We start from the raw sequence: 70022 nt of genomic DNA on the forward strand, positions 1-70022 counted from the left end.
GCTTTCAGAGCTGGGTTGCTTGGTCTAAGATACTCCGAGCTCACTAATTCCCAATCTCCCCTTCTCCTCAGAGGGTCCTTACTTTCGCACACCCATGGCGTTGCTAAGAGGTCTCTATGCGTCTCAGTCATCCGGAGTTCCCTTCCTGGTACCCTTTCTCTGCTTGGACTTGACTTGATTAGTTTTTCTATTTACTCTAATGGAATGCCCCTTCTCTAGTATTTTTTTCAGTTTTTTTGGATTTTCTTGCCTTCGTAATTGATGAAGAGAGAAAGGAGGGAGCTTTCATCATCATCATCATCATTATAAGTAGAAGGTTTCTATTTGCTGTCTTCATTAGTTGGTTAAACGATGAGTTGGCTGAATAAACAAAAAAAAAGATCGAATTTTGAAGAGGTTTCCCCATGTATTTGATTTGAAACATTGTATTTTTTTTTTTTAATAATTTCAAGGGGTATTGGTTTTATTATTGTTGGTAAGGAAGCGGATGTGGGGATTTGTTATTCTGGTTAGCATTAGTTGCATTATATGCTCGCTGAAAATCTTTTGAGAAACTTAAATGTAAGGTCTGTCGTTGCTTCCTTGTTTGTGAAATTTCATTTCCGGCTCTTAGCTGATCAGAGATGACTGTTGTTTGGTAGATTTCCAGGGGTGTAAACTTTTCATGATTATAAAAGCACAACGTAGGAAAAGAATAGAATGCACATCTCGTCATATATTTATTTTCTTGAGGAAAACAATAGGCACTAAGTGCCTAAAGAATTTTATTGATAAGTAATTAAGGAGTTGCAAGAAAAGGAAAGAGAATGAGAAGATACAACAACTGAAACAGAAAAGAAAACAAGAAGTAAAGTCAGGCTGCCGGAATTCCTTTCACTTCCACAAAAATTTCTCAACACCTCGAAGATCCTTGTTAATTACCAGGTCGTGCCAAGACTTCAGTATCCTCTTAACTTTCTAATGAGATTAATGATACCCTTTAGCCACCCTCAAAAAATTCTATAGTTTCTTTCTAACCAAATTATCCAAACAATAGCTGCTGCCATCTATTCCATCCTTTCAACCATGCTGCACTCAACTTCTTCTTCCTCCATCAGCCCCATAAGTCCTCCATATCATTAGGAAAAGCTGAGTTTCAGCATAAGGGAGAAATGCTTCCACATAGTCTCAGAAGAAAAGGATACTTTATAAACAAATGGACAGCCATATCCTCCTCTCTTTGACAGAGAACAAAAGCAGGGGGGACATCTTCTTTTCCTTAGATTATTGGCCATGCATAATTTGTTGTTTAATGGAAGCCACATAAACATCTTATATTCTCATGGAAGAAACTCTTCCAAACTGCATCTCTAAAAGGAGAAGGAACTCTCATGCCTTGAAGAAGTCACAATAACCCTTTGTGAAGAACAAACCAGAGCACATAGGATCTTGTCCTTTTCATTAGAAAGCTGAAGTTTGTGAAGGGTTTGTGACAATTCCATTGCTTCCTGCTTCTCCACATCAGTAGTAAATATCAGAACCTTGGCCACATAGTCAGAGAACCAGTCTCCAAATTTGCATAATTCTGGTCTGTACTAATAGGATTTTCTGCTAGTAGCATCATCATCATGTATTTATATTTTTCTTTACTGATGAACTACATATAGACAATGAGAAGAAAATTTCTATAGTTTGTCATCACTCTTTTGCAGGGAGTAGAAACTTCAAAGAGAATTGTTATAGAACTGGTATTCAGATTAGTTCACCAGTTACTAATAAAAAACTGTATTCTGGCAAAGATTTAGGATTGATCAGAAATTAATTGAATCCAAAGTATCGAAAATATAGTCTTTTTGACAGCAAAATTTATGGGTAATTATCATTTCTTTATATGTAATTTCCTGGATTCTTTTCATGGGAATTATATTTCCAGATCTTACTGAGATTTGCCTGTAGAGGTGAATTTCAAAATTATCACTTCTTGATGTTGTTTGGTAGTGACTTCTAGAATATTAAACCTGATGTAGAGAAATTACAGAGAGTGAGTCTTCATTTCATGGTCAATAATCATGACTTTTGTTTCTATTGAACTACATAGAGAAATATGTTAGTAAATTTCCATAACATTAAAAGACAGTTTTTCTGAGAAAATATGGTAACCTTATGGTTTATTTGTTAATGTAATTTTAAATGGCAAAGTTGGTGTTTGCTGTGGACCATCTGCAATTGATAATTAGGTGCTTCATAAAAGATAATTCAAAAAGTAGTACTCAAGTTGATTCAGCAATAGTAAAAACTCTTCTTCTTCATCATCATCACGTAATCCTTTTCCAATCAAATATTTGATCCACTTTAAAGCACAAGTCGAATTGAGAAACCTTCATGCAAAGATTGAGCAAATTTTGCAACCAGCTTTTTGCCTGACATGAACCCTCTAAAAATTAGTGTCGATTTCGTCCAAGGAAATTTTGGTCAAGACTCAAGAGTATGACCTGTTGGAACCTACGCTAACAATGTTATCAATTGCAGTTTAAGCTTATCCAAAAAGAACCATTCAAAGATTTTTTTTCCCAACTCACGTTTACAGACATGCTGTTAAATCATAGCACAAAACTTTAAAACTTTTATTAGTTTCTTCTTTTAAATATCCTGCACAGGCTCTGCTAAATCGGTCGGTTTTAATCAGTTCAGCCTGTACCATACTGGTACCGGCCAGCACCGGTATGGTACAGCCATAGAATTTGATTCCGATCCCTTTGAGGTCGAAACCGAATGGCTCTTTGCCCGGGTGCAAACCGGTCCGGTTCGAACCGGTACAAGCCCGGTACCGGCACTGGAGAAGAAGAAGAGGAAGAAGAGAAAAGAAGAGGAAGAAAGAGGAAGAAAGAAGAGAAAGAAGAAGAGGAAGAGGAGGAAGAAGAAGAGAAAGAGGAGAAGAAGAAGAAGCCTACTTGTCGCACCGGGCTTCGGGTCGACCTCTTCCCTCAAACTGACGAGGATCACCCGTCTTGCTCGTGTTTCCGGCCCCTTCTTTGCTCGCAGGAGAAAGAAGGAAAGAGAGGAGAAGAAAGGAGGAGAGAGGGAAAGAAAGGAGAGGAAGAGAGTTTGAGAAGGAGGAAGGAGGAAAGGGAAAAAAAAGCAAAGAGAAAAAAAGGGCGTCCGCATGCGGAGCAGCGCGGGCGCGAGCACTGCGCCCACGCATGATTCCACACACAAGGAACCACGCTCGCGCGCGGTTCCCTGCTCGGGACAGCGAGCCCATATGGCACCGCGCGCGAGCGCGAGCCCACACGGGTAATGCCATAGAGTGGCATTTAATGCCACTTTGTGGCTAAAATGCGAACGCATGCGTGCGTCGCGGCTTTTTTTTTGGCGGTTAGCCGGTTCGGTACCGGTACCGAACCAGTACTGGTCCCCACTGGTACGTCGGTTTGGTCGGTTCCGCGTACATTAATCCTGCACTTTTCTTTACCAAAAGAAATTCTTCACTTTCTAGTCCAGGTTGATTGAGTTTAAAGGCCGATCACAGCGTTTACATAGACGCACGCAAGAAAGTATCTGGAATTCATAGTTTTGGGAAAAAAATCAAATATTAATACGATTAATAAGAAGATGCCAAAATATTATAGGATATCGGTGTCATCAAGATAAATGGACAAAACTCGGTAAAAACTAGAAAAAAGATTTGAATACTTTATAACCATTTGCAATATATATTTCAATTTATCTTTAATAATTTCATAGAGACATTTGCCATAGAAAACCTTTCTTAACATGAGAGAGAGAGAGAGGATCAAACTGGAAACTCATGTGGTTACTATCATGACTCAAAACCCATCTCTACCAAGTCCCAAATGTTACTGCAATCTTGATCAATCAGTGGCTGGATTTAATTCAATTAATTCTTGTGGCAGCACATTTACACCAATTTAAATCTCAAGATATGTAATTATAAAATAAATGGCCATCTGATCATACAAAGCAGCTAAAATTTCATCCAAACTAAACTTTTGCAAGACATAATCCTTAAATCAAACCAAGATTTATTTCATTCCATTGTCTTATTATAGACAAAATAGTTCAACTTAGGGACAAGGTTCGCTTTCTTGTCGGTATGGTATGGTACGAAAATTTTTTAGCACAGTGTCGGTATGGTATGGTACGGAAATTTTTTAGCATATCGAATAACGGTACGCCATCCATACTTGATACCAGTACCGAACTGGTATGATACGATATGCCCCGTACCACCCGGTTCGGACCAGTACTGTGTACTAAGCTTAGAGGCAAATATTACATCTTTAAGTATAGGTACATTACAAACCCTTTCCTTACTTTACTCATGCAGTCTCTTCTTTAGCTACAAGTCTTACCTTAAGATACACACCTTAGGATACACAAAGCAGATCTAACTTTTCCTTTTATGGAAGTAGCTTCACTATGTACACCAAGAGCGCCTTAAGTTTGGCAATAGCCTAATGCCGATTAGCCTCACTCTGAAATATCATAATTGAATGACGGGCTACATACGTCAGCAAGTACCCAAATATTCAACTCATCTAAGTCTTAATCTTGAACTAGTTGGGCTCAAGGTATACCATTTCGGTACCGAGCCCCATATCGTGCCACCCTATCACTATGTTGGTACGTCCAATACAGGGGCCAATTCGGCATACCGAGTATCGTTGCACCTTCTTACAATGTATCGGTACCTAACTAGTATTGTACGGTACGCCCCATACCATTTGATTCTATGCGGTATGGCGTACCATGGTTTGGCTATATAAATCCTTTTCCTCCGTTCCGAAAATACACAAACATAGCAAATAATATATTATCAAGTTGCATACGTCTTCATGCAAAGTTATGGAAAACACTCGTTTAGGGATCATTGAGATACACTTAGAAACACTTGAGACACTAGGTATACTTAAAAACACCTGAAACATATCATGATCATTTCAATAGCAACTGGTTAGTAATCAACTATCATAGCTGCAGGTCAGGGATTCACTAATCAATAGGCCCATTAGCTAAGGGTTCACCTAGAACAACTATTGTATGTGCTGGTCAAGGCTTCATCAGATCATGTCTATTGAGAAGTTGAAGGCCTACAACTTAATGCTGCTGACCAAGATCGTATCTCGACCAAGAACACGAAGCCCAACAACTTATTCTTCTCTGGCTAGGTTCACTTATGACAATATGACTGACTAGAAGTTTATGTTTTAGTTCATAACACTTTTAGGCAATATAATGATCAACATATATTTTGAATGACCAGAGTCAAAAGAAATATATTTCCATAAATTTAAATCATGATGACTTAACACTGATAAATTTGGATGTCGAATAGTCATTCAAAACACATATTTTCAAAATTCAATCGCCACAAAATATTACAGAAAATATCGGAAAATTATCAAACTTGGATCATTACATTATAACAAGAATATATAACATATAGAATTATTATATAACCAAGCACAATACTAAAATTAGAATCAATAAGCTGCCTCAACTTTAGTTAGAAACAAGGATTCTAGGCAATCCATAGTTAGTGAAAAGAAGAAAATCAATTTCTGAATCACTATGGAACCTGTAAAATATTTGCTAAAATATAGATCGTCCACTATGTAAGGATACTTATCAATACCTGTCTTAAAACTTCACTTTATACTCTCCACTCTTTTTATTCCTTACTTTATTACTTTCTTAGCTGCTTTCTATAAGTGGCTTGAGATTTTTAGAGTTGCCAAAACAGTAGAAAGAGAGGAGCGCTCTCTTATATATAGGTCGCTCCTAAATGTGAGGTGTCTAGCCATCACTATTTAGTAGCTAGATATCAATTCCAAGTTCAGCTAGGTGGCTGAATTTTAGCATAAGATGGCTGTTTTACCATGAGGTGTGACAAGCATGAGGTGGGGAATAAGCATGATGTGACATTAACATGAGGTGTCATTAGCATGAGGTGACAGTTGCCTAAAGAAAGAATTAGGTGGCTTTAACTCTTTCGCATTAGCAATTTAGTTCTTGAACTTTTCTTATTCCATCTTAAGGTCAAAATTGTCATAAAATTCGGGTCCTTATTAATATAATTTCCATAGAAAGACTTAGTTTCCATGATCCTATTCGTACATGTCAATAGTTGATATAATACACTTAGCTCAAATATACAAATAATCATGTTATATGCACTAACATGTTAGGGTATTACAGCTATGTTTGTGTTAAGGGATCTCCTAGAAATTTCTGCGCTCACTAATATCCGTACCATGCTTGTTGTCCTTTTACGCAATATCATAATACATTGTAAGCTTCTGCATATTTTCAAATTAGAATCCCAAAGCTTCTTAATCATCTATGTAATTGATCTTCAAGCCAGGAAGAGAAGCTATTGGAGATGATGTGATGCGAATATTCCTGAAGGATAGGCAGTTGAATGGAGATTTTATATCTAAAGTTTCTGATATGCTTTGGCAGAGGGACAACTTAATGCATGAAGATTCAGAAATTAGCCTTGTGCATGAAAATAGTCAGCAACATGATGAGGTACAATACTCTTCAATTTTATTTTGCATTGTTAAAATTTCCATGTAAAGGTCTGTTTTGCTTATAGGTTCACTCCACGTTTGGACTTTTTGACACTTTCGAGAACCATTCTTAATTTATCTGATTATTCATTTCTTTTTTACATTTAGATGCTAGAGAATGAAAGCAGGAGTGGATATTTAAAGCTTACCAGAGCCAGGGAGTGGGTATCTGGTGATAATGTTGCTCCAGCAAAAAAGAAATTTGTGGTCAAGGTCTGTTTTTTGATGGTTATACTTTTTTATCATAATATATGTTGAAATAGTTCTTTGGCATTCCTAAGCTTATGGTGAAGCTAGAAAACCAAAATCAAGATGCTGCTGTAACTTTCAATGTTTGGTGACAGGAACGGCAGAAAGACAGTGAAAAAAGGAAGAAACTCAACCTTTTAAAATATGAAGCGGTATCTCCTTTTTATTTATTTTTTCACTCTCTCTTCTAATTTAATATGGTAAAATTGTTTCGGTAATCAATTGCTTGTTTCCTGTTTGTTTATTATTATAACCATGAATCTTGTACAACAACAAAGATCCACGCATTGTTGTGGACCTTAATGGTTGGACTAATATAAATAGCCTCGCAAAACAAATATATTACATTATAAAGCAACATAAGAAAGATTTCATATTGAGATGGTTGTATTAGAATACAACTTTAGATGCATGGGATCAAAGTTCTTGAGATCGGTTACTTATGTTTCTTTCTCTTAAACTTTCTTGCAGCTTAAAAGAGAACTTTTGCTTCTAACTACTGGTATTGGAGCTGCTTGCAGTGCATATTGTTTGGTTAACTTATCTGTCCAGGTATATACCTATATGCCTTTGTTACAATGACATAAACTGATTTAGACAGCTAAGCAAGAAGATGTATGACTCTGTTCACTGCAATGGTTCCCTTTGAACATGTCCATGTAGTTTATAAATCAATGTTGTGGTAAGAATGTTGTAGAAGTCTTAAAACATGCAAATTGAGAGGTATATGATTCCCTGGAAATTTATGGATTCTTACGATAATATCAAAAGGCTAATATACAATGTAATACTTGCAAATGCCAGCACCTTGTTTCTTGAGTATATGCAACAAGGCATGGTTTGTATATTCTCAAGTATATTTCTGATCCAGCTTGTGCTGTATGTTATTCTTAATTAAGAGGTACTTTTCCATTGGAGACTTTCTATATATCCAAATGTTAGATTTTGTAAGCAGCCAATTATGCATCATTATCTTAATCTTGCAGGCTGCTATCAGCTATGCTTCTGGAGTCCTGTTCAGGTTAGTTGAGTGATTAATTTTATATGTCTTCTGTAATAGTAAAAATTATGACAACATAGTGCAGTTGTCTATGCATTTTTCTTTACACCTCCATATTCAGTATTGTTCTGCCTCTGTTACCTAGACATTTTGCTTTTTAAGAAATTTTGTATGCCAACAATGTTAAGACACTTGCGAATGACACGAAGTGACACAAAAATTCTTTGCACCACAAGATTTGATTTCGTTCCTTAACTAAGCGCAATGTTAATATAAAATTTTGAGTGCAAGCAATGGCACGTCAACTCAATAATCCAATTGGCAAGTTAGATTGCATTCAAGTGCCTAGACACATTTGATAAAATCTCTTCTCTATCAGTAAGCCTCTTGGAAATTCATATCTGAATTTTGAAAATCAGGATTTCTTTAAGATTAATCCAGATCTGAATTCAATAAGCTGTTATTTATTATTGTGTAGTGCCCAATCATGTTTAAGACTGCATTATTTTGGTATTACAGAAATCGGTTCAAGCAATGCACCTGCTATGAGTGCCTTCAACAACTCTGTTCTGTCTATTTCTGCTTAACAGAAGTGGGCGAGAGTATGGACTACTCGAAGATGTACTCATGGTTAGATGTGTGAGCCTAGAACCTTTCTTGCAACGAACTTACAGTTGGAGTTTCATCATCATTTTAACGCTTCTAGTTACTATTTAATTTGAAAAAATTGAGTATATCATTATCACAATTCACAACCTACCTTGAGAATTTCATCATCTCAATAAAGGACTGCAAGTAGGGAATAAGAAGAAAATAGTCAAATATCCAAACATGGAAGAAACAGTTAGGATATTTTAAGATGTTGACAAGGATCGACGGAGCAAGGAATCCATTTTCTCGAGTCCTGTGATTTTAGATTCCTCATCAAAAATCTATCACAGAAGGACCATCTTGTTGAGTTCTATGATGATCCAAATCAGATATTAGGCAATGCTGTGTTAATTTGTTCAAAAGATCTAAGGAGGGATGTCATCTTGAAGTTCCTCAAGTAACTTCTTAGTATGGATCAGAAGTCATACTTTCACAGCCATAGTTAATTAACAATCTTATCATGAGAGGAAATAGTATCAAACTCAATCTTCAAGGTTTAAAAATCCAACATTGGGATCAAGCATGTGAAATCATTCAGAGGAGCATGAGGAAGTGATAAAGCATTGTGGAAGCAATTATGCAACTGGGACGTTACGGATATAGATGGTTGAACTTTTAGTTTTTAGGCTTTTATTTGTCTATTTTCATGTTTGTTCTGTACAATTTTCTTGGATTTTTTTTTTTGTTAATCAAATTGAAGTCAGATTGGTGCATATAGTGATGGGATTTAGTTGGTTTCTATTAGTTGGTTATTCTCCTTATATAGAAATCTTCTTTTATAAAGATTTTAGCCAACTGATTGGCTTTTATTTTATTGTCTTTTAGAGCCCTAAATAGATAAATATAGTGTGCCAAGAGGCCCAAGACACTTTGTAAGGTAATGACCTGCTGTTCGGGATTCTTTTTGAAGTTGTATGTGAGCTTTATTTGAGAATAAAAATTGGGCATAGGCCTTTTCCTTTCTCTTTTTCTCTTCTTTTAGTTCCTCCGATTCTTCTCTCCATTTCACTTCTGTCTTTAATTCTCTGCACAGCTGTGATTGAATTTATGTTGTAGCACACCAGATCTCTTTGAAATTCGGATTTGAATAGTGAAAAGAAGGGATATCATTAAAATAAATATAAATATGATCCATGTCAACTGTTATTAATTATTGTGTAGCCTCCAATCATCTACAAGGCTGCATGCCTACATCACTTTTGCAAGAGAAGAGGAGTCAGCATTTACAATTTGGATCCAGTGATTTTTGAGGTGATACGGATGATATGGCTGTGTATATCGTTTAGCATACTGTTTTTAATTTTGAAGGTGCACTATTATGTATAGTAGGTTATGTGCTTGTTTTGTTACAGGATTTTGTTTATGGTTATGGTTTGTACCAAGGTCCGCAGTACCAGAACCGACAACTATGTCGGTAGGAAGCGGTATGGTGCAGTATGATTCCATGTTGTTTCGGTGCGTACTGAGAGATGCTAGGAGAGGGAGAGGGGGGGGGCTCGGAAGCCCTCCTCTCCTCCACTTGTTTGCAAGGGCAGCTAGGCAGAGCCCCTTTTTTGAACGAAATAAGAGCTTGGCAAAAAGAGAGTGAGAGAGCAAGGGAGGGAGGGAGGGAGAGGGAGGGGAGAAAAAAAGATGCCGAGAGAGGGTGAGGGAGGGGGCTCGAAAGCCCTTCTCTCCTTCACTCATCCGCATGGCGTGCTGGGCGGGCAAAATAGGGGCTCGGGCCCAAATTTTTAAATTCTTTTAACTTCTTTAAGCGAAGTCAGCATAGAGTTTGCCGACTTCACTTAAAGAGTTTGCTGACTTTTTTAAGTGAATGGCAAACTCTATGCTGATTTCGCTTAAAAAAGTGAAAAAAAAATAAAAAAAATTAGGGTCGAGCCCCTGTTATATGAAACAAGTGCTTAGCCTAGCACCCTCTACAAATGAGTGGAGGAGGAGAGGAGGGCTTCCAAGCCCCCCCTCTCTCTCCCTCTCCCGGCATGTCTCTCGCTTCACCTCTCTCTCTCTCTCTCTCTCTCTCTCTCTCTCTCTCTCTCTCCGCCTCTCTTTTCTTCTCCCTCACCCCTTCCCTCATCAATTTCTCGACTGAGGGCCGGAAACGCCCCGGTCTGCCCCTAGTATGGCTCAGCATGCTCCAAACCAAACGACTCGGGTCGGATGGCAGTCCTTAGTTTGTACTACACTTTGACTAATACTCTGTTCAATGATTTATTTTCTCGAGTTAAGAGTGGTTTATTTGATGTTATTTGCATCTGTATTTGATTAACCATGCTAATCACATTTCTGGATTCAGATGAGTCACAAGACTTCACATGACCGAGTATCTCAGTCTGTGCTGTTCTCCTTTAGTCTCTGATCTGTTATTCTGATAAATCACAATTTTATATATTTTATACATCATGGACCTTGAGAATATCCTGTTCATGATTTCTTTCACACATTGGATGCTTATATGCGTGATAGGGATGGATTCAATGGTCTGAATTTTTTTTAATCATGCTTCTTGCTTGTGGAACAGTTGTTTGTACCTTCAGCTTCTTTATCATCACACTGATAACCTGTCGAGGGCAGCTGTTGCTGAAGCTTTTATGCAGAAGAAATTGAAGAAGTAAGTGTTTCAGTCATTGCTAGCTTCTGTTGTCTGTTATCATCTTATGATTATTTTCTGAAGCTTTTCTTCATAAATGACTTGGTGTCATAAAATAGAATCGGAATAAGAAGCGAGGACCTAAAGAATGTGTTAGAGAAAACATTGAGTGGTACCACCCTGGCACTTTCTTCTCCAAGGCTTGTAATCCCTGCAGCGATATATGGAATCTGGGCCCTGTCACACCATTTCCTCAATAGTTATTTTGATTTTCAGGTGCAAACGTCGCTGCTTAATAATCTCTTTCATGCATATTTTGCTGATTAAAAGGAAAAATGATTTACTAAAGATTGATCATGAAAATTTCATATGGTGACATGCACTTTGTTCACTATCTGTCAGATAATGCATGATCTCGTATATTGATCTAATTTCTCTGTTTTAAACAACCAGAAAAGAAACATTCTTAAAGCGGACAACTACGTCAGTATTCTCATGGGTTACTTGGATCTTTCGCTTATCATTCAATTTATATTATCATTATCATCATCCAAGCCTTTTCCTATCAAATATGGGGGTTGGTTATAGACAATTAACTCTAAATTGACAAGGCCACATGGAAGGATTAGGCAAAACTAACTATCAGCTTGATGTCAATTTTCTATAGAAATTGAAGTCAAGATCTTGGTAAGGCAAATTAAGGCAATAAAGAGACCAGCATGAAGCCTATCTTCCCAGTTGGCAGGTAGAGAGCATGCAGACAAGGATGTTTCAGATAGGCAACATATTTTTTTTCTGGTACAAAGATAAGCAACATATGTTTCTAATAACCATAGACCCATTACTTGAGAACTCACATGGAAAGCATCAATCTGTAGGATATGAGCACTCCGCCTATCAAAGACTGCTGTAAGTTAATTGTTGCAATCTAGGAGAGATTCCAAGGAAACAGTATCCAGATATAACAATTGACACATCAGATGATCCATTCTCTCTCCTATGAGGGTGATCAGTTCACCGTGATCCCATTGGAAAACTAATCAGTACATGTTTCACCTGGAGCCATTTTTTTCCTTCCTTACCTGTATATAATTACCAGAAATAATAAAGATGGAGAATAACTGTTGATTTTCTCTGTATTATTCACTTGGTAAATCACCCGTTTGCATACAAATTTAGGCCAGTCATACGTGGGTGTTTTGGTCAGTTATACATGGCAAGATTAGGTAGCTGTACACATGAGAAAATAAGATAAATATGGGTGTCAGTGTCTAGGCTAATACGGTAAGTATGGGTGTCAATGAGGAGATGAGTATACATGATATATTACATTACATGGTGGCCATGGTATATGTGTTAGACTTGGGTGTCAATCCATATCATACTAGCTAATCCCCTCCCCCCTTAAATGGAAGATGCCTTTGATAGAGTGCTTCTAAAGTTTGAATAGTAAAAACTCAAATCATCCCATCAGATGACTCTTTGTAAGGAGAGCTGCAACAAGTAATTGGAATGAGATATATGGCAACTGGATTGTCCTTTGTTCGAAGTGATAGTCAATTTCAATACGTTTGGTATGCTCGTGCAATATATCATGTGGGCAATTTGAATGCCTTGACAAAGTGCATGTGAAGGTTTGATGCTGAAAACTGAAATCATGATGTTGGATGACTCTTTGTCAGGTGATATGCAACTAGTAACTTGGATGAGATATCTGGCAACTGGATTTCCCTTTGTTTGAAGTGATATCCAATAAAGTGATGGTCAATTTCAGTGTGTTTGGTGCACTCGTGAAATACATCATTTTGGGCAATTTGAATGGCGTTTTTATTGTCACAAAAGGAGGTGGGGTGAGAGATATATATACCCATGCCGTGGAGAAGGTATCATAACCAAACAACTTCAGCAGTAGTATGGGCTAAAGTTTGATCCTCTGCTTTCAGCACTTTAATGGGTGACAGCAGTCTGCTTTTTGCTTTTTCAATATATAAGAGATTTACCAATGATAGAACATCAATCAGTAGCATCACCGGCCCAATCAGCATTAGAATAGGAATTAAGTCAAGTGCAGATGTAGATGATAGGTGTAGGCATCGATCGATGGTGCTTTTGATATAATGTAGGATGTGCAAAACAGCAGCAAAATGAACAGATCAATGAGAGGCTATGAATTGACTGACAAGATGGACAGCATGAGTTCAGCACAGCATAGTTGAAATCAGGCCCTGTGATTCTAAGGTAATTGAGACTTCCAAATATCTGACAATAGAGAGTTGGACCGGGAAATGGTTTGCCATTACTTGGTCAAAGTTTGAGATTTAGTTCAACTGGAGTATTGCAATTTTGCTCTGTCAAGCCTGCTTGGACAAGTAGTTCAGAATAAAGATGACAAACAATCTAAGTGCTCGAGCTTGGGTTGGAAGAAGCTCGGCAGGCTTGGTTTGAAGCTAAACAAATGAACTTGAACTAACAATCTGGGCTCAAAATTAATTTCAAACCGATCCAAAAATAGTACCAGCTCAATCAAGCTTGGCTCGATTAAGATCAAAAATATATGTTATATATAAGTTTAGAGAGTGGTTATTGAATCTTAAATCCAACGATCCACAATATTAAGATCATTTCAAGCTTGAATGTTTGTTTAATTTTTGAATCCATAAAGTACTAATTCAGATTTGAACCAAGATTGAAGTCAAGCTTCAATCAAGTCTGAAACGAGCTTTATTTTGGGGTTGGAAGCTTTAATATTGTAAAAAAAACTTTGTGTGTATTTGGGAGAGTAAGAAAGGATATCTTTTCCCAAAAAGTAGTATGATGAGAAATACATAGTTTCTTCATAAGAAGGTCATAACAACAATATTCTTTTTTACAAAAATTCCATAGCCCAAAAATATACACGTAAGAGATTTGGTGCTTATCTTGGAAGGAGAACAAAATTTTTTTGAGCCAAAATGTGAAGATGAGAATAGTCGAGAGTGGTATGACATAGACGCTCAAATGGAGTTACCTCCTGCAGTTACATTGGAGGTGCATGATTAGTGAGGTATGTAGCTGTGTTCTTAGCTTCTTTCCAGAAACCTTTTGGCACAGAGGAAAACAATAGTAAGGTACAAGCAGTTTCCGGTCCACAATATGATGGTGCTTGCATTCAGAAAGCCTATTTTGTTGAGGTGTATCAAGACAAGACAATTGGGCATTTGTCCTTTGTGGTTTAAGGTATTCGGTGAAAGCCTTAGAAACATATTCACCACCAGTGTCTAAATGAAAAGGTTTTACTGTTTTCGAAATTGTGATTTTTTTCATGTTTGAAAATTCTAGGCGAACTTTAAGAAAATCAGATCAAGAATGGAGTAAATACAACCATGTTTAATTGGAGCAGGCATCAATAGATGCCAGAAAATTGATCTCTGCCATAGAGGCAAGAGCAGGCTGCCGCACATTAGAATGTACCATATCAAAAGGAGTGTATGAAATAGAATCACTTGCTTGGCCAGTTTACAATTGACCAAAACCATGGTTTTTTTGTCAAGCTTAAATGGTCCATGCAGACCTTTATTAATCATACAATGAAGCTCTATGCCAAACATAAGCACCTATGCCAATACATAATGGAAGAAAAGACGAGTGCAGGCAGTAACAGAAGGGGTACCAGTATGCAGTGGAACATGTAACTTATGAAGAACAAAGAAACGACTAACTTTATGCCCCATCCCTCATTGCATCTCCATCAAATGATCCTGTACAAACAACTAGAACAGAATGTGATGGTAAAACCTTGCTCACATAGTAATTTAATTGAGATTAAATTCATAGAGAGAATCAGCACAAGTAAAACATCGGGCAAAAAGAGATCATTAGACAAGGTTTGAGAGCATCTCCAATGTGAGGCAAGAATTGCAAATTCATCAGCAGTATGATCAACAAGAGAGAGAAATGGGAATAGGCTTAGCAAAAGAAGTGTAGTTATAGGTCATGTGGCTAGAGGCACGAGAACCAAAGAACCATCCATTAGAGAAAATATGTAAAGGAGTGGAGAGGGTAGAATAGAAGTTGTATTACCAATATTAGAGAGAACTTTTCTGATCATATCTTGGATGTCTTCCATAGTAAGAGCACTTTGACTAATAGGTTCGGATGGAGTAGGAGAAGGCTTGGAGGGAGTGGAGGTCGCTGCGAACTTCTATTCTTCTAGCCTTCTACTCTTCTATTGATAAAACCTCTTCTTCTTCGCCATATTTTTGTAGGTAGGAGAGGTCAATTCTTCAGCATATGCCCAAATTATTTCCTATAGTTTCGTTGTACTTGTGGCATGTGTTAGATATATGCTCTAAAAGCCAATATGGCTGACACATTATTAATTCTAGGACATAATTTTGTACTTGACTTTATTATTATTGAATAATAAATGGGCATCTTTTTTATTCATATTGTTTGTGTCTAGGAATCGTCCAAGGAATTAATAAGATGATGATACATATTCTCAAGAGTTGAGAATTTGAGCCATGTATCATTAGTGATTAATTTCTAAATGCTCCTAATCAATGGATCATCACGAGGATGGTGATTGATCCGATGAGATCAGTGCACAGATCGCTTTCTTTATGGATGGACGAGACTGAAGTCCACAATGTAGGGACACTGAAGTAATAGTGCAGGTGCTTGTTAGAGAACAAGGGTACTGAGCGTGACCAAGACAAGAAGTCACTTGGATGTCTATCCACTCGTCAATGACTTGCTTGATGTTGCAGTAGTATGACTGGTCCTTTGACCTGCGGTGCTTCGGCTACTCACAGTGAAGTTATTGTAGTTTGACTGCATATATACATGGTCTCTAGTCATATGGATCCTTGTAGTGTAGATTGACTGCAGTAGGTTCACTGTAGAAGTAGAGTATGCACCTACATGAAATCTATCGACCTTGATAGATAAGGAGTGATCCTATGTAATTTATAAGACTGAGTTCGTAAGACCTTGGCCAGGGCAATACGTACAGTGGAGAAAGAGTTTTCCACTCTTGAACTCAAGTCGAATAAACCTAGACATATGACAGACGACGGGGTTTGACGAGTTATCCATGACCTCCGGTCTGTAGGGATCCACGATAGAAGGACTATATCATACGATAACTGCACCTAGAGGTTCATCATTTCATTCTGCTGGGTTGCCACTGGTGGATGGTGAGACTCACAGGGACCATCTTGATGATCGATGATCCCTGGTGAGTTGAATTGGAATTGTTTCAACCCATTGAAAGAAGTTTTCAATGATATTGTGATAGAGATCACAATATATCTCACTACCAGACAGAATAGAACCTATGGGGTCTCGCACATTAGAGGTATTGACCGATATGATGGTTGAATTGTGATTAAGAATCACAAATAATTAATTTAATTGATAATTGGTTAACCCGCTAAGAGTTAGTGAGTAGAAGAAGGAATAATTGCAATTAGATTGCAATTTAATTTAATTAATTGGATTTAATTAATTGGACTTGATCATGAGTCCTACTTGGAGTAGGATTCTAAGAGTCCTAATTGGATTAGGATTTCAAATTAAATTAGAGTCCTATTTGGAGTAGGATTTCTAGAGTCCTAATTGGATTAGGACTAAAATTTTAATAAGTCCTAATTAGATTAGGATTTCTTAAGTTCTAATTAATTTAATCTAATTAATCTAATGACTCCTAAATTAGATTAAGATTGAAGAGTTCAATTGAGTCATGGTTCATTTAAATCCTAATTGGATTAGGATTTGGAAAAAATTCAAATGGGTGCACTTAATCCTATTTTGAATAGGATTGAAACCTAGCACTAGACCTAACCCAATCCCCACTTAATTTGATTAAGTGGGGCTAACCAAATGGGATAAGAGGGAGGGGTACGCCCCTCCCTTTGCTGATGGCGTGAGGAGAAAAGGAGGGGCGTACGCCCCTCCTCTTTTGAATTCAAAAAGGGGATAAAGATGAGCTCCTAAAATTTAGGAGCTCATCTCTATCCACACGCCATCAAAAGGATGGGTTCAAGGGGCTGCCGAATTGATGGTTTATTCCCTCTCCTTTCAGCCGTGAACACCCCCTTCCTCTTCCTCCTTTGAGCCGCAAGCAAACAAGGAAATAAGGAAGCTTGGCGTGGCCTCCTACTTCCTTCTTTTTGGTTCCAAAGCAAGAAAAAGAAAAGGCTGCGAAAGGGCCCTTATATCTTCTTCCTTGGCTCTTCCTTCTTCTTCCTCCTCCCTTAGGCAATCAAGAGTTGATCCAAAGGGAGGTCCTCAGCCATCTAAAGCCATCTCTGCAAGGGAGCTAGCACCCCAGAGAGATACGAGAGCATCGATCGGTTCACTACCTCGTGTGGATACCCGTAGAGGCCAGACACGTGTGCGGCTTCCATCGAACCTCCATCAAATCCACGAATATCAGATTTGCGGTGATCATCTACTCGCACAAGGTGAAGATCTGATCTTCTTAATTATTTAAAAATAGTTTAAAAGAATTTAATCCTAATCTATCTACAAACGATTTTTAAAATTACGTTCATGCGATGAACGGGATTTCGCGCATGCCTTTCTGCTGCGCATTGAATTTTTCTGAAATTTTCTGCAACATGCGAGGGATCCTAACAGCATGACTTTAGGCAGACCTGCAGAAGGTTTAGGGTATGGGGGAGGATGGTGAGTCAGCTGCATGAATTGACGCATTATCTATGGTGGAGAAGGTGGTTATTCCTTCACATGTTTCTTCTACCATCAACTCTAAAAGGGTGACATCAACAGTTAAGAGAATGTGATAGTATCAGAACAGAGTCAAAAGTCTCCTTGAAGAGCCATCAGGAATTGAACCAATCTAGTTTCCTCCCGATGGTTATAATAGAGTTTGGCATTTGCCGTCCATTTTGGTCTCTTAGGGGCCAGTTGGTCCTAAACCATAGACATCTGGGAATGCATGTCAGAAACAAATTGACATTGTTGTTTCATGGTACGGATATGCATTTAAAACTTATAGTTACGAGCTAAGTAGGTTTGATGATATTTACTTTGATGAGTAATAGTGCTAACTGCTGAGTAGTTCATCAATTTGAGATTTAAACAAGGCAACTTTTTTTAGCAGCAGACTATATCTACTCAAAGATCTCATATAATGCATGACCAACATAGCTCTTTCCCCAATTTTAACAATTTAAAATCACATCATATCAACATGAGGAGACAGTAAAATCATTTGAAATTTTGGAGGCTCGAGCTGATTGATACTGTAACAATTGTTCATCGAGCAGAATAGCAACATGATTAAAAGGAAATATTTAATTTATTATCCATTCCTTTCTTCAACTCAGGTGGTCATAAGCTCCTCTTCTGGTTTAAGTTTAGGAGCGCAGACCTGGCATATTGAATCAGTTTCATGTAGGCACATATCCAAATCTTATAAGCTGAAACTCGAGACATTTCCATTTTTCCTGCATCTTTTTCCTTGAAACGTTAGCCTGTCGCCTTTACTTCTATCAAAATGTTGTTGCTTAGACATATCTGACAGCATATTCCACTGATATTTCATTTTCTTGACCAATACTATTTCAATTTGCAAAAATGAGGATCAGACATGTTCCATATGTATAATTCAATGCTAATGGATCTCCTTTTCCATTCACAGCTTGTTCCTGGAATGTTTGGCTTTTTCGCATATAAAGCTGCAGCCTTAGTCCAAGTTTACAGAGATAATGAAGATCTGCAGTTTGTATTTCCAGATAATGAGGAGGGATCAGATAACAGTTAAAGGTACTTGTTTCTAAACCCCTTGTAAAGAACTAAAGATGTTGGTGCTGTTGCCTATTTTCTACAAGTGGGATTTTATCCCGCAGGAATATTTCTGTGATGGACAAGCAGGTGAAAAATAAATTATCTCCACTCTCAGATTTCATGAAGGCTCTAATGAAAAGAGGCACTTTGGGATCCTTTTATGAAGTTATCATTGAACTCGTCGACCTTCTAAAACCAATTGAATTAGCCAGTTAATTGGTTCCACCTTCTCACATTTCACAAATATAATCTCGATGTATCAGAATCACCATGTATCAGAGGTGGATTTTTTCCCATGTAGCTCCACTTTTTCAAGAACACTGTTTTTCTAGGACTCATTTTCTCAGGTGGATGCCAACTGGTCATTTCATGTTTCATGTTTGCCATGGAATAACCTTGTCATTTGATGTTAAACACAAATATCAACGGTGTTTAAGTAAGGTTTAGCACACCCACATAAATGTCATGAAGTATAAGGGGTTAATGCCGTGGAATGTATCGATACGTATGCTGAAAGATAACATATGAACCAAAGCATAAGTTCTGAGTCCAAGGAAAGGAGATGAATGGGGTCAGTAAAGTGGAAAGGATCTTGAAAGTGGGTCCGGTGGTGGATGATGGTGCGCTTCTTCATCCACTACCAATGGAACCTGTCCTCAAATTGCAAAACCCTCTTGAGAGCTACATGCAGATCCCATTAAAATTAATCAGACTTATCAAACCAATGCAGTAGCCAGTTATCATACTAAAGTAATTCTATATATATATATATATATAGTCAATATTGTTGCTTACTTGGATGACGCTAGAACAACCTATTAATAGAAAAAGCTTTATTTGTTCGCACATGCTTAATCGGAGAATTATGCATTTGTGATAGGGCTAATTCAGGATCAAGCAAACCGTAGAAATGCTGGAAAGGAAAATTATCGGATAGAGCTCCATGAAAGTAGACTGAGGTATGATTTGTTGTAAATTGCTCATCTCTTGGATCTCTTTCCGTGGCTCTCTATAGTATTAGAGCGTGAGTGAAATGAAGACAACGGCTACTGGGAGTAGTACAATCTCGTGACATAGATTTGTGACTCGATGACAGTGTTGGTAGATATATGGCACCAAGAAGCGTTGGTTCGTACTGGAAACTTTAAAATGAAAGCCTTAACATGAAAGAAATGACAATTAGTCAAAGTGTTCACATGGTTTGAGGATCTTCATAGGTTTAAGAACGGAGAAAGGAGATGCTTTTCATTATTTTTGGCCATCATATGGAATAATTTGAACATATTACCATGGCTCCTGATTGTTTTATTTGTTTGTATCAAAAGACAGCTAGTGAATTTTAGGTGATTTTAAAAATAGATATATCAGGGCTGGTGATCTCGAGGTCACAAGTTATAAACATAGAAACAGCCTATCTGCATGTATAGATAAGATTGAATTGAATATATCCGACCCACTCCAGTCGCCATTTGCTAGGAGTTGTAAGCAGAGCAAAATGAACTGCCATCTTAGATGAGATAATAGGAGAGAACAAATAGAACCCATTTGAGAACTGTACGTGGACCAGGCAGAGAACTGGGTTTTGTCCTTAACTAATGTAACGTGGGGACATAACCGTTGGCAGCAAGCACAGCTCAAAGAGCCATGGAATAGGATGCTTCCTATAGCGTGAAAGGAACCTTGTCTCCCTTGAGATCCCTCCTACATCCAATTGCTAGAAGAAAAATCATGCCTAAAGTTGCTTCTTGCACTTAAAACAAAAAAGATATAGTCAGACCCTTTTTTACATTCGCTTGAAGACACTAATCTTCTATGTTGGATTCCAGCCTTCTATTCGGAATAAGATTTTCAAATCTGACCTCTCCGAGCAACATTGATCCAGATTTTCGGTGTTTTTGCCAAGATATGGCAACTTCCATATTACCTCAATTCCAACCCCGGAAACACTGGACACAGTTCAAGACCTGAAAATAACGGAAGAGCCAATACGATAATTTAATTATTGTGCAGCTCACAAGAGCCACATCATGCCGATTACAATCCTCCTATGCTGTAAGCACTTTTTTGTTTTTTTTTTTTTTTTTTTTTTTTTTTTTTTGCTTTGACGGGTTCTTCAGACAACACGTGTCCGAATACAGCCAAGAAAGTCAAAATACATAATCTCACGAAGTGCCAATGGCAGCTCCCTCTCTCCTGCCCACAGGGCGTATCCTGAGTGGTGGGCCGCGTATGCAGCCACCCAGTCGGCCGCCCCGTTGGCCTCTCTGAATACATGCGTGGCCTGAAAGGACGCGCCATCCCTCACCATCATCCCGATGTCCCGGATCAGAGGATGGTCTGTGCTCTCACCACTCGGTCCCTGCCGGATCCACCCAATAACTGTAGCCGAATAGCCCTCCAGGATGATCGAGCTAGCCCGCAGCACCTGCCGCGCGTGGCGAAGACCTGCCCAGGCAGCTCGCAACACCGCCCCTGGAACTGATATGTCGAACAACTGGCAACCGCCTGCTGCCACTACCCTGGAATGAGGGTCCCGTATAACGAAGCCTACCCCGCCTCGCGTACCTCCATCCAACACTGACCCGTCAAAGTTGACCTTGAGGAAACTCGGAGGTGGGGGCTCCCAAGTGAAAAACACCGTCCGAGAAGCTGCCTGAGCAGAGAAGGAACCCCAGGTGTCCCGAGCTATCAAGGGTATATCTGAAGGGATGGTGAGTCTGGGCTCCATCGCCAGTGCACGAGCAGACTCCGCAACAAACATCGGCGACATCCTGCGCTCGCTGAAAGTACGAGCGTTCCTTGCTAGCCAGATCTGATGGGCTGTGCAAGTCGCTCTGATGGCCTCCTGATGTGTCCCGGTACTGGCCAACCACTGTCGTATCATCTGAAGGAAGAATCTCCTCTCCCGCCACGCCACCTCCGGGATACCTGTCCACTGCCATGTCGCCCTCGCCCAAGTGCACCGAAATAGTACATGGTCCACAGACTCGTCTATGCCGCAAGCCCCGCACTCCGCAGGGATCCCCAAACCACGCCTACTCAGCACTGCACTCGTCGGAAGGCGATCCCACATCACCTTCCACAAAAAGAGAGCTGCCCTCGGGTGGAGCCCGGACCTCCATATCCAGGTGTAGTTCGGTCCCCGCTCATGCTCCTGCTGGATAACTCGTGACAGATCACCCAACCTGACACTGGCCCTGCATGAAGTGCCCCATACCCGGACGTCTGGCCCCTCGCATCCTGGTACTGGTAGGGAGCGAATCCTCTCAGCAAGATGTGCCCCGAACAACTGATGTAGTTTGATCTCATCCCACTCTGTCCTCCCTGTTGCTAGGAGGTCGCATACCCGGTGCCCCTCTGCTGCCTCGTATCCACCATCGTCGGCCAGTATCTCAAAGGAAGGGTATCCACCCACGGATCACAAATCACATCGATGCTCCGTCCATCGCCTATCAGCCACCTGGTGTTAGCCGACACAGTCGGCAAGTACCTCCCGATCTCACGCCACATAAAGATTGAGAGTAAAGATTGAGCACTAAGATGGTCGACCCATCACACAAGTCGTGCAATAACTAGATACTTTATATTATGAAATCGAACCATCGAAATGGAACATTCATCATTAAACAAAACACAGCATTCCCTACAGAACAACTCCTGCAGACGATTTAACCCTTTTTTTTCTTGAGAAATCGATTATCAAACACTGATGTTCAAAAGGTATTAACAATAGTAACCAACATAAACTCAATATGTTTATCATTTCCAGATCAGTTGATATATCCTCCGACATGAAGAAATCCACTGTCTTGTGCCCTAATTCTAATTTGATAAAGAGATCCAATTCTATTGGTGTTAAAGATCTGAATATCTCCACCAAAAGCCACACAATAGTTGAACTTTAAGATGGCACTACCAGTCCAAATCAATAAATTTGACGAGCATAAAAATTCATGTACCCCAGATTTTTTGGCTGAACTGCTGGGGAGGAATGGCCATATCAGAACACTCCAGCCCTTGTGGCACCAAAAACCCAGCTTGGGGTTCATTCCAGGAACACGATGGAATACACATAGTAGCACTAACCTTGATCTCTTAATTTTAAAAGTAATGATAAATCAGACAGGTGCAGAAGCCTGACACATCAATTCACGACATAAAAGGCCTAGATCAACTACCAATCAAAGCATCATAAAACATAAAGGTGATTGGAAATATTCCTGACAATGTGGCTAGGTGATACATGATCCTCAAAAATCCAGAGCAGTGATCCATAAATGTCTGCCAAACAACAGCGGAGTACAGCTATAAACATGAGAGACGGCACCAACTACACTAACCAACATATGTAGCTGAAATGCTTGCAACTTTTTGCTAAGAGTAGGAAACATCTCCATGTCCCTCCTTCAGGCTCCTGCCAGAAAGAAACAAGCTTATGTCACAACATTTTACGACGACTCAAAAAACCCCATGCTTGAAGATGGCAGCTTCGTAACATTCTTGTGTGTTTTTTTTCCAAAAAACAAAGTCCCCATGGGGGAAAATGAATATGAAGAAAGCAAGAAATGAAGAAGAGAGATAATAAATCTAAACAACATAGAAATTCATCATAAGTTTAATTCCCATGCCCCATCTCCATGCATCCATTGGATGTCGAATAAATTTGCAGTCTCAACCAATCATAAAGAAAAATATACTCGGAGATGAAACGTTATATCATGCAGACCAATAGCTCTGGCCAATGCTACTGTATCATGGCTGTCGTCCTGAACCAAAAGTTTAGCATATTATAATCTATAAGCATCACCTGACGATCTATGAATCTACAACTTTTCACATATTGGGAACATATGAAAGAAAACACATCACCTCATCATCTATGATTAGAGCACTGGATAGATTACAGGCATTAAATACTATGAGATCAAAGAAAGCAGCTTATATACGTAAAAGTTTCTCCTGCCCACCTTCCTGGATAATCCACAACCACGACCACAAATTCAAGCTACAGACAAGTTCATTTCCTCTCAAGTACTATGCACTAATTTCAGGCTATTTTCAAATGTTATGACTCCAGCCAAATTTTACTAACTCAAATTAATAGGAAGTACAAAAATGATAATTTGAGCAAATATTCTCCAAACCCAAACAACTTTTAACCATGTAGATCTTGATATATACCGCTAGTTAGTGCATAAAATGCAATGAAATCCAATAAAATGTCTTTAACTAAGATTTAAAACGGTTAATGACTTTTTTTATTCTCACATATTTTTATCTCCACATAATCCGAAATTTATCATCACTAAGATTTCTTTGCCAAGGTTAAATCAAATGGAGAGTCACATTCAGCATTTTAGGCCCACTGCTAACTCGACACACATACACAGAGAGAGAGAGAGAGAGAGAGAGAGATCAAAGAATCCCTCAATTTTGTAATGAGGGTCCTTCTGTGCGCAATAGATTTTAAATGGACAAGTTTGCCCAAACCTTCCAAAAACTCTAGGTGACAGATGCTGATATATGTGCTTTTGTATCTACAAGCAGGCAGGTTTTGAAGAACTCCCCTTACTGGGCAGGTGACTTGGGCTTTATTGTCCAAATAATAAGCTTCTCAGCATATAGAGCTTTAGCAAATCTCCCTTAGTCCAGACAATTATGACACATATTTCATAAAGTTATCATTCTTTGAAGTCACCAAAGCCATCACTTATATAGTTTTTTTATCAGAAAAAGTATACCCTTAGCAACTTTCACAACTCTAACTTGATCAGAATACCTACATATTGCTTGTGTTGGATGCATATAAAAGAAAATCAAGTCTTCCTTCCAACTATGGAAGAAGGAACCGATCATTTTCAATCACCTTCATATGCTTGTGTTGGATGCATATAAAAGAAAATCAAGTCTTCCTTCAACCATGGAAGAAGAAACCGATCAGTTTGAATCAACAATTACAGTTTCACCTGTTGCATACCACTTATATTAATTTTCTAAATTTTATTTTGGAGATGTTCAGAACAATTTCTGATAAAAAATCAACCAATAAAGTAATGAATCATCACATAAAAAAGGAAAATAATTGAATTCTACCTAATTCACCTGCAGAGTTCTCTTCTGCAACACTTAAATCAAATTGAAGGCATCTTTGGTTGCCTCTAACTAAGCACCCAAAGTCAATTTGGCCCATCAGAAGCCAACTGAAATGGCCCACAAATGGAAGAAATGGCCCAAAGTGGTCTCCGTCCAGAGGAGCCAAGGTCACTTTGGTAAAATTACCTCCCACTCACCGCACTTAAAACGAACAAATAGGCTTAATTCTTTATCCTAGCTCCACCTTTCATTTCAAAAAAAAATATGTAATATGTCAAGTTCTCCTCAATTTTTTATCTCATTAATTATGCACTTTTTTGATAATGTTCTCTAGTGTGAACACCATCTGGCACCAAGTGCCTAAATAGTGCTTCAACAGCAAACATCATTGTTGAAAGGATTTACATCAACGAATAGTCAATCTTTATTGAAAGGATAATAATAATCACATCACTTTCAATCTTGACTTATGCTTAAAAGTTAACGTCTTTGTTAAAAAGAGTGAGAGTGTGAGAGAGAGAGAGAGGAAACAGAAACATGGACATCGGAAGACACGGCTCCATAAGGAAAAAAATTCTTAGAAAGCAAAAGGATCCAATGCTTGACACAGCACCAGCACCTGACGCATGAACCCAAGTCCGTGTAACATAGATTGGCATTCTATATCAAACAGTTCATTTACAAGGCTAAGTACTGAATTATTCATTTGTTGAAAATGGTTATATTCTATATCAAACAGTTCACCTTCATCTGAACTAGGGCAAGATTTTATCACATACAGGTTTTCAAACTTACCCATAAGTGAAAAGGTGACATATTATCGAGACTACAAAGTAGTTTGGCTAAGTTCTAAGCTTTGTTGTGTAATCCTTGCTGCAACAGAATACCACAAAGCTTTAGTCCCAATATCAAATGTCGTTTCTGTATCAATTTTCTAAATCTGAAAGTTCGAGAAATTTCCACCATCATTCAGCATTCATCACCATAATACATGATAACCTGATGCAAGGTGTATGCAAGTGTGTGATTGAAATATTATATATGACAAGGGTCATTGGAATACATAATCTGTATGATTTTTGAATAGGAGAGACACAGCCTAGGACTCAATTGGAACAAAAATCATACTAGGGTGCGCAAAGCAAATCTGCCAAGATAGAATATCAGGGTCATTGGAATGATAGAAAACTTCTAAAAGTAATCAATGTTATGCTCATTTTTCTAAATGAAAAGAAGTTTTCTCGTCTTTCATGCTGTTTCCATAATCCCTATGTAGAGTAAGCTCTTAAGGCATTCTAACCATGGTTTTTAAAATCTGTACAAAGGTGGTGTCTGTCAAACCAGTAAGGTATTTGTTGTCTTGTACCAACATACAGTACGGGATTGCTTCCCAGCATCATACATGGACGCCCAAAACTTCATTTTTCTTTGTTTTTTTCATTTCTTTGTGTTTCTATGTCTAACAAGGCTATCAGTCTCACTTTGTCATTTTGTAGTGTTTTAGATGCATTTTGATGGGTGTGATACCAAAGTGTTTTAGATGATTATTTTGATGGGATAATATAAAATTGATCACAATTTTGAGCTTATGCTCGGGGCTCCCAAATGCACCACCAGATTGTCTGATCTAAACCAAAAAATTATAGTATAAAAACACTACAAATGCAGCTATGCTACAATTTTTCCATCCCAAATTTTGTTTTCTACTTATTATTAATATTCTAATCCAAGAATAATAATAGTTTGTAAAAAATAAAATATTCTCAAAGAAAACAGCACATCAAAATTTCATGCCAACTGAAAAAAAAATGAGACAGTTTTCCCTAATTTTCCCACTTCTTGCCAATTTATGGCTGTAAACAAGGGAGGGGAAGAGGTTCATCCAATCCAACAACCCTGATGTGCATGCTGCCGGCAAGGGCTCCCAACCTCACACTCCTCCATTCCCCTTCCCCTCTCTTTCTAGCTATCAACTCAAATTAGAGGCAGAGCCTCTCACGAGATGCCTCAAAATGGAGCAAGGGCAACCCACATGCCCCCAAACCCTCCCCCATGCATTTTCCTCCAAAAAGAATGTTGTCTCACTCAAGATGACATGCATACTGGTTAAACCAGCCCCTATATCGGTCGATACTGACCAGTTTCAACTGAAACACACGATTTTTTTTTGTCCGACCAGCCAAACCAGACTCATTAACAATCAACCCAATGGATTTCGCCCCGTTTCAATCTAGATCCCATGTTTTATGTTGTTTCAGCAACCCAGATGCATCCAGGTACTACAATATGGCCTAATAGTATGGCACCGATGTTACAGTCGCTTTCTAGTAGTATTTAAAACCATGATTCAGGTAGAGGGCAATCATATTCACAATATCTTCTTAGTTAATCATTTTTGGCATCAAATTTCTAGTTTGTTCGAGCCAAGAAACATATATTGCAAAAATTGCAATCATGAGGAGAGAGACTTAACAACAAACATTAAAAGTGCACAACTAGTGTGAGCTACAAGGCAAGCTTTCCATTTACATGGAGCTTTCTTTTTGGCCCTTTAGATCAGAAGATAATGCATAATCTACCATCATTCGCTTTCGTAAAGCTGAGACAAAAGCTACCAACAATAACAGATAAATAAAATATTGAGGTTTTATAACAAAAGTGAAACATATTTTTTCTTTAAAGAAATAAAAAATTCGGATTGAAATCACCTAAACATCTTTTGAAGCAGTTTTATAAAAATAAATGAAAGGAAAAATAATAAATAAATAAGTACCATTTATATTCTTCAATATTTAGACTTAGAATCATTGGGCAAAAGAAAAAAAAAAGATAAGCAAGTTCATTGGCTTTCACATTTTGTCAGGGGATATCTTACCACATTTTCCCTATAGTTAAGAAGTTTGCATAAGTATAAAAATGAATACTTGTCAAAAAGGATCGATTTTGACCAACTGTACCAATATTTTTATTCAAATTTTTGTTGCGAAAAGTAAATGCCACATTTTATAGGTATTTTGGAAAGTAAGATCAAAACTAGACTGAGATCAATCAAACTCGGCCAGGTAACAACATAGGATCAAGCTAGAAAAGTGCTACCCCAAACCTAGCCTAGCCTAGCCCAACATCAAGAAACATGAAAAAGAAAATCAAGCCGCAACTTTTCTCCCTTACACACAAAACCCTCCAAAACTGCCTTTGATGGCTACAAAGGTGTGTATACCCACCCCATCCAATCTTTGATTGCCAGGAACCTCCTGGCAGACACATAGGACTAACAGCTCACCGACAGGAGCTAAGGAAGATTAGAGGGGAAGGGAGAACCAAAGTTAAATAGACGATGTTCGACAAGAGGGCAGGCAAAGGTTTTGTAGAGCTAAGGAAGATTAGAGGGGAAGGGAGAACCAAAGTTAAATAGACGATGTTCGACAAGAGGGCAGGCAAAGGTTTTGCAGCAATGTTTGGCAGAGGGAAGTCAACACCATCCGGAGAGCTTAATCAAGCTAGGGTCCACAAGGGAGCAAGGAAGAAAACAAAGTTAGTCTTAGAGATTAGTTCTACTTTTATGAGAGATGTCCAGGGCATTAGTTCTACTTTTTACAGATTTCTCATTGTTTTTCACGGTAGATCATACTTTTTTGTCAAGGCTAGAATGCTTCCATTTCTTTTTTTAACCTCCTTTGTCAATGTCTTCACTTCAAATCAATCATTTACTTCCAGAAAATTTATGGCATGAACATTGCATATCCAACAAATAGGAGTAGATTTTGACATAAAAATTGATCATCAGAACTACTTACCTAGCGGCCGAGATATGATGGCAAGCCAGCACCCATCGATCCAATGCCAGATTGAGACCTCATCGAAGTTGTTGAAGGCAGCTGACTGTTCTGGTAAACCCCCCAACCCTGCAAAGCTGCCTGAGAACCATAACTCCCAATAATACTAGGACTTATGCTATTGACCCCCGTCCCACCCCCGCCAAGCCCTAATCCAAGTCCATAAGGTGGCGGAGTTGTAATGCTCCTATTCAACGAGGGTGATATCCCTGCTGTCGCCACTGTCGCAGCTCCAGGATTCAGCACCCCAACCCCAGAGTTCTGCCCCAGAAGCCCCAGAGCTGGGTTGAGGGTCTGTCCTACCAATCCCGCCATTGGATTCAGACCCAGCACCGACTGCGAAGCATACGTGAGAGCCAGGTCATTCGGCTGCAGGACTGCCGGCACTGCAGCAGCACCTCCAGCCGCCGCTGCCGCCCCCGAAGGGATCTTGGGTTTCAGCCCCTCGACCGCCCTCTGGCAGTGCAGCTCACATCCCTCGAAGAACTTCTTCGGCTCCTCCAGCGCCTTCTTGCAGCTGTCGGATGACTTGTAGACAAAGATGGCAAACCCGCGGAGCCTGCCAGTGTTGCGATCGTACCCGAGGGGGCCCTCCTCGACCTCGCCAAAGCGGGTGAAGAAGGCGCGGAGGCGCTCGGGGTTGATGTGGTCGGCGATGCCGCTGACGAAGATTTTGCGGCCGGTGGAGTCGGGGGCAGGGCCCTGGGCACCAGGAGGACCGAAGGAAGCGAGCTGGCAGGAAGTCATGCGGTGGCCGATCCGCTTCTGGGGTTCTTTGAGGGCCTTGCGGGCCGCGGCGCGGGTGCGGAAGAGGACGAAGCCATAGCCCTTGCTGCGGCCGGTATTGCGGTCGACGACGACACGGCACTCCTCGATCTCGCCGTACTGGCAGAAGACGGAAGCGAGGGTCTCGGTGGTGGCGTCCCAGCCGAGGCCGTGGACGAAGATCTTGCGGTGGACGGGGTCGGACTCGGCGGAGGCGGAGATCCGGGAGAGGAGGGAGGGGTTCTTCAGGGCGGCCTCCTTGAGGAGCTCCATCAGCTGGTCCTTGCCAAAGGGCTCCAACAGCATGCGGATAGCCTCGCGGTTCGAGGGGTCTAACTTCTCTTCTTCTTCGTCTTCCTCTTCCTCTTCTTCTTCTTCTTCGTCTTCTACTTCGTCCTCGGATGCTTCATCTTCCTCCTCGTCGTCGTATTTGGATTCTTCTTCCTCTTCTTCTTCCTCTTCCTCTTCCTCTTCTTCTTCTTCTTCTTCTTCAGATGAAGAGGAGGGATCTGGCTCAGGAGAGGGCTTTCGCCTCTTCGCCATGGGAGGAGGAGGAGGAGGAGGAGGAAGGGGGGCGCGGGGAGTTTAGGGTTAGGGTTTTGGCGGCAGCCGATGAGATGCCGGTAGAGGTAGGTCTGGATGAGGCTTTTCCCTTTCGGGTACGCACGAGAATTGCACGTGTGTCAGAGTGGAAAGGAGGCAAATGCGTGAAGATTTGTGCGCGGAAATCTCGGTGCGTGATTGAAGAGGCTGCACTTCGCATATGAACCGATGCCTAGAGGAAAGATGAAAGATAGTCGTACGTAGTCCAGAGCTTTTTCCCATGCAAAATAAATTGAATCCAAGCAATTACTCTCAAGATAAAACCACATTTATTTCGCATGCATCATAACATTTATTTTACAGTTTCGAACGCACAAATCATGAGGCCGTTTGGTTGGGTTAGCCTTGACAAAAATCTCGTCAGAGGGCACCATAGTACGTTATACAGGGTGAGATTTTTTTTTTTGCCACATATTTTATATTTATTTAAAAAAAACTCGAAAGATAAGTGAAAATAGATTTTTTTTTCAGCTAACCAAATCCATCAATTCATAACTTAAAAATAAAAAAAAATACGTGCTAATAGAGATTATGCACGAAAAAACATCACCGGATCCTCTTTTTCGCGTGAAGTGATACACACTCGTCGGCTTCCTGATATATATATTGTAAGTTTTTTTATATACGTCTTGTAACAGTCTAATAAATACGTACAGTTACATCGATATATAGTTTTCAGAATATGATGTCCACCAGTATATAGTATATTGCTAGTTAATACACATTTAGCAATAAAATCATCCAACATCCTAATACACATAAATAGGCAAATCGATATACAGTTTTTAAAATATGATTTCACCAGTAAATACTACATGATCAAGTGATATACACTCATCTGCTTCCTGATTTATACTATAAGCTTTTTTTGATACACATCCAATAGCAATCCAATACATACCTTCACGTAAATCAGTACACAGTTTTCAGAACATAATATTCATCAGTACACACTATGCATTCAAGTGATATACACCTAGCAAAATAATCATCTAATATTTTGATACATATTTTTAGGTAAATTGATACACAGTTTTCAAAAGGAAGAAAAAAAAAAAGACTAGCAAGGAGAAGAAAAACCTCACATATGGAAGAGACCACTTGATCAAGAATAGGATAAAAGGAGAGATTTAACGAAGAAGAAAGAAGATAAGGATAGTATTTCTGTGCAGATGATTTCTCTTGGCGCGTGTATTTTTTTTATTTTTTCAAGTTGGAAAACTGACGGACTCCATTAGTACGAATCCTCTTATTTCTTTTGGATTTTTCTCTTTAAGATATGTGCAAAAGAAAACGTATCAAAAAAAGAGTCTCGCCCCATATTTCCTTCTATGGTGCCTGCCCCATATAATTTTTGTTCAGATAATCTCATAGGTAAAATAAATTCTATATCAGATTACGATGTTTGGTACGAAAAATGGATGAGAGAGATAATAAAATAAATGGTGAATCTCATGTATATTTTTCTAAGATAAACAAATACCGCAATAAATGTGGTATTTATTTTTTCATGTTAGATTACTAAGTGGAGGTAATATGAAATTATCATCTCTTGATAAAACTACCCTTATTTATATTATATTAATATTATATTAATTATATTATACAATTAATATTAATTATATTATATTAATATTATATTAATATTTATAAATTTATTAATATGTTGATTAATAATATTTATAAATAATAACATATTTAATATATTAATATATTTATTAATAAATATGAATTATTAATAAATAAATAATGAATATATATTAATTATCAACAAATCTAACAAAGGATTTATTAATAATTAATATATTTATTTATATACCAAAATATACTAAATTTTATTTATAATAAGCAATATATTTTTAATATATAATTAACATAAAATATTTATTAACTCATGTAAATATTGATAGCGTTTACGTAAGTGGGCATAAATGGTCAACAAATGAACAGAGCAAAAAATATTTGTTATTACTTGAATTGTTTATTTAAGGACATTATTAAAAATTTGGCAATATTCTTCTATTTTAAAAATAATTGACAGTAGTTATGGCTTGTGGTATAAAGCATGTTATAAGTGCAGAGCTCCTATAAAAGTTTATAAGAATAATTTCTTGTGTAATCAATGTGGAAAAAATAATCAGCCCCCCATACCATGAGAACACCATGTTTGCCCTACCTAGAGTTGGGCAACGGGCCGTGCCGGGCCGGCCCGGCCCAGGCCCCCCGGGCCAAAACTCTAAACGGGCCGTGCCTGGCACGGCCCGCTTATGAAGCGGGCCGTGCCTGGCACGGCCCGTGAGGCACGGAAGGCAAGCCCGGCCCGGCCCCCGGCCCCTCTATTGGTGGGCCGGGCCGGGCACGGCACGGCACGGGCCGTGCCAGGCACGGCCCGTAACGGGCGGTAACGGGCCGTGCCAGGCACGGCCCGCAACGTCTCTAAACGGGCCGTGCCTAGCACGGCCCGTAACGGCTCCAGACGGGCCGTGCCTGGCACGGCCCGTCTGGAGAGGGGGAAGAAAATAGCCGTTTCCAACGGCTATTTTTGGGAAAAAGACGGTTTTGCCCCTCCCAACAGTCCTATAACGGCTGAATTGAGGGGTATTTTGGGAAAAAAATTTTTTTGGGCTTCTATAAATAGCCCATTCCTCCCTCATTCTCACCACACCAAACCTCTCATTCTCTCCTTCTCTACTGCTATTATTTCTCTCTTCTAAAGTGCTCTTCTAGCAATTTAATTTTTAGTTTGTTCAAGTGCTACACAAGAGGAGGTTCCTGTTGAGAAGAGAAGGTCGCTTCTGTTGAGAGCACAAGAGGAAGCTCGGAATCTCGGCGCTGCCTCTGCCCTCCGACCCTCTACTCAATTCCTCCTTGCGGTTAGTTTTATTTTTTGAATTAATCATAGATATGTCATCTTTTGAGGAAAGTCAGTTTGGCATTCCTGTTTCTGAGGGGGAAGAAACTAATCCCCAACCCCCTGTTCCTAGTTCCTCTAGAACTGGTGAACCGAGTGAAGGTCAAACCTCTTCTCGTAAGAGGACTAGTACTGTATGGAATGAATTTGATAGAGTTATGGTTGAGGGAGTCTGGAAAGCTAAATGTAAAAAATGTGCCAAACTTTATAGTTGTAGTAGTAGTGGGGGAACAGGGCATTTAAAAAGACATCAAGAGAGTCATAGGATGCATGATTCTCATGCTCAAACTCAAAGTAGCCTTAATATACAAGGGGGATTACTTGTAGGTAATTTTGCATATAATCATGAAAATCAAAGAAAAGCACTTGTAAAATGGATAGTTAAGGATGAATTACCTTTTAGTTTATGTGAATCTTTTAATTTTGAAGAATATGTTCAATTAAACCTACAACCTGCTTACAAAAGAACTAGTAGGCGTACATTTAGAAGAGTAGCTATGACCAATTTTTTAGCAATGAAACAAAATTTAATTGAAACACTTTCTACTTTAAATGTAAAAATTTCATTAACTTCTGATATTTGGTCAGCATCTGTAGGTAGTAATTCTTTTATTGCCATTACTGCTCATTATATTGATAATGATTGGCAATTAAATAAACGTATTCTTGCTTTTCGTGCTTTTGATTTTCCACATTCTGGGCAACAAATTTCAAATATAATTTATCAAACTGCATGTTCATATAATATTAATGATAAAATTATGTCTATTACTTTTGATAATGCATCTAATAATAATTCTGCTGTTGTATTATTAAGAGACTCATTGCATCCCATATTAGATGGAAATTTACTGCATATTAGATGTGCATGTCATATCTTAAATCTTTCTGTTCAAGCTGGCATGGGCATGATTCAAGATGTGATTTCAAAAATTAGAAATGCAGTTTCTTTTATTCATGCTTCTAGATCAAGACTTCAAGAATTTAAGGAATTATGCATAAATCATGGTAAACGTTTTAAAAAATTTAAACTTGATGTAATTACTCGTTGGAACTCCACATATAGCATGATACATGATGCATACCCATATAAAAATTTATTAAGTGCATATATTAATGATCGTGGATTAGGATTTACATTGACTGAAACTGATTGGAATAAAGGAAAAATTTTGGAAGATTTTTTGCTTAGTTTTTATAATGCTACCAATGTTCTTTCTGGTATTTATTACCCTACTTCATGTTCATTTTTACAACAAGCATATATAATTAGTCAAAAATTTGCAGAACATAGATATGATGATGTTTTAATGCCTATTATTCACCTAATGGAATCTAAATGGAATGAGTATTGGGACAGGATATGTCCTATGCATAACTTAGCTGCTGTATTTGATCCTAGAGTTAAATTAAATGGCGTGCTAATTTTACTTGATGCATACGCTGAAAATATGAATCAAGATGCTGAATCTGCTAAAGATGAGGTAAGACAACTTCTTTATGATATTTATGCTATATATGATGAAAAAATTCGTGGATCTAGAACACAAATACAAACCTCTATTCCTCCTTCTAGTAGTTCTCGTTCGTCATCTATTTTTTCATTCATTGCACAGAGAAGACACACACATGCTTCAAGTTCCTCTTCATCTTCTTCATCTTTAAGTAGTGAACTAGAATTTTATTTACGAAATGATCTTCAGTCTGCATATGATGAAAATCAAATAGAGAATCTAGATGTATTATCTTGGTGGAAGAGTGTTAGAAATCAATATCCTGTTATGTCTGCAATTGCACGCGATATTTTAGCTGTGCCGATGTCCACGGTAGCATCGGAATCCGCTTTTAGTGCAGGTCGGCGTGTTCTTGACGAAAAGAGAAGTAGGATGACGGGCGAAACGGTGGAGATGCTTCTCTGCTTCAAGGATTGGCTGGATGCTGAGGCAAGACTTCAAGATAAAGGTGAACATAATACAACATCCTCTGATGATGATGATACAAACACTACTGAAGACTGAAGACTGAAGACTGAAGACTGAAGAGTGAATACTGATTCACTGAATCACTGATGATTAGTAAGATTTCTTAATTTTTTATAATTGTACATTTTTATTGTATTCTGGAGGTCAGACCAAGGTCCAAACCTCGGCCCTTTCTTAGTTTCTTATTGTATTCTAGAATCTAGAGGTCAGACCAAGGTCCAAACCTCCCTTCATGTACCATTTTGATTGAAATTAATAAACTGGTAGGGGTCTATGCCAAACCCCCCACCATTAAGGTGGCTTTATATTCATAAATCAAGATTTCTTAGTGTTCATAATTTATTAATGTATTAAAAAAATTTTATCGGGCCGAGCCGGGCCCAGGCCCGGACCGTGCCAGGCCCGCGTGCCAGCCCGGCCCAGGCCCTTATGGGCCGTGCCGTGCTGGCACGCGGGCCGTGCCGTGCTTGGCCCGCGTGCCTAGACCGGGCCGTGCCGGCCCAGGCCCGAAGCGGGCCGTGCCTGGCACGGCCCGCTGGCCAGGATTCGCTAGCCCAGCACGGCCCTATCAAAGGGGCCGTGCCAGGCACGGCCCGTCACTGTAGCTGGCGGGCCGTGCCAGGCACGGCCCGCTTCGTGCCGTGCCGTGCCGGGCCGTGGGCGGCCCGGCCCAGTGCCCATCTCTAGCCCTACCTTTTCCATTTTCTTACAAAAGAGAATTAATAATACATCATTAGATTAAAATTTTCTTATTAATTTGCATATAGGTACAAGTTAAACGCAATTGTTGAGGATAAAACCGGTAATCCTAAGAAAAATGTGTTGCTTGAGTAATGTACCTTTAATACTAATCATTTTTTTGATGCAATAATTGTAGTTAGTTTCCGACAATTAAGCCCTCTTTTGGCTTTTGAAATTTTACTTTTTATTTTGATTTTAAAACATGCAAGCATATACCTGACATCTGTTCAGAAGAAAAAATATGTACAAGGAAACCTACCAGACATAGATGTATATCGTTAGCATGCCTTCCTCTCAATTTCTAAAGACTTCTTCCTTTTTTTTTCTCAGACCATCCTAGAAAACATGGAGAACTGATGAATGGCTATCACAAAATATATAACATTTATATATCCCTTCAGATTGAAATGGGATAGCCTAAGTAGAATCATGAAGCACTGCTACACATCATTGTATTGAACCGTGTCTTCTACTAATTTTCCGCGTATATATGTATTCTTTACATTACCTAGTAGCTGAATGGTTCCCTTTATTTTTGTTAAAATGTATTAAAAAACCACAGCATAGCACGGGTCCCTTCCTAGTGTTTCAAGTGTGGGCGTTAGATATCAATTCAAATCTCAAATTCTCAAGAAAATCCACAGAATTTTATCAATGTTGTGTTGAACATAATTTTGTAGATTGGTACCTACTTACAAACGACTCATGTGGAAGTTATACAGTTTATACTCTAGCTCAATAATCTAGCTAACGGTCGAGAGTAAGCACCACATGGATCAAGTTTGACATAACCTGAGCAAGTGAGAATCACATAATCCTTGCTAGACTAGGGAGAGTTTAACCAAAAAAATTTTATCAAGCATGGAGGTATAGACTGAAGAAGGAAAGTTCAGTCAAGAACAAGCCGGAAGCCTAGAACTTAGCCATGACCAGCTGCAATGCATGAAAAAATAGATCGAGGTGATTGAAGCTATCTCAAGGATAATCTCAAATATAAAACTTAATTTTAGGCCAAAAAGATATGATTATTAGTTGATAGTTGTAGAGCAACCATGCTAACGAACATGCATAATGGAGGATAACTGACGATAGTTACCAAAAATACCATAATAGAGGTCAGACATAGAGCAACCATCAAAGTCTACAGTTATTATGTGTTAGTATAAATAAGTAGATATTGTACTTTGTAATAGATGATTCGATAATCAATCCAATGCATCTTTATCTTATCTTAATTTCACTCTATCTTTTATCCTAAGAGTAGGCATAACTTAGATTTTTACTATAGCACAGTGTTGCACTCTTTATTTTTCGAACAACTGTGTCACAGTGGTAAAGTTTCTGAAGGTCAGGGCATTTGAACCCATACTACTCTCTATCCTTCCTTCGATCACTTTTCAGCTAATCTGACGCAGATAGCATGCCCACATGTACTAACCTACACCATCTAGCTTATCACCACTCTTCTTCATCGTACCTAGATGGGACCCCGCCAATGAGCCCTGTGACACATCCGGATGAGATGGAAAGAGCAACAACACATACTTTCATTAATAGGGAATTAAAGAGAAATATTAGTTGTAGGAAAAAACTTTTGGTTGTGACTATTATCTTGCTTGTTATATTAATATTATTCGAATGATGTACAAAGTTATGTTTATATTATTAAGTTCATTTTGAACTTAAATTTTCATAGATACTTTACTTGCATTTGACCAAAAATATGTTATTATTAGTTATGAGCTATCAGAATTGTCAATACTAATTCATAAGTACAAAAACATGGTAACCAATTTAACAAGTATTTTAGCACTTTACCAACCAACTTCTTCTTTACTGCTATTTATCAAGATCATCCTTTCCATCATAGATTCCATTTCTACCTTAAGATCATCAGAACCTGTTCCCAGAAAATCTCACATTCAATTAAGAATATAACTTCAATCTCTACCACTATGTGAAATCAAGGGAAATGATGTTGATCTCTCTAGACTCCTCATTTATCCGGCTCCATTGCACTATCTTGCATGGATACTTTGAAGAACAAGTTTGTCCTCTTTAAAAGAGAAACAATAGTTAATTCTAAAAACACGCACACAAAAAAAAAATGGCAGTATCAAACATGAAAGAATTTGAAAATATGAAACAAGTGCCTACAACAAATTTATAAGTAACTACTGGTTTCATTACAAATTAACCACAAACTAATATTATTACAAATCAGCCAGTGGCTAGTTCTATTACAAATCAGCCAACTGCTAATTCCATTACAAAGCAGCCAATGGCTAGTTTCATTAAAAATCAACCAACGCTAGTTTTATTACAAATTAACCAATTGCTAGTATTATTATAAATCAATAAACTACTACTTTTATTGTAAACAACCAACTTCTAGGTTCATTATCAAATAACTAACTAATAGTTTCATTTCCTAAATAGAAAATAACTATCACTATCATTCATATTGGAGCCCCATTGCGACTGTCAGATTTAGATGAAGGCCTCCAGCCATACATAATTAAATCCTATGGGTAAGTTAATAAATGGTCAGCATTCTAAACATGAAAAATCAATGATTAAACAGTCAAATTAATAAAAAACTATGGCAATGGGCTATCAATTACCTGTATCAAATTTTTGACAACATTAATACTTTGTGGCATTGATGTAAATGGGATATTTGGCCCACCGAAGCCCCAAGGATTATTGGAAACATGAAAAATATTAAATCACTAGCCATGTTAATGTGAAAAATGAAAACACCATATTTTAATAGTATTATAAGTAAAAATATTACTTGTGAGGATATTATGCTTGCAGCATAGGGAAAGTTGTGTGGCCTCATTTGATACCAATTTGAAGCTACATACAGGTTTTAAGATGGCCAATGTGCTACTGGTATAGAAATAATGTTGTTTCTATGATTTGGTATAGCTGGTTCAGTAATAATTGAGGTACTATCAGGTATAATAGGAAGAGACACCAACTTTAAGAAAGATCCAGCTGGTTCTTTCACTTTTCTGCATCAAATAAGGTGAAATAAAATATAATTGTCTCATAAACAATTATCAAGTAAACTTTTTAGCAGTCAATCATAAACTATAGAAGAAATATTACTTACTTGAGGAAATTTTTTTTTGATATTTCTTAAAATATCCTTTCAACCTAGCATCAAAAACTTCTTTAGGTTTAGGGTTGCAAACCCTAAATCCTAAATCTTGAGATTCTTAGAGTTGTAGGAACCTCAAACCCTCAGTCAACTCTTCTTGTTTTCTATCTTAATAGGTTGATGGTGAGGCAACTTGGATGGCTGCCAAGGAAACTGCTGCAGCTATTCCTTTACGAGTTTCCGAAGAGGGTGGAGGGGAAGGGAATAAATATTGTGATCAATGAACGGAAAATCTGAGCCTCTCTCTCTCTCTCTCTCTCTCTCTCTCTCTCTCTCTCCCTTCCTCCCTCCATTTTATGTTTTTTCTCCCATTTTTCTATTGAGTTTTTCTATTTCTAGAGTTAGGATTTGATGTTAGTTTTGTAGGGTATTTGACAATTGAGGTGAGTATGGCTTAAGAAAAAGGGCATATTGTTTTTAACTTTTTCTTATGTTGATGAATTAATGGGATCGGACTCTTGGTTATATATCATGCATGTACTTGGAGAAAGAGTCGAGGAGAAAGGAAAGTCGAATAATAGAATGTTTCATCCCAGTATAAGATCAAACTATTTCTCATATTTAACCTTAAAAAAGGTTGATTAATTTTGAATTTCAATCTAAATATTTGCAATAGTAATATAGATTTTGTCCTACATGATATAAGAGCTAAGACCAATATAATATTGTACAAATTGCCGCTAATTATGATTTGCTTGCTGGATAAAGTCTTATTGGAGGGGAACAATACATACTAGTTTTGTTTTTATCAATGTGAGTGTTTTATTTCTTTGTTTTTTCCTTATATTTTTCTCTATGATAATTGATTTAAATAAGTTTTTATTAAATACTGTAATTAATTGGAGATGTTCCAAAAACAATTCCATGGAATCTTTACATGATTTCCTTCGTCAAGATAAGAGACCAAAAATGCTCAAAAATACAAAATGAACCAATTCCGAGAATAACAACAAGCTAGACACCAAGGTGTTCGAGTCTCGATGAGGGTGAGTTTTAAATTTATAAATAAGAAGTAGCTTGTGTTTTTGTAAGCTGACTTTTTAAATTTATACGATTTTTTAGGGATCTATAGAGCAGGATACCAGAACAAAAGAGGAGATTATATACATATATTGACTATTTATGGTTTCCTTTGCACAAGAATGAAACAATAGTTGCCAAAGAAAAGGTGATTAGGTGGATTAAGGAGAAACATATTTTCTAAAGAGAATACATTTTTGTTCTTCTTCTTTGTTGGTGTGTTTTACTTTCATATAATTATTTCTTTTCTTATAAAAATACTTTATACAATTATTTGTTCATATATTAATGGGGGATATTAGAGTCTTCTTATTTTATATTGCTTTGGAGAGAATCCATGCATGTTTCTTCTACATTTTCTCCAATGCACAGACCCAAAGAGGTTAGAACCAAAGATAAGAAGGGTTACTTATATGTTTTACTTCTGCTTATTTAAACATCATAAATATCAAAGATCTCCATCTCTCTCTAATGTTAATTATCTTGCATATTTTCTTTTGACATTTATAAATCAGAGGGGCGATGAGGAAGAAGAGATTATATCAAAAATCCCTCTTTTGATTCCAAATATAAGATAATTGAACTTATTCCTTGCTTTTGTTGTAGTTTTGTAATTTTCTAATTGGTGTGAAGTAAATGGTTTACAGGTGCCATAATAGAGGAATGGTAAGGAATGTGGCATGTTTGTTCTTTATTTTATATATCTTTTCCTCCATAATACTCCCAAGAATTTCAATCAAGAGAGATATCCTCATTTTGTAAGTTTTATGCTTTATTCATTTCCCAATTTCATACCTTCATTATGCATCGAATCTTATGAAAATAAATCTTTGCATGTTCTTTTATATTTCAGATAACTAAAAAATGGTTTACTTTGGAAAATTTGGACAACTTCCGTAAAAAAATTCATTCATTTGGGATGTAAGTTCAAACTCATTATCACTAAACTTTAGCATATATATAAATAGCTTTAATTAATGGATTAGCATGCATATATCTAACTTAGCTTAGATTCTAAGTTAAGAAATCTCATTTTATCATCAAATATTAGCTAATAGAGATCTTATTGTAAATTTCTTAAAAATTAGGATTCATAATCAGCAACTACAATCCTATATTGCAACTCGTTGCACCTATGCAGCTCCAGAGCCCCTTCTGGGCCCTACCACCATCACAGCTTGTAGTGTAATTGCATTCACAGTCATCCTCTTAGTCCCAAATATAGCATCATGAGCTTGCTATCAGTAGACATAGGGATCCATCCGAGTATCACATGATTTTGAAGTCAAAGAAATTGAGAAGAAAAGGCAGATGCAGTGCATGAGAAGATACGTATAATTAAAAAAAAAAAAAACTTATACATCATCATCTCGATCTATGGATATTAAAGAGGTTCAAGCAATGAAGGATAAAATTCGAGGCAATGGAGGAATTATTTCTGATCTTGTAGCACTATTGTAAAGACGGTTTCCTAATAAGCATATTTTAAATGCAGCGTACCAAGAAAAAAATGATAGGTATAATATTATTTTATTTAATATGAATTTTTAAATTATGATGAAGCTTGTGACTTCAGTAATTTATCTTTGTCTATTGTTAATAGGTGCTTGATACAGCTAGTGCTCGAGATGATTCTGTATAGGACGCTCCTCGGATTCAAGTTATCATATCCTTGATATGAAGGCAGTAAATATATTAATCTTAATATTTTTTTATTTTGTTATTAATTTTCCTAGCCTCTCTATTTTAAATTTTATTTTCTGCTTTCCTACTTCTAGGTTTAGTTTAGTTTACTTTTTGCTTAAGAAGTTTAGACTATTACTTAACTAGTCTAGTTTCTCATTAGGTAACTCTAAAACTAACATCATGCCTTCCCTACCTACATCCAAGGTACAACTTCTAATCTAGGAAGAATTTGGGGATGTGATTAAAGAAGTTGTTGTAAGAGCCAAGATCTGGCTTACTCCAAATTTGAAATTTGTATGTATGTATGTATGTATGTATGTATATGTATCCATAGAATGGTAGAGAATTTGCAACTTCTTTTTCTTTAGATAAAAGAGCAATCCAATTCAAAGAAGCAGAAATTCGGTAGTATAAATGGAGGGCTCATGCCATGATTTTGCAAGACAAGAATATAGGGAGTGAAAATAAAGAGCATAGACTACTTTTCACACATTATATAATTATCTAGATTAGAAAGATTAATGAAAGTAAAGGGCTAAGGCCCTACTTTCTAAAATTTTTATTGTTAATTATTTTGTTTGAGAGATTGTGCTGGTTGACAAGATTATTTTCCTTAATCGACCATGATTACCTTAAACAAGGTTGAAGGGAGACATGAACCATCCAAGGAGTTTGATTTATAATATTTGATCAATTGATATGTCATTTAACAAAAAGAGATGCATCGATATTAGTCATCCATTGGTTGGCATAGACTTCTTTATCACGGTCACAACAATAAAAATAAATAAATAAATATCTTAGTTATTTTTCTAGTAAAAAAGAACCAACTTGGAATTAGATTTAGATAAAAGGGACTAATATGCTCTAGAGAGAAAAGGAGAAACCAACATGAAAACGTAAACTTCTTCTTTAGACGTAACAACCTAAATGTGAACCTCTTCTCTTGGAATGGATGAGGGAAGGATTGCAAAACAAAGTGTTCATGCTCTGCCTTGGCTTAGTGATAGCCTTGACCAGGCTTCTTAGTAAGAAAACAAGCCAAGCTCAAGCCACAGTTTATTTTAAAATGAGCCCATTTTGAAAGCCATGTGCCACTAAACAAAGAAGGTAGCATAAGCCAGGATGACAATAAGCTAGTACAAACTAAAGTTGATCATAAGCCGAGCTTGGACACAAAAATATTATATTTTAAAGAGGCTCGGCCTGAAGCCCAGCTAAAAATAAATAAAATTTAGGCTCGAGGCTAACTCATCCAACTAGGAAACAAACCAAACTGAAACATGTGTAATAAATCAAGCCTGAGCAGCCCAAGCTCGACTCAGCTCGTTTGCATCTTAAGATCAACTGGGTCGCCTCCTTCGTCATTCGGCACTCCGAAAAATTTTTTTGAATATTTATAGGAGATATTCCTTCTATTTTGTATTCTTTATTTTTTTTTATCTAGCAAAATGTACTCACTTTAGAGCCGTACAATTTGCCATTTTGATGAGAGAGAGAGAGAGGAGGTAAGCAGACCGGAAGGTGAGTGGATAGTGACACGGACAATAAAGTAGGCGACCCACTTGACGACTTGGCGCCCGCAGGGAATCGAGGTGGTGACTAAAGTATTAAAGATCCCACCAGATTCTCACGTGGTAGGCGAAGAGATACCTCTGCTGACATCATTGGTGGGTGGGATTCCCAAGAAGTAGGACCCACTTGGCGGATCCGTCAGAGGGGCAGCTAAGTCAAAAGCTTCGTCCTATCAAGGATGCACACGTGGAGGCACGAAGGCGGTGGCAAGTTGCAGCCAAGGGTTTAGATAAGATGCTTCATGAAACCTTATCAACCCTAACCCCATGTAAATCTCGGGGTCATTTCAATCATTAATGCCAGGACCAGTCTTCATCTCCCCCCACCCAATCAAACGGTGATGGTGTCCAAAAGATGATCAAATCCAACAAACAATTGTAGCACCAACATTCATGATCTGCCCATAGTAGTATTTAAAAAAAAAAAAAAAACGCATCTTAAGAATTCTACCAAATCTTGTTATATAATCTTAAATAACAAGAATCTATTACTGAATATAGTTAAAGTGATTACAAATTATATCAATGTAAAGTGGGTGACTGCATTCATGATGTATGGCTTCTGTCACATATGCCGTGATCAGACTGCAAACATTTAGCTTCACACAGACTTTTATGTGTGACATTCTGATAGAAATTTTGGCAGCTTACCTCAGCTATGAACGTGGTTTCTTCAGTCTGGAGTCAAAAGGGGGGGTTAGTATGGGCAGATGACAACCAGGTGGTGAATCCACACTTAGCCACCAACTTCACAGACAAAGACTTATTTGGATGTTTCACGAGATTCCAGAACAATGAAAAAAGCTTGCATCAATAAAGCAATTCTTGGATCAAAATAAACAGCAAAATTAAGGTAAAGTAATATACTTCCAATCACAGATGTAAGCTTATGTAGGGCAAAGTAGAAAAACTTGGGACGACCAGCTCATGTTGGATGCCAAAGTCTTCACAAAATTCATATGGCTGCTGAATAAAAAAATGAGAAGAAGTACAAAATTTGAACAAGGCATGTTGCATATAGGCTGGTACATATGATGTACACAATCATGTAGAATTAATGGAAAGGTGGAACGTGTACTCTTAAAAGAGGCTAAACTCTAGGAATATGTACCCCTAAAGAGGCTAAACTTTAGCATAAGTTTCATAGTGGGGCAAGAAAGGTGTTGACAGAGAAAAAAAGAAAAAGAAAGCAAACCACCACGGCATTTCCCCAGGTTACTTTCCTGCTCTCATCATATGACAGTTGATGGAGGAGGCTCAGATATCAATATAAGTCATGCGATCCATCTGCCACTAGCTATATATCTGTTCAATATCTGGACATCCAAGTACAGGAAGGCTCATCTCATGTTTCCATAGAGAAGAACAGAGGAGGACTTTCTCCCTTCAGAGCTTTCTGCTATGAGCCATCAGGCACCGCCCACAAGGAATAAAAGCCACACCTCAATCCAAGAATCCATCTGAATGCAATGATCTCAGGGAGCTTTTTTTCAGGTATACTCTCTGAAAACAGAAGATAACCAATCATGGCTGGGTTGTCCTTGAAACTTCCCTTTTGGATGATGTATATAATAGCCCAGTTGGTAGTAGGCTCTGTCATTTCTGGTTACTCCTGGTGCCCCGCTCCTCCAAGCAAACAGACTGAATCAAAATTTAAACAGAAAACGAATAGATTCTGGAAGTTTGCAGAGAAGACCAATACATGGGTAGAAATCGGCTTGCCGTTTGATCTGATGTCCTGTATTAATGAAACCTGCACAAAAGTAGGATCAATCGAAAGCATGCATATGAAACGTAATCAGTTACCTACCCAAGAGCAGCAGAAGAATACAAGAATTGCTGGTACTGATAGAGTTTTAGAAGAAAATATTGATCCAGTTCTGCCTTTAAGAAAGAGAGTTTCTTTGACTAGAATGTCAGAGGCATCAGTTTGGGTGACGGGGCAAAGTGGTTCGATCTATGAGAGGTTCTGGAATGGGGTGCAGTGGGTAATTGCTCCCCATGAATTACCTACTGCAGCTGGTCAGGCTGTTTCTGTTTTCTTCATCAATCAGACAATTCTTGCTCTGTCAGAAGGTGGGATGCTTTATCAGGTAATTAGTATCTTTTAATTTCGGATGTTACTTTTTTCAGAACGATTTCAAAATATTATGTTTAGGATTTTGTGATATTGCCAAGTGGCATAAGCGTATCAAACTTTGCTATAATTGCTTCAATCATCTTTTGTTCTACATGATTCGATTCAACTTCAGTGTCTATGTTGATACTTAGATACAAAAGTTGAACAGACCAAGTTCATATTCTTAACAGATTGATTATAACAAAGCCTCCTTTTGTGTATTGATACCACATCTATTCTCTATCCTGTTTAGATCTCTGGCTTTGCTTGACAATATTGTTACTTACCTAATAAATAATGGTAATCAGGAAAGAGAACATGGTCAGAAGAGAAAAGAGTTGTTTCACAGAAAAGCATGGCTTAATCAAGATAAAATCAATAAGCAGGAAGCCATGTTACTTACACAATAATCTCTCTTGAAGATGTGGTCTTACCCAATAATTCCCTGGCCTGTTTGGTGGAACAAAAATTGATTGAAGGTTCTGCGAAGGAAAATACTTTGAAATTCCCTGTATAAAAAGTTTGACATTTTCAGATGTATATAGCTCAGTGCAGATTCACAGAGACTTATTATGTATAACCTTCAGCCAGGATAAAATCCAAATGCATCTGGTTGTCCAGCTCAACAAAAATTGAACTGTATTCTGGAGCGATAACTCTCACTCCAAATTGCAGAAGGCATGGATGGGATCTTATGTGGATGAATAGATAAGAACCAAAAATACTAATTTCATGATCAGGATAGAACATTTACCATCAAACAAAGTGTCATAGTCTATGGGCCATAGTCTATGGGCCAAGAAAACATGTAAGAATATCTGGAGGTGCAATATGACTGAAAACATCGTAGCTCCTTGCAAGAAAGAAGCAACTTCATACAGTAAGCAAATAGTCAACCCCACAGGCACAATTCTATTTTTAGTCACAAGTTCAACCAATGGTTTTGACCAGTGAGGTTTATGCTTATTTAATGGTAAATATTTCATTGGAACATGAACATAATTGAACTTCTTATACTGTAATAATTTCAGTTGCAGCTGAACGAAAATTCTCAGCCCATTTGGACAGAATTTGTGCTTATGTCCAAAGAAGACATGCATACTACAGAAGCTGAACCAAGCCAAGTTGTACAGATTAAGTTTGGCATCATATCGCATGATGGAGAGTGAGTAATCTGGTACACATTCACAATTTTTCAATAATGTGTGCAAATGTTCTTTTGCAAAAAAGGAATTAAAAAAAAGAAGAAAAGTTGCATTTATGTAAAGTTCTTTCTTTAACTGCTCATCAATCTGAATGCTAACAAACATTGTTCCTTGATCTGTATATCAGGAGGTTGTACTTATCCACCAAGAACGGGTCATTGGTTGAGATCAGTGAATTTCAGCCTTTGAGGTAGGAGAAACAAGTAACAAGAATATTCAGCTGCCTTGTATTTTATCTGAAGTAACATGTCAAGAACTTAAAAGAGGGTGAACCAATGTTTAAGCATTTGGCATGTGGGCATGACTTAGATTAGCAAGATAGCTGTTATTGTGGTGGTTCTGACACTAATGTTAAAGCTTAATGGATGCCCGATGAATTGGACTTGAATAGGTGGGATTTTCATGGCCGGCCTCCAGGTGGAGATGTTTCAGCTATTGTTGACACTGGCACTATTAGACCAGGCATTGTGTTCACAGTAAGGTATGTTCATGTCAGTCTATTCTTTTTTCTTTTCTTTTTTTTCTCTTTTGTTTTTGTGGTTTTGTGGGGGTAATGAAGGGGGATAGGCATATTATTCTATTTGTCTGGTCATAGATGGACTATTCTGAGTTCATATTGATTGTGCTGTAAATTAAAGTTGCACTATAATAGCATGATTCTTTTCCAGTTACACAAAGACAAAGTATTTTAATAATTTTAAACCACATGGACACCAAGCATTCATCTAAGGTGTTTTCATGAGTAAAAATAAGGTCATATTTAATTAATGTTCTACCAGAATGCTTCACATGCCCAATAGTCCATGAGCTTATCCATCTAGTTACTCCACAACTTTTGATCCACTTAGTAATTTTGTTGCCTTAGCGAAGACCTTCAGTTTCCATTGCTTTCATTCAGGAACCTCATCTCAACTACCTTCACATGGAACCAAAGTTTCATATGGCACAACTGAGAACTTTCCTGAATCAGTGCCTACTTTTATAGCTGACAATGCGTGCTGTTTCTACATATCAGTTTCCCTTATACCCATGTCAATGACCAACCAAGAATGTATCAAATTTTGATTCAAGGAAGAACTAACATCTTACAAGATGGGCAAACCACTTCAACTAAAAAGACGACACTAGGCTTCTAATTGTAAGTAATATTTGGACGGTCAAATAGAGATTTAGTAGTTTCCCATAACTACCATCATATTCAATGAAATTCTCGTCTTGTTACTGCTTACGGAAATTATTACCGCTAGCAGTAGGGCCTCCGTTGGGCTTTTGTAGAAATAATATTCACATTCAGGTGTAATAAGACAGAGTCTGAACTCCATGCCCTTATCCTGCTGTTTGTTTCTATAACAAACCTTCCTCTTCTAGTTTTTATTTGTGAGACTATATATTGTGGTGCAGTTCTACTGGAGATCTATACGAATTCGACAAGAAATCAAAGCCATCATGGAAGAAGCATATATCAATGGAAGAAATATCACTTAGATCATCCGGAGGATGTTCTCTACATGGCCAGGCTGGAGCTCATTCAGTATCACTTTTCCTATTAACCAAGGTAATTAAGTGACTTCTCTGCAACATTCAATGAACTAAAGTAAACTATTAAATGACGTAGTGAATGATACAAACCAAAAAGAAATAATGTCATACAGTGTAAGTGAATAGCATGTAGCAGATCTCTTGAGAGCATGACTATATTAATAAACTAATAATCCATATTCAAAAACATGTTGTTTGCACATATATAGCCAAAAATGTATCCGAGGTAGTAACATAAGAGCTAAATAGCCTCTTATAGCACTATTATTCATCATGTATACACTGGTTTTCATAGCTAATTATGTTTATCATAGTCTTGTATTAAATTTTCATTCTCCAATTAAGAGGGCATGAGAATCAGCAGAGCAGGAACGTCAGTGAACTGAATGCTATTAATATAAATAATTTAAAGTTCTGCTTGCTAATCTACAGTGCTTTTATATGTCAGCTGAATATATTCCTTTTTAATTGATAGTTACCAATATAAAAGCAACTTTTAAATAATTGATTGGTTAAAGGGACTTATAGATCTACAGGGTGGTTTTCTAATAGAACGGCGCTTGCACAAAAGGAAGTGGAAGTGGGAACTCCATGGGGCTCCTAAAGATCATCGGTTAAGTGCTATCACGCCAGTTCGACAGAATGACGTAAACGAAAACATCTTATCACTATTCTTCACTACAAATACTGGATATGTATTTGAATATCAGCTTCCAAAGCACTCAGGTAGAAACCAACTTCTTCTGCTCCCTTGGTAAAATCACTTCTTTTTTCTGCTGTTTAAGGCCATTTTGAATGATTACCTAGGACAACACTCAACTGGCTATTCCTTTGTCTTAATTACAATAGCGCTATTATAAGATTTAAAGAACCACCTCAGCTCACTGTAGTAGCTCATATATAAAAGCAGAGAGATAGGTATCAAATCAGAACAAGATGAGTGGCGCATATGTCATGCTTTTAAGTTGTATTTTCTAACTCATGGTGATAATGATATTGCAATAAATTTTTATTTACTCAAACAAAGCCGGAGTTTGATGGGTATCCATCAAGGTACGCCATCTTAGTACCAGGCCTCGTACTGGTGCCACCCGGTCACTATATCGGTTCGGCATACCAAGTATCGATATGCTCTCTATATTGTGTACTGGTACCGAACCAGTACCATACCATACTAGTTCGGTACGGAATGGTGTACCTTGGTATCGATACTACTGATTGAAAGCCAAATATAATAGACGTATTTCTATAGTAAGGCAAATTAATACCAACCAAACCAGCTCACGTTATAATTTGGTTTTGTACAGAAGCATGGCAAAATAAAATTGCTTCAGAGATCATTTCAAAAAATGTTCTTGGACTTCCCTAGACACTCTCCATGTTATCTTTCGCAATTCTTTTTCTGTTTAACTTTGGGTCAACAATTAGCAATGCTGATATCTGCAGAATTTCATAGTTACAGAAGTCCAAGAATATTGCCAGTTAACTAGGGCAAAATATTTCTAGTTAACCCTACCTATTGACTTTGAACTAACTGAACCACAACAACAAGACAGTGATTCACTTATCAGTCCATGGGTAAAATTCTTAAGCTAAAGTCAGTAAACAATAAAGTCTTTCTTTAGCAAATAATCAGGATTGTACCAATTACCAAAGATAGATCCCTTTCAAATTCATGATGATGCTGATGCACCTAGCAGATGCGCAAAGAAGCCAAGCCAACCAATAAACTAGATGATTGTGAAGTAGTTTCTACATATTCCTAACCTTCTTTTAGTTGCTTACATGCAACCACCTCCTCCAAATACTTATTGGGCAAGGATTGTTATTTTCTGAACCATTGGCTGATATCTCTATCAAGAGAAAAAGGTCTCTCAATACCTTTAACAGTGAAAAAACCTGAACTTCTGATGGCTTTTATGCTCGAGGATTTTCTTTCCAAATGTCAACCTAAAAGGTAGGAAAGAAATGAACTTTCCATGCACTACTATGATCACTGAAAGGGCATAATTGCTCAAGCTGTGAGAGAATCTTCAATAACAAATGGAAAAGGAAAATAGTGCCAATATCTAGAAATGTTACAACCAGCCTCTGGAAAAATCCATCATCCCTCCATGTTTTGCAGATAAATCCCTTTTATCTTGCACATGATTCAAGGTAGACACCTATTAGAGATGCTTCACGATTTAAACACTTGATATTTAGACATATGCAACACAAAAGAATGAAATCAAGATGCCTTTTACCCCATGCATGTCAAGAATTTACATGATGATGTTAACAAGAATTTTAAGTTCCCCTTGCAGTTCTAAGGCCTTTCAGCAACACCAATATGGATGTAAAATGAGAATTTTGAATACGACATAACTGTTATCAATTCCAATAAGTTTATTTACATTTCATCTCCCATTTCCATTTCCAAAGCTCCTTTTTTTTTCAAAACAATCCTTCACGATGAAAATTCCAATTAGCACGTAAATTTTGAATCCAATTTTCGTTTACCATTTATGAAATTCAATATCCTTCCAGACAAAGCACCCAGCCACCATTATTTCAACATCAGAAGCCACTTTGAAAATCAGGCAAGTGAAATCCAGAAGGTGTTTCCCGCAAGAATTTCTTTCAATTGGATAAAATCTATCTGAGGGTGTCAGTTTCCTCCTTTACTTCTCATACACCGCTCTTCCAAAGGCCTTAATAAATTTTCACTCTTACAATAGCAGATACTTGCATGCATTTTAATAGTATGGATCTTTTTAATTCAAGATGCAAAATTCATTCTTTTAAGTTACTGTTTTTGTTGGAAGACTCCACTTGCCAAATTTGAAATCCAAAAGGAAGAGCTAAGGAAGATTAGGAAACAAAAGCAAATCAGTATCACTTCTCGAAATTCATTGAAAGTGGGAATTTCTAAGAAGCCTTTGTGTGAAACAAAATCAGTCCTAATAAAAGACAACAGAAAGCATTAGAACAAAACAATACATCATCTTATTTACGGATTTGGAAAATATTTAAAAAGGATTAAACATTAGTGTATTCATCTAGTAAATATCAACCAAGAAGTTTTAGAACATCACAGGGTTATCAAACTTAGTGCTCAAGTAATATTGTTGCTTGAGACATCACGGCATCCTTTTCAGATCTCACTTGTGACTTTGATCTGTTTCAAACAGCATGGGTATAGCCCCAATATGTATTGGAAAAGTAATTCTCTTGTCTCTCATGTTTTTGCAGATACCCATAATTATGTTGGCATGTGTGTATCCTGTCTTTTATATTTCACAGGCTTGTGGCACTTTTAGCTTCATCCAGATGTATTCTTTCATTCATAATAAGTTTATTTGTCGATGTATTATATGAAGTAGAATGTACCTTGGCCAGATAGATGCACAAACTTTATAATCTACTTCAATGCTAGCTAATCAGAATAACTGATGTCAGACTTTTATGAAAGCTTTTGTGTGAAATATGCCAATATATCATCAAGCTTTGCAACACCCTAACTATTGTCATATCCTCTCCAGTATTTTTCCAGAGTTTTGTTGATATTTGATAACTAGTCTAGCAAATTGGTTTCAAAACATTTAAGCACCTCAAATATGAGATACAATCAGTACACAGGTAAAAAGCATCTATCCCCCTCCATGGGTTGTGACCCACCCCTTGTTCCATCTTTATTTCTTCACCTAATAGTCTAGGGGGCTTGAGTTACTCACTAAAGTTAGCTTAATCCCTCCAATCAGGGTTGGACCTTTTTCATATTCAAGGTGAGTGACATTGCTTCTTGGTTCAATGACATCTACACAACCTTGCCCAGCCAGATTAATCATCTTTGAACTTCCACTTGTTCCCAAATTTAGTTGGATTCTTATGGTACCAGGCATTAATTTCTCCTGAATCCAGGTCATAGTCTTTACGCTTTGATGAATGCCATTGTTCACAATCTTCTAAGATATGAACAAGCCCTTGTCTGCATGGGATCTGAAGTTGACTTTGTTTTCTGTTCTTGCAGCCAATAGGAGACTTGAATCCTTCTTCTCATTATTTAGCCTGTCATGCAACTAAAATATGGCCCTTAAAGAATGCATAATCATTTTTTTCCAGGGTCACTCTCTGGGTCCTACTAGTCTGCTTTAAACTCTCTACAAGACCCACTATATTAACTAATAAAGGAACTTTTGGACACCACTGAAATATGATTTTCTGTCTTGTTTTTGGGCCATTCTTTAGGTTTTGCTGATTCAATAGTTTGTGAAAGTCAGTAAGTTTCACAATTTTGATTAATACTAGAACGTTTTAGCACTTTACAAGTTCAATTCATCCCACTGAATTATGATCTTTTACTTTCTCTTCTCTCTTTTTTTTTTGAACTGGCCTTGTGTTGGGCCTGCAATTTTTTTAGTCTGATCTACATCTTCATAGTAAACATTGTGCTTTGTCACCATATGCTTTCATGTGGTTTTCCTATTTCAATTTCTTAAGCTCACATGATATTCATGTGCATGTTATTCTCATTGTCTAGCATGTCAACAATATTCTGCATGTGCATGTGCTTCACATGGTAGTCAACCCGTTCTTCCATTAATTTTACAAGTCTGAATTTAGACTACCACTCATCATCTTGATTGTGCTCCCTTTCTCTAAAAAATAGAAAATGATGAGGTTTGCCCGTCGATTCATTTCATGAGTGAATAAAATAAAAGGAATACAGAGTGCCATACGAAAATAGGAGTTATATTTATTTTTAAAAAAAAAAACAGAAGAGATAGCAGCCCAAAACAGAGCATAAAAAGGTGGCCCAAAAATGAACAACACATCATTAGCAAATTCAGCACATCACTATCAATCACTCCATTTATACGCATTCCCACAATACTTGGATCCCCAGTTTTGTTGAAAGTATAGTGGCCTTGCTTGTCACATGCTTGAAAGGACGCTATGGAGTTGTCTTTCAGAATCTTTCAGTATGGGACGTATTGTACCGGTTCGGTGTCGGTACACAACACGGAAAGCGTAGTGACACTCGGTATGCCGAACTGGCCCCGTACCATACCATACCGACACAGATAGCACCTATACGGGGCTCAGTATCGAGACGGCATACCTTGCCTACAACAGATATATGCCATTTTAAGTGCAACCTCTTTTATTGCCATTAGACTCATGCAGCTTTCAAGTAGTTGCTTCCCAACAGCAATATGTTATCCATGTTCAGGCTTGCTTCATCAAACTTGCCTTGAGACAGTGGTGCATTTTTAACCATGTAAAAATTATTTTTAGTGGTTTGCCTCTCGAATTGATTGCCCACAAACATTTCACACCACATGCTTGCTGCGAGTCAACTCACCAATGAGCTTAGTCTGACAAATTTGTTGATCAGTCCTAGAAGCGATGTGCTAGAGTCCAATCTACATTGGTTATCTTGGACACTCACAAATTAGTATGTTCCTTTGGACACTACTTAAGTCTTTCCTAAATGACTAGAGAAAACTTTTACGAAATCTTATTAGGTCAGCTTTAAAAATCATGCACAACTCATGCAGTTGTTGCTCATGTTTAAAGTAGCTTGTTATTGTATCAGCACAACTTGTCATGTTGACATGCCTTACCATAGCAGTCAAGGATTAGATAATCGCATATCAAACCTACATCAGCAAATGATCACCATAGTATGTTTCTATCATGCCAAAACACATACCCGTAGGCAGAAATTACATGATGTCCTGACAGATACACAAAGGTATTCTAAAACTCACTACAAAAACCTCCCCTTATTTCCATTCAAGCTACCTTTCAGCTGTTTCTTAGAGCAAGCCACACATTTTTGAACATCTAAAAGTGATTATTTGACCTGTATAAGCAAATTTAAAACATGGTACTAACTACTAATAGATTCCTATATAGGTGCGATGCACAGCCTCGAGTAGTGCAATATGCCAATAACATGAGCTAGCAATATCTATGAGCAAGCAAAAAAATCAGAAGATAAAAGTTCATTTTATTAGTCATCTGAAACCATATAGTTACTTTCAATCTGTGGGAAATAGCTCTATGCATGAATGACACAGTGGACAAGCAAACAACACAAAGCAAGCTAAACACAAAACAAGCTCATGACATTGCATCTGTTTGAGTTCTAGCATAACCAACCAATCTGCAGCAATATGGCCCGAAACTATAGGTAAGTGAGATGTCAATTTGTATTATTAATTTTTTTAATAGTATATTAATTAATGTGCATGGTAGCTATTAAAATTCCACAAAGTGCAAGAGGGTTCTTTTTTCATTCCAAACTGAATGAGGCCTAATCCTTTCACTTAAGCTGATATTCAATTCACTCCTGAACAAGTGGGAAAAACTCATAGATGCACTTAACATGTTATTAAGGAATTAAATTTATTATGAGATTATCATTATCATTATCATGACGAAATCCTGATACCTACTTCAAAGTTTGACACCTGAAAACCTGATATGATGATTATATTGATAATTAATCACTGTTTGAACCTGTTATGTCTGGAAAAATTCAAATTTATCATCCTTCATAGTAAAAAAACGAACTCATTCAGACATTGTGACCTTCTATATTCATATTCGTCACCAAATATTCTTTCAACATATTATTAATTTTGTTATTGGAGTATAATCCACATGGAGCAATAAATTGATCATCAGTTTCTGTTGGGAAAAAGGTGGCACTCATGGGAATCATGTGGAAGGGCTCTGGATAAATCATATACACCCACAGCATGCCAAGGTTGCTCAAGGTGTGCAAGGAATACAGGTTCAAGCTGGAAGATTAATGTTCCCCCTGGATGATGGTAGACTTGGAGAGCTGCATTTGCCTGGAATTGGAGGTGATGGTTCTGGTCCAACTCATCAGAGTAGCCTGCGCAGGAAAACATCCAGTAGGTATGAATGGTCAGTCATAGATGCACCTGAAACAGAAGGATGGAATGCAGAATACTGCACCGATGAGCGTGGCCCATCAAATTGCATTGCAGGAATAAAGAATGTTCTTTCAGACGACGAACCAAATGACTCGAGTATTATTACACCTGCTAGAAGACGCAAGGCACAAGGGCATCAAGAGTACATATCCTTGAGTAATCATGAAAGTGGTGCAACTGAATCTTACAACTTTCTAACAAGAAGCATCAATACTAACTTTCGCATGCGAGTAATGTATGCAGATAGATCATTTTTTGTTATAACAGACGGTGGCCTAACTTTTGAATACCTTTATTCTGATAATGTCTGGTTATGGCTAAGGCATGAGCATTCAACAGCAATGAGAGGTGCACTAGGAAGCTATAATGGAAGTTTGTTTTTGGTCAACACGCATGGAAACTTGCTTATTAGAGAAAGGAATGGAAATGAGCTATCATGGATCAATTGCACTGCCATGAGGAAGGGAAGGCAGGTAGTGACAGGACCTCCATGGGATGTCATTCCGGGTAAAGCTCACAGAGCTACGACAGTAGATTCTCTCTTCTTCGTCGACAAGAAAGGAAAACTTCTTCAGTTTACGGTGAGAGTTCAAAACCTGAAAACTGAAATAATTAGTTCTAAGGGTAATCATGCTAAAAAGTAGGAGAAAAAAAGCATCTAAAAACATCATGACTTTTCAGAAGAATCCACTGAAATAGCTTAAAAAGAAAAAAGAGAATTTGCGTTATCATCAAAGATGCTACTTTCTAAGTTGTGGCTTTTGACCATGGATAGAAATACTATAAATGGCATTGCTTCGGTGGTTACTTGTCTGTTTGATAGTTTTAGTTAATGCTTGCTCAAAACTTGGATACTTAGTGGCAAAGCGCTCATGAATATTAACCATCCACATCAAGGTGTGTTCTGTGTTATGTTTTATTTATAGATTACTAAGGCAAGAGAAAAAATGTATATCAAGTAATTTATGGATGTTGCAACACCAAGTAGCATAGCATGACTATGCAATCATGTCTCCTATTGACCCATGCATTTTTGCAAAAATCTCTTTTAATAACCAAGAGATATTACCCAAAATCAAGTTTGTTTAGCTTTTAATTAAGTTCCTGGAATCAATGAAGCTCATTGTTGGCTTCAGCACTTACCTAATGTAGCATGTCAAACCCTATTCTTGGACATCATTTCGTACTACTGATATAAAAAATCAACTAATATTTAATTGATTGCATCAGATTTAGGACTTGATAGTTTGCTTAACTTTGCTTTATTAATCAGTGTGTAAGGTTTTTTATAATCCATGTTTAAAGCTGGACCATAGTGGTGAACCTTTCTGCACAAACATTGGTAATCTAAATGAAATCAAGCTCTTACTTCTCAGTTCATTCTCTTCCTCCACATTTTTTTCTTCCATCAAACCTTTTTCTTCTTTGAGCTCAGGCAGTGCTTCATATACACTGTCCTAAATATTTCTGCAGAACTACAAATTAAATCAAGTGATTTGAAATGATTTGAAGATTATTTTTATCACTGCATTCAGAGAAATTGTAGTTCAAAAGGTTACAATTTCTCCAAATTTAAAATGGCATGGTAATTTCTTTCTTCAATAAATTTGTTGGAAAATAACAAAAGTTAACAGATCTTTCTACAGTTTGACATCCTTATGTCAGTACAAAAGCAATCTGAAGTAAGACATTATCATGACCTTGTAGCTTAATTTCTCTTAGAAAATAAAAGGAAAAAAAAATCTATTAAGCATTACTTTGTTACCAACATTTAAATTTCACATATACGCAGGCATGCTTTTATGTTCCATGCATATGCATCTCCTGTATAATTCAGTCCTAAGCATCTGGTGCCACATGTCTTACAATTCATTGAGCTCCTAAGCATCTGCTGCCAGTTATGTCTTGCAATTCATAGGTCATCATGACCTGAAAACTGGTTTAGCATAGTGCAGAATATAACCGTGTCTTAATCTATACAGGTGGCACTACGAAAATATAAATGGAAGGACTGCCACAGCCCTCCAGATACTAGGATTGCATTTATTGTGGATCAAGAATTCTTCAGGATGAACATCATATTCGTTGTTGGACGGAACGGCCGTCTATACCAATATAACAGAATCACCGAGCTATGGCACGAGCACTACCAGTCCCCTCATTTGGTCCTCTCAAGATCCCCTGGAACTGCTATGAGGCCATCGCTGCAATCGCTTACAGGCTCACTATTCATGATATCAGAAAATGGAGGTCTTGTCGAGTATCACTGGAACTCACAAGACAGATGGGAATGGGTGGAGCATGGGACACCATATAGAGACGTGATGCTGCTTGGTGCACCAGGTCCATGTTTCGATGGCACTCAATTGTTTGTGATCGGGTCAGATGGCCATGTTTATCGAAGATTTCTGGAACAAAGAACTTGGAAATGGATGAGCCATGGGTACCCATACACGGAGACTTCAGCTCTGGAAGCTCAAAGAACTAGAAGTGATCACACTTGCACATATGAAGATAAAACGGCCTACCTTGAGCACAATGACCAATACTCAAACAGTTACAGAAGACACTGCAACGAGAAGGTTAGTGCGACCACACCCCAAACCAATACCAGATGAAATTCCCATGATGTACAAAAGCATATATAATAACCATATTGCAAATTTGATCAATAGGATGGCATTTACATCAGCTAAATGTATTGATAATCTGCAGGTGGCGCCGATACGACCAATACCATTTTCGCAAGATTCAGTAATTTTCGAGTTACAAGATGGCAGGGTAAGTAGCATTCAGTTTTGCTAAGTTTGTGAATTGCACTGCAACAAAATCTTTAGGATGGAATGGGAGTGAATAGTTGAATTAGAATTGCAGTGCACTGTTGCTGCAACGTGCTTGACATTGAAGGAAGTAGTAGAATTAAGTATAAAATATTTTGAGTTTAAAACATGGGGAGAGCTAACAAGGGTGACTCACTGAACAGCTGGCCGAGCTGCGGAGATTGGAAGGGACGGCCGACTGGGCGTGGGCACGAGTCATCGTCACGCCGACCAGCTTATGCTCGTCGAGTTACTGGACTGCAGTGGCAACATAACAGCGTCGAGCAACCAAACCTTTTGCAGGATCATCGAAAGCGCAGTTAAAGAAACAAAAAGGTGGAATGTGTATGGAGTTTGTAAAGAAGAGGGGAGATATTAGCAACTTACAATGTTAAATAGTTTGATGTAAAGATGAACAAAGAAGGAACGAAAGAAGAACAAATTGAGAGTTTATTTTCTACAGGCTTTGGCTCTTTAGAAAATCAGAAACAAGACCCTGGAAGGGTGATGGAGAAGGGGGCGGGCCAAAAAACCAAAGAGCCTCGCATGAAAAAGCGAGTTTGCTCTACTGTTTGAGCTACATCTCCGACAGGCGAAGGATGCTCAGCTTTTCTTCCGTGGATCGCCTAATGGCTGGATAAATGTAAGGGCATTGTAATTGTGCCGCATCAACCAAAAAAAAGTTATTGTTTGGTTGGATTGTACTTGGAGGACAGGTGTAGCAATGGATTTATGCACATCATTATTGATTTCAGTTCAGCCAACCTAATTTAACCAATATGACTGGACTCAACTTTTAATTATGATGTTTAAGGGTGTTGTTGGTGCGGAGCGAATTTTGCATAACTATTTTACCAACAAGACTTGATCATTTTCTCATTTGGCACTGCTTTTGAAGGGCCAAAAATTTTTTTGTGTTTAAGTGTGCATTAGAAATTTTGAAATAGTTTTTTATTTTATTGAAAAAATAAAAAAATTACTATGAAAAAGTTTTTGAAACAAAAACTCCATTTAAGATGCATCATGAGGTTGTTTTTATTTTAATGAAAAAATTGCAGTGTTGAACATACCATGAAATATAATTATAATATAATATAATACAATAGGATATTATCATTATATTAAATAATATAGTTATATAACATAATATAGTATAATAATATTGTTATATTGTATTCATGGCAATATAATAATTTTATCATATGCTAGTATAAGTATATAAAGGCCCCCCAAGGATTTTATTATATCCTAATATAATGATATAATAATTTTATTATATGCTAATATAAGTATAATAATTTCCGTCGGAGAAGAAGCCTTCCAACGATTTGGCCGCGCTGCTGTCCCGAGCGGATAAGTATATAAAGGCCAAGGAAGCTATAGCAACTTGGAGGGAGGTGGCTGGAGGTAAGAATGGTAAAAGAAAGAGCTGAGAAGAAAAAGAAACACCAGATAGAAATCGGGACGCGAAGGAGGTTCTAGGTAACTGAGGAGTCAAACTCAAAAGTTCGAGAGACACACCTCAAAAGTACAGATTTTGATGGAAATCGAAAGCCGATACTATCTACAATGGTCCAAAAGGATGAAAGCCCCTCCTAGCAAAAGAAATCGAAATAAGCACCGTTGATTCCATAAGAACCGCAAGCATGATATTGAGTGTTTGCAGCTGAACGATGAGATCAAAAGCCCTTATCCAATGAGGGCACCTCAATAGATACATGGATAATCAATAGAGAGGAGAAGACATTGGTCGGGATAGCAGTACCCCAGGTGGCCCGATAATTGGCGGATTTAGTTTGTTGGCTCAGAGAGCTTATGCCCAAGCAACCCAAGCTAGGGAGGCAGTCCCAAAAAGGCCATGCACATGAGAGATGTTCTCCTTTTCCGATGGCAACACCCCATATGACGATGAGGTGGTGGTCTCCCTCACTATCACTATCTACAAGGTGCGGCGAATACTGGTAGATAATATAAGCTCGGTCGATATCCTCTTCTATGATGCCTTTTAGAAGATGAACATACCAGCATATAAGCTTAGGAGAATGGATTCCTCATTGCTCTAATTCTCAGGAGATCCAGTAGGGTGCTATTACTTTTTTTGTTATGGCCGACCAAGACTTCATGGTCTACTAGGGTCATGGACCTCTACTTCAAGGGCGACGGGCTGAGATGGGGCCTTGGGAGCAATAGGTCATATCTCAAGTTGCTTCAGCTAAACCCCAACCTAACAGGAGGTCAAGGCACTGCATGCTTTTTTTGCAGGTGAGAAGGACCCACCTTCCACTGCCTTACGCTTGGTGGTAGCTGCTTTCTTCAGAAGAGCCTTGTCCACCATATTTATGCAAACAAAACAAAGTCAAACAATTCATCATCAAAAGTAATGAAAAGATTCTTACCCTAAGGCTGTGTAAGACTCAAGCTAACATCGACCGAGTTCTACTCTGCCAATAGCTCCCAAACAGAAAGAGCCTTGGCACGACACAAAGCCTATAATATCTACTGCTTGGCACCGGTGAGGCTCGAGGCCCGGTTCAAAATATTTTTTCTGAATACCCTAAATGGTGTTAAACCCATAGAGTTGCTCAGACAGAACAAAAATAAGTAGCCCTTCCAGCCATGCACCAAGGAAGAACTGTCCTAAATCAGGCAATAATCTTTCTAAGCAGAAAAATACCATCATCCCCACTCGGAAGGGTGTTTTTTTTTAAATGTAAAGAGAACAAAATATCTATATAGTGGGTTGAACACCATGTAGAGATAGAAGAGATAAAAAGCCAATAATTATCCGCCACGTATTGGAGACCAATTGGGTGGAACCAAATGGAAGAGATTGAGAAGAAGGGCTATAAAGAAGACAAAAGAAATCTTAGGTTGGCCTTCAGAGTTTCTATATAAAGGTTGACCTGGGCTGGGAAACAACTATTTGCTCTCTCCTCAAGTCTGGGCAACTTGAGAGAGAAGCCATTTGGGATGTAAAAGCTCTTTTAGAATCTATCCAAATCCTCCTAGTCTATGATGCATTCCTTGGCCCCTCGACTATAGAGGACCTCTTGCTTGGTAGCCTTCGAGCTACTAGAGGACTGGTCAGAGGAGGAGGATGAGTTGGATGACAAACTCAATGAAAGATCCCTCTCAAGTGTGCCAACCATTATGGCCCACCTGACCAAAAATGAAGGAAGAGGAAGAAAAAAGAAGATGAAGCAAGAAAGGAGGAGAAGGATCAAGGAAGAAAGATGCCAACCTAGAAAGATGCAGGAAACTCCTAAAGTCGAAAGGAACTCAGAGCTGGGATGACTTGGGAGTTGGAGAACACTTATCGAGCGGAGAGCAACTTGAATAAAAAGGCTCGATCTCTTAGAATAGAGAGGAAATGGTTGTCGATACTCCCTCTTATATAGAGCCCTAAACAGCTCAGATCTAGGTGTCGGATCGACTACCTAGCCTAGAGAGTCACCGCATGTCAATCCGATATTCGGCATCCATAGCTCACATGGATCAGCCCTTTCAGTCACCTCAAGAAGGCAATGTGACACTATTAACTTTATTAACTTTCCACCAAAACCAACGTCGCTTTGGAAAAGTGAACCAAAAACATGGAAATTATGCCAATCATTTAATGCCGCTTCCAAAGACTTCTAGACCAAGCTAGGTAGCTCAACTCAAGCCTCACCGATTCATCCGTTAGGTGACTTGATTACTTTCTCTGCTCGAGTTGATAAGAATAGCTTGAGCTTGGAAGTGTGTGTGTTGGGGGGGGTGGGGGGGCGCAAATAATAGGGTTCGGATTCAATGTCCATTAAAATTGCACCTACTAGCTTAGGCCGATCAATAGCCAGGTGACATGTGGCATATGGAATTAATGGTCGAACGAACCTCCGAGCTCGATGTGAGCTCGGTGCAATCTCGACACGCTAGATAAGGTAAGGTATAATCGTTCAAAGCAACAGAGAAGGAAGAGCACAACAACTCATCTGAAGATCATATGACTAGATTGCGATGAACTCTCACTGTTCTCTATATAAACCAGGCTAGGAGATCATAGGTATAAGACTTTTCACCCCCCCTTAGCTTGTTGTTCTTCATCTCATATCTCCTATGTTCTACCAAAACTCTATGCAACGGTTGTCCCTCGTTGGGCACTCTTTGATAACCCCTAATTACCTTTTTTGCAGGTGATCTCTTAATGCATAGCCCAACTCCAGCCGAGCCAACCAACCTCAATCCTATATAGTCCCTAACTTTGTTGGGCCGAGTTCTGGATAGCAACAATACTAATTAAAAAAATAGTTTTTTTATGATGTTGAGTATTTTTAGATAAAACTATATAGAAAATAATATATAAAAAATCGCTTATTTTTTGTTGAATTTAGAAATTATTTACTTACAAATTAGTCAAGATCTCAAAATATTTTATTTTTTTTCAAAATTTTCTCATCTATTGTTCGACCAAGCCAAAATAAGACTATCAACCCATCTCCATTTCTAGTTACAATTGCTTGGACTTTATGGGTATGTTCTTTATCTGCAAGCTTATTATCTTGTGTCCCTTGTCACTAATTACACTCCATCTCGATCAGAGTAAGGAGGCATTTGGTACTGAGGTGATCATTCCAAAATCAAGGATGATAGGAGAGGAGATGACAAGATCACCATGTTTAGTAGTAGCACACTGATTTTATATCATCGTGATCTCCAATCATCCCCACTCTTCAAATTACCACCCAATCTAGTGATGAAATATCCATTTTTGAGGTCGGAAATTCAAGATCACCGTAGGATAGCTATCTTGGGCCGAACTTTGAGAATAAAAATACCTCTCAGTCCATCAAAAAAAAATTGACATATCAATATACAATTATGATATTATATATTGTATTTATGATATATAATATATTATAATATATTATTACTCACATTATTATTCAATGATAATTTTAAGTTAGAATAGAAATACATCATTGAACTTTATATTTATATAATGAAATTATTTAATATATTACTTCTATTTTACTTATTTTCCTAGTCAAAATAAAATATTAGTATTAAAAATATAAGTATAAATAAAATGTTAATTCTATAATAACAATTAACATATTTTTATAGGATTATATTTTATATATGTAGTAAATATTTTTGGGATAGTTTTCGTAATGATATGGCCAATAACTTTGGATTTTCATAGAACACCTAACAGATTATTTATGGATACCTAAAAATTTTTAATTATTAAAATATAATAAACTAAAAATAAACTTTTTAAATTATAGAGTATTAAATTTTTCTGAAATAAAAATCTATCAGTATCTAAGATCACGTTGATGTTTCCATTCGGATCACCAAACGGGATCTAAGAGTTTCCAATCGCAACGACCATGCGCCCTGGCCGTAACATGTGACGTGGGTCGCAACAAATTCCCCAGTCGCCAAAATGATCCCGTTCCTTGCGTCGACAAATATAGCCCCATCCTAAATTTACGAAAAAAAAAAAAAGAAGGAAGGGGTAAAAACACCCCCAAAAGTACACCTTTTTCACACCCACGCAGAACTTGTGATAACCGAACTAAAGAGTATGTGGGCCCCAGTTGTCTGTAAGTCGCAATTCTTAGTTCCTTCACCGGTAAGATAGGAAACCCGTTTCGGAACCCGAGATCACGCTTGCGGCAAACCGAGGAACCAAATTTCCCAAACATACCCCTATCTTTTAATCCTCCCGGCTTTAATCCGACGGTCCGAATTCGAATGATAACCACTCATTTTGTTAACGTAAAGCAATAATAAGAAACAAATACTAATTAATTCCTCTCCCATTTAAGAAAAGCGGGGAATACAAATTTCGTAGGGGTAAAATCCGGAAGGATCGCTGCATGCTCTGTTTGCCAGTAAAGAGGCGAACAATCCAAAGACGAAAATAGCGGCGGGTCGTTCAAAACTTGAATTTTTTTTATCATTTTACCCAAACTAATCCCCGCCCTTTCAGGAATTATGGGAATGGATGCCGTCCTAATTCCCAAAATACCCCGCTCCGGCGATGCTTGGCAACCACACGTCCCGTCCCCTAAGGCGACGGTAAGGCGTGCGCAACTCGCCGTGACGACAGCGCCTGTCATGTCAACGTCCTCAAGGTGGGATCCACCGATTCTACGGTCGAGATCGTCTCTTGGCCCTGTCTTGCGAGATCACGACCGTGTAGTTGGGGGAATCGTAGGAGCCAGGGGCGCAGAGTACTAAGGGACGACGACAGAGGAGGCGAGGGCAAGGCTGTTAAGAGGTGACGGAGGTGTATTTTGGGAAATTCGAAAAAAGGGCGCTGTCTGACACGTGGGCCGGAGGGCTCGGACGGCAGCTTTCAGTGCGAACCGATTCCAATAAACCCCCGTAAGAAACTTTCTGTGCGGTAAAACACGTTTCGTCCGTCAGCAAGAAAAAGTGCGCGGAGGGTACACGTGGACGGCGATTGATGTCTGTCGTATACAGTTTTTATGCGGTGTGGATGTATTGCAGTTTTAGAAGGCGAAAGGGGGGGGCGGGGGTGGGAGGCAGCAAAGAGAGTACTAAAGAGAGAGAGTAGGAAGAGGAGGTCTTGTTCATCTTTTTTCTACTTCTCTTTGGGGTAAGCTGGGTTTGCCGCTCTCTTCTCTGAAATGAAAAATTAGGGTTCAGGTGGCTTGTTGTACGGCGTAGACTAATTTTTTGGTCAAATTTCTTTTTTATTTGTTCTTTGTTGTCTTTGGTTGAAATCCTTTAGGGTTTCTGGTCCGTTTTTGGGGTATTTTTTTATTTTGTCGTTCTACTTTTTTTTATTTATTTTAAAATTTGTGTTTTTGTGGTTTATGAAGGGTTGCCGAAGAGGAAACGGAGTTGGTGGAGATTGTGAGGTTTTGAAGAGGGAATACTTGGAAGGTAAAGTGGTTTCCATCTGAATCCTTTTTTTTTTGCTCGGTTTTTGCTTAGATTCTCTGTAATGCAGGTGTTGTTTGGTAAGATTTGCTGTGTTATCATGGCTTTGGTGTCTCTCTTTTTTTTTCTTCGGTACTCTAGTTCGTGTAGACTTGAATGTGTGCTGGTGTGAAGTCTTTACAGTTTTGGAGAATGTTCTTTCTCTATAGGTTTGATTCTTTAGTTGTGAAGAGGTTCATCTTTTTTTTTTCCCCATCATTTCTAAGGATCTTGTTTTCATGCATGTTTCATTTCTGTTTCTGTGGATTTATATGACATCCTCACTTTCTAAAGGTATTTTGCTGTGCCGCTTCTTAATGTCTCTCTGATTGTTGATCTGGTTAGGGGACTTATGGTTCATCTCTTGTTTGAATCTATTTGTGCCTATTTTGCGATGTTTATTTCAGTTGTTACTGCTTTAAGTTTTGTGGTTGTGTTATATTTTTCACATTGTTAAGCTGGAATTTTTTTGATGTTGAGGGTGGTGGAGGCAGCAAGTTTGGACAATGCTATTCACGAGACTAGTGCGCGCGCAACAACTACCCTGTTCGTACCCTGTAAATTAGCTGAACGACAGGGTCACATTAGGGGACAGGGGTATTGTGCATGCCTTCTTATGCCGCGTATGTGAAATGTGATATTCATCATGTTTGAGCTTATTAGCTCCGGCATTAATAATCATAGAGCTGGTATTCAAGGCCTGGTTATGCTTTTGCAAGGAGGCCCTTTTCTATCATGTTCTCCCCCCCTCCCCCCCCCCCCCCCCCCCCCCCCCCCCCTCCCCCCCCCCCCCCCCCCCCCCCCCCCCCCCCCCAAGTTATAAAATCTACTGTATTATTATTATTATCATATCTTGTGGAGTGATTGCATACGTAGTATGTTTACTGGAGGAGCTATTGTTCATTAAGACCATGTAGACGCTTGCTTATTGTTCACCAAGACTTGTAAATTGGGCATCATGTTTTTTTCCCAACCCAGTTATAGAAGCTACACATGTGTAAGTTGGTGGACCATGTGCAATATAATATAATTATGTAATATCCTCTAGAGCTAGTGTGGAGTATATTTACTGGAGGTGGTATGCTTATTCATGACAGTATGGAGTATTTACTGCAGTACAAGTTGCTATGTTTTGTGCTGGGTTGCGGCAAATATGAGTAGTCATTTGGACAAAAAGACCTAGAATTGATGGTATAATGCTTTACTAATGAGTAGAAGTCCTATACTCTGATATGTGATTCTATAACGACAGGATTTAAGTTTTGCATCTCCTTCTTGGAACGTATGAAAAATAATATTTGTATATATATTTTTGCAAGATAAAGATTATTCTCTATTTGTCTACTACTTTGAATGTATTTTGTATTTGTTTTGTATATTTAGTCACTGTTATATTTTCTATCATGTCTATTTTGTGTTACCTGATGCGATGTAAATTTTGAAAGATGTTTGCTTATTTGCTGTTTGATGGGGCATGTTTGATGAAGATCTAGCTTCATGTTATTGTGGTTTGATATGGTTTATACTTTTGGTTTCTGTTTTTAATTTTTAGTTAGAGATTCCGTTTGATGCAGGTGCTTGTCATTTATCCTGCTCTTGGATGGTTTTATGTCCAAGCATTGCCATTTGACTAGTCAATCTTTTTTGCTAAGCAAACATGTAGTTCTGGATTTCAGTTTTGCTGCACCTGTATACTTGTAAATTCATTTTGTAGATATCAAATTTTCCCACTTGGAATAGGAGATGGAGTCCCGTGGGGGGTTTGACCCTGAATCTGATACGACTGATGTTCTGCCTCCGCCTCCCCCTGAGGTACCTCCAAATGTTGTTCCAATCAAAGCTGACCCTGGACAAAGTTCCCCTCCAAAAAAGGCAGCAAAGCCTAAGAGGGTGCCAGTGGCAAGACCTGGCCTTGCAAGGAGAGGGCAGCCGATTAACCTCTTAACCAATCATTTCAGAGTTGCTGTTCGAAATGTAGATGACTACTTCTATCATTACAGTGTATGCATGCTTGTCCCCTGTTTTGTCTCTTTATGTCTATCTTGGTTGATACGAACAGGTTTTATGATATCTTGGTTGCGTGGTTGTATTCAATCTACTTGTGAACAGGTTTCCTTAAAATATGAAGACGATCGTCCTGTTGATGGGAAGGGTATTGGTAGAAGGGTAATTGACAAATTGCAGCAGACTTACGACACTGAGCTGGGAAACAAGGATTTTGCATATGATGGAGAAAAAAGTCTGTTCACCATAGGTGCCCTTCCTCAAGTGAACAATGAGTTTACTGTTGTGCTTGAGGACATGTCCTCGGGCAGGTAATTTGCTGTTAATCTATGCTTTTTGCTGCTTGTATTGCTTTATTTGTCTTAATTGTATTCCTTAAGATAACTTACAACCATGTTCTGCTTTATTCTCCAATATAGAACTGGCAATGGAAGCCCAGGAGGACATGACAGCCCTAGTGAAAGTGACCGCAAGCGACAGAGGCGTCCATATCACGCGAAGACTTTTAAAGTTGAACTTAGTTTCGCTGCTAAGATACCTATGCAGTCCATTGCTATGGCTCTAAAGGGTCAAGAGACAGAAAACTGTCAAGAAGCTTTGCGGGTTCTCGATATCATTTTAAGGCAGCATTCAGCAAAGCAGTAAGTTTATTTGTTTATGTTTTAATCTTTCAAGGCTGAGAATCGTGGAATAAGTAAACAAGCTACCTTTCTGATGATTTTGTCCTCATTCTTCTGCTTTTTTGTAGGGGGTGCCTTCTTGTGCGCCAGTCCTTTTTTCAAAACAATCCTTCAAATTTTACTGAAATTGGTGGTGGTGTCTTGGGATGTCGGGGTTTTCACTCCAGCTTTCGGCCTGCGCAAGGTGGCCTATCGTTAAACATTGGTATGCCTTTATTTTTTTTGTAACTGCAATATATAATTGCTCTTGTGACATTCCCATGAACAAACTTGCACTGGTTGGGTGAAGTTTTCTATTTATATCATCATGATCATTCTATTGATCTGCGAAGTTGTCTCAAGGTAATTTTTTCCTTGCTGTGCAGATGTCTCAACTACCATGATTGTCAAACCAGGGCCAGTAATTGATTTTCTAATCGCCAACCAAAATGTTAGGGATCCCTATAGCATAGACTGGGCCAAAGTAAGCTGTTACTGCATGTTGTTTTGATGCCTTTCCCCTCTTTTATCATAGTAAATGTATATTGATAATTTAAATGATTAAAGAGAGATGTGGCAAAAATTATTGTGTTATTACTGACACATGGATCTGATGTTTGGTATATTAACAGGCTAAGCGGATGCTTAAAAATTTGAGGATAAAGGCAGGTCCATCAAATTCTGAATTTAAGATCGTTGGTTTGAGTGACTTACCTTGCGACCAGCAAAAGTAATCCTTTTTTCTTGGCATCTTCATATCAATATTTTGTTCTGCACTAATACATTTATACTTTATCTATCATTTCTGAATACCTTTTGCCTCCATTTTGTTAATGGTTTGAAATTTCTGGCATACTTGTATGGTCATCTCATATGACTCTGCTCTGGTGTACTTTGCTGTTAAATTTTATCAGCTCATCTTTTTGTTGTTTTGCTGCATGTTTTTCAGGTTGGTGATCAGTAAATCACTATTTTATGATGTTTGATTCTATATAGTGTCCATTAATTTTATTATTTTAACTGTATAGGTTTGTACTAAAGCAGAGGAGTGGTGGGAATGGTGATGATATTCATACAACAGAAATAACAGTCTATGAGTATTTTGTCAAGTATCGTCATATAGAGCTAAGGTATTCTGCTGATCTGCCATGCATTAATGTTGGTAAACCAAAGCGCCCCACTTACTTTCCTATTGAGGTATGTGGAACTAGCTCTCTTAATTGCTGTTCAATTGCTATTCAATGAATATCTTTCTCTATGATGCTTATAGAATTTTGTTTGCTTCTTTAAATTCCTAGCTCTGCACCTTAGTATCATTGCAACGGTATACAAAGGCATTAACGAATCTTCAAAGAGCTTCACTTGTGGAAAAATCAAGGCAAAAACCTAAAGAGAGGATGGATGTTTTAACAGGGGTATTCTTTTTTTTTAAATATCCTGTGCGACATTTGGTTTCTTGAAGCCACATAAGCTATGTACAGATGACTCGTTTGTAACTCTTTTTTCATGTAGGCTTTAAAATACAACAATTATGATGCCGATCCAATGTTGCGGGCGTGTGGTGTTTCTATAAATACCCAGTTCACTCAAGTGGATGGTCGTATTTTGCCTGCCCCTAAGGTTCATGGGCGTTGCAGTATTTGGAGATCAATTTTTCATTTTTTTTATCCTTTTTGCTTGGCTGCTAGTTGTGGTGTTAATGGCTAAAGTTCTGCAAAACTTTTTGATGCAGTTGAAAGTTGGCAATGGTGACATCTTTATTCCAATGAAAGGGAGATGGAACTTCAACAACAAAGTGATATTTGCGGCAATATTGTGCTGTACTTTTCTCCCTGTTTTGGTCTGGTAAACCTAATGATGATATTTCTTTATGTGCAGAAACTGATTGAGCCCACGACAGTGGATCGATGGGCTGTTGTGAATTTTTCTGCTCGTTGTGACATACGGAATCTCGTAAGGGACCTGATCAAATGCGGAAGCATGAAAGGAATTGTAGGTCTATTTTTTTCAACATTTGCTGTTTTCAAATTAGACGTGCTTTTATGACTAAGTTGTTGTTCGCTAACAACTTGCTTCTGTAGGACATAGATCAACCCTTTGATGTGTTTGAAGAAAATCCTTCCATGCGGAGGGCTCTGCCTGCTGCAAGAGTGGAGGATATGTTTGAAAGGATCAAGTCAAAACTTCCTGGAGCCCCACGGTTCCTTCTATGCCTTTTGTCGGAAAGGAAAAACTCTGATGTTTATGGTTTGTTTCATGCTTATATATTTCTGCTGTGCTGTTTGATTTATATTTGTTCTTGCATTTATGTGGATGAACTAATAAACATGTTAGGTCCTTGGAAGAGAAAGTGTCTTTCTGAATTTGGAATTGTCACGCAATGCATTGCCCCAACTAGAGTCAATGATCAGTACTTGACCAATGTTTTGCTGAAGATTAATGCCAAGGTGGATTTGCGGGTGCTCTCTACATTGGGACTTGTTTTTCTCATTGTACCAATGTTTCCTGTCTTTGCTTATTGGTGCATCTTGCCATGACAGCTTGGTGGAATGAAC

General features: G+C 38.0%; 5 protein-coding genes across 17 annotated transcripts in view; 3 read left to right on the forward strand and 2 right to left on the reverse strand.

Moving 5' to 3' along the window:
* The window catches only part of LOC103718349, a 19506-nt gene extending 213 nt beyond the window's left edge, over positions 1 to 19293 (forward strand). The window contains exons 1-11 of one of the 9 annotated variants that reach the window (XM_026808961.2): positions 1 to 148; positions 6365 to 6531; positions 6681 to 6785; positions 6917 to 6973; positions 7293 to 7373; positions 7808 to 7842; positions 8341 to 8451; positions 10994 to 11083; positions 11182 to 11338; positions 18708 to 18832; positions 18969 to 19293. The exon at positions 1 to 148 is cut by the window's left edge and continues 213 nt beyond it. In XM_026808961.2, the coding sequence (XP_026664762.1) occupies positions 1 to 148; positions 6365 to 6531; positions 6681 to 6785; positions 6917 to 6973; positions 7293 to 7373; positions 7808 to 7842; positions 8341 to 8451; positions 10994 to 11083; positions 11182 to 11338; positions 18708 to 18830 (1074 nt within the window). In that variant the 3' untranslated portion in view covers positions 18831 to 18832; positions 18969 to 19293. Of the gene's footprint in view, positions 149 to 6360; positions 6532 to 6680; positions 6786 to 6916; positions 6974 to 7292; positions 7374 to 7807; positions 7843 to 8340; positions 8452 to 10993; positions 11084 to 11181; positions 11339 to 18707 lie in introns of all 9 variants that reach the window. The other 8 variants (XM_026808960.2, XR_003387752.2, XR_003387753.2 and 5 more) reach the window with 8 other exon arrangements.
* Positions 19294 to 20966: 1673 nt separating this feature from the next.
* Positions 20967 to 21926, reverse strand: LOC108511692. The gene has a single exon (XM_017845525.2). The coding sequence runs from the start codon at positions 21924 to 21926 to the stop codon at positions 20967 to 20969; it is 960 nt and encodes a 319-aa protein (XP_017701014.2).
* A 1003-nt stretch (positions 21927 to 22929) lies between these two features.
* LOC103718348 (UBP1-associated protein 2A-like) lies at positions 22930 to 30218 on the reverse strand. Its single transcript, XM_008807127.4, has 2 exons — positions 28744 to 30218; positions 22930 to 23267 (listed from the first exon to the last, which is right to left on the reverse strand). The coding sequence occupies exon 1, from the start codon at positions 30088 to 30090 to the stop codon at positions 28744 to 28746; it is 1347 nt and encodes a 448-aa protein (XP_008805349.1). The 5' UTR covers positions 30091 to 30218; the 3' UTR covers positions 22930 to 23267.
* A 13985-nt stretch (positions 30219 to 44203) lies between these two features.
* LOC103718346 lies at positions 44204 to 58632 on the forward strand. The gene is made up of 10 exons (XM_008807126.4): positions 44204 to 45326; positions 46384 to 46517; positions 46685 to 46747; positions 46949 to 47038; positions 47959 to 48112; positions 48633 to 48822; positions 54792 to 55630; positions 57032 to 57631; positions 57765 to 57830; positions 58033 to 58632. The coding sequence occupies exons 1-10, from the start codon at positions 44760 to 44762 to the stop codon at positions 58141 to 58143; spliced, it is 2814 nt and encodes a 937-aa protein (XP_008805348.1). The 5' UTR covers positions 44204 to 44759; the 3' UTR covers positions 58144 to 58632.
* A 5775-nt stretch (positions 58633 to 64407) lies between these two features.
* The window catches only part of LOC103718345 (protein argonaute 4B-like), an 8519-nt gene continuing 2904 nt past the window's right edge, over positions 64408 to 70022 (forward strand). The window contains exons 1-16 of one of the 5 annotated variants that reach the window (XM_039130996.1): positions 64408 to 64478; positions 64705 to 64768; positions 66519 to 66805; positions 66914 to 67119; positions 67228 to 67449; positions 67557 to 67693; positions 67854 to 67951; positions 68100 to 68197; positions 68496 to 68664; positions 68766 to 68882; positions 68980 to 69087; positions 69200 to 69262; positions 69346 to 69459; positions 69549 to 69714; positions 69802 to 69914; positions 70008 to 70022. The exon at positions 70008 to 70022 is cut by the window's right edge and continues 123 nt beyond it. In XM_039130996.1, coding sequence (XP_038986924.1) covers positions 66548 to 66805; positions 66914 to 67119; positions 67228 to 67449; positions 67557 to 67693; positions 67854 to 67951; positions 68100 to 68197; positions 68496 to 68664; positions 68766 to 68882; positions 68980 to 69087; positions 69200 to 69262; positions 69346 to 69459; positions 69549 to 69714; positions 69802 to 69914; positions 70008 to 70022 — 1884 coding nt within the window. In that variant the 5' untranslated portion in view covers positions 64408 to 64478; positions 64705 to 64768; positions 66519 to 66547. Of the gene's footprint in view, positions 64529 to 64704; positions 64769 to 66518; positions 66806 to 66913; positions 67120 to 67227; positions 67450 to 67556; positions 67694 to 67853; positions 67952 to 68099; positions 68198 to 68495; positions 68665 to 68765; positions 68883 to 68979; positions 69088 to 69199; positions 69263 to 69345; positions 69460 to 69548; positions 69715 to 69801; positions 69915 to 70007 lie in introns of all 5 variants that reach the window. The other 4 variants (XM_008807123.4, XM_008807121.4, XM_026808956.2 and 1 more) reach the window with 4 other exon arrangements.

The sequence above is a fragment of the Phoenix dactylifera genome, chromosome 1, assembly GCF_009389715.1.
Source record: "Phoenix dactylifera cultivar Barhee BC4 chromosome 1, palm_55x_up_171113_PBpolish2nd_filt_p, whole genome shotgun sequence".
Taxonomy (NCBI): Eukaryota; Viridiplantae; Streptophyta; class Magnoliopsida; order Arecales; family Arecaceae; genus Phoenix; species Phoenix dactylifera.

Coding starts and splice junctions, on each gene's coding strand:
- LOC108511692 (XM_017845525.2), bottom strand. CDS start 21,926: ATGTGGGATCGCCTTCCGACGAGTGCAGTGCTGAGTAGGCGTGGTTTG.
- LOC103718348 (XM_008807127.4), bottom strand. CDS start 30,090: ATGGCGAAGAGGCGAAAGCCCTCTCCTGAGCCAGATCCCTCCTCTTCA.
- LOC103718346 (XM_008807126.4), top strand. CDS start 44,760: ATGGCTGGGTTGTCCTTGAAACTTCCCTTTTGGATGATGTATATAATA. Junction 46,518..46,684: donor ATCATATCGCATGATGGAGA/GTGAGTAATCTG, acceptor TCTGTATATCAG/GAGGTTGTACTTATCCACCA. Junction 47,039..47,958: donor GGCATTGTGTTCACAGTAAG/GTATGTTCATGT, acceptor ATTGTGGTGCAG/TTCTACTGGAGATCTATACG.